The sequence below is a fragment of the Saccostrea echinata genome, unplaced genomic scaffold (assembly GCF_033153115.1).
Source record: "Saccostrea echinata isolate AGI-Se365-2 ecotype Australia unplaced genomic scaffold, CSIRO_AGI_Sech_v1 ptg000029l, whole genome shotgun sequence".
Taxonomy (NCBI): Eukaryota; Metazoa; Mollusca; class Bivalvia; order Ostreida; family Ostreidae; genus Saccostrea; species Saccostrea echinata.
In genome coordinates, this window is record NW_026889778.1 from 38,975,948 (window position 1) to 39,041,467 (window position 65,520).

Genomic DNA, 65,520 nt, shown 5'->3' on the forward strand with positions numbered 1-65,520 from the left:
TTCTAAAAACCTGAGTTCTGGATTTTAATGTTCTATAATTTGGGTTATTTAATTTTCACTCCTAGGGACCTGTGAACAAATTGATTTACAATAAATCTTCAATTATTTCAATAGAATAGAAGCCAAATTTTATAATTTGATGAGAATCACTTGCCAGAATTTTGTCCTAAATTCTAGCAATTACAGATTAAACAACGGTAGACTTTGACTCTCAGTACTCATGATCTAAAGTGATCGTACTTTGTTTTTTCACAATACATGAAATTGAAAGGTTGCCATTCTTATTCCCTATAGCCCCAGTTAAACAAATAAATACTAGTATATCCTATTTCAAAAGCGTTGTTCTTAAAAAGCGCGGGCTAATCTTTGAAAACGTTTTTCTCACATTAGAACCCGAAAATATTCGTGCTTGATATAATAAAAATATAAAATAATAATAAATAACAATAATAATATAAAAATATACAGACATTTCTATTGGAAATGAGGATTGTTTTAATTATTTTATAAGTGTTTTTGTCACATGTATCAATGCGTTAATTCAAAAAATTATATAGAATGTGTTGTTATGATTCAAAAGTATTCAAATATATAATTTTAAAAAATCAAATGAGCAAAGTAAAGGATGCACGTCGTACTAACATGACAATTGTGTGTACCAACACTAGTAGAGGGAGCACACAAATAAAAAAAGGAAAGTACATGTAGACCTTCATCAAATATAAACCCATTTCGTTTACAAAAAATTCACTTGTTCCATTTATTTATGTTGATATTTTTTAAAATGTTCTTCACTTCTTTATCAACAAAATATCCAACAAGATAGAAACACATTCTTCATAATACGTTTCTAACTTTCCAAATAAATGCGACTTACCATTATAACACCAACAAATTCTTCTTTGATTCTTCCAAATGCCTTCATCTTTTTAAACATGTTATAAATGAGTCCTTTTCATCTGCATGCATTATGATCCAATGTATACAGTAACTCTGCCATCATTCAGGTAGTTGTCATTGAGTGTTTTTAGTATATTCCATTCAAAAAGCTTAGATATAAACTTTATCTTCCATGTCTACTATAAACAATACCATGCGCAGTCTTACTTCCTGTTACATGCGTAATTCCAACTCTCATTCGATTCAAATTATGATGTTGTAACACGTGCGGGCTCTGATGGTTAACAGAGATTGCTATTAGTTTCATCCTCCTTTCTCCAGTATAAAAACTTTTGTTGGAACATGTAAATAACTTCACTCTTACAATCACTCAATATCTCTCTCATTCTCACTCTCTCTCAAAAAAAAAATTTCTTTTTCTATAACTTTTGTACATTTATATTATGTTCTATAAGGTGTATATGTAAGAATAAAAAATGTTACAAATGATATTTTTTATTTGAAAAAATATTAGTATATCTTTTTACTTATCATATCTTTTTACTTATCTATTAATTGGATATTTAAGATAACTTTGGGAGAGAAAAAATCTTCAACAAACTTTCCGGTCAACTGTTACAGTAACTTAGTGTGAAAGATAAACATGAAGAAAACTAGTATTAATTGTAACGGGGACCGTTACAGATGTTCCCCAAACGCTCCCCAACTCCCTTTTGGTGTCTTATTTCCTGTAAGCTTCATTAAATAAGGCAATTAAGTATATTGGTCATATAACGCATTTCACGCGCGCGCACGTGCATGCATGTGCAGGTTGACCATGTCATTCCGTCTATACTATAAATGCATCTTTATATTCTCAGTATCAAAACATTTCATCAAAAAATATATAAGTTCCGGCTATATCAAGTATATTTGTCATCTTAGCATTGCGCGCACGCGCACCTGTATGCATGTTCATAATGACCATGCCATTTTGTCTACACTTATAATATGTCTGTTTATTCTTAGTATCAAAGCTTTTCATCAAAAAATATAAAAGTTACGGCTATATTAAGTATATTGGTCATTAAACACATTGCACGCGCGCGCATGTGCATGATGGCCACATCATCCTGTCTACACTTTTAATATATCTGTATATTCTTAATATCAAAGCTTTTAATCAAAAAATATAAAAAGTACGGCTATATTAAGTAAATTGGTCATTTAACACATTGCACGCGCGCGCACGTGCATGCATATGCATGCATGTGCATGATGATCATGTCGTCTTGTCTACACTTTAAATACATATAAATATTTTGAGTATCAAAGCATTTCATCAAAAAATTTCAAAGTTACGACTATATCAAGTAAATTGGTCATTTTACGCTTTGCGCGCACGTGCATGCATGTGCATGTTGACCATGTCATCTTGTTCATACTTTTAATATATCCTTATATTCTGAGTATCAAAGCATTTTATCAAAAAATATAAAAGTTACAGCTATATCAAGTATATTGGTCATTTTACGCATTGCACGCGCACGCACGTGCATGCGCGTAAAATGACCTTCGTTCCGCAAATCTACATAACATGCCTAGTAACCCTAAAAAGGTTTCACCTCAATCGGATGTGTAGTTTCGGAGATCACTCACGGACAAAAAAGTACCCAGGAAGAAAAATAATAATAATAATAATAAGAAACAGAGTAAAAACAATATGTTCCCAAACTTCGTTTGGGGAACATAACAAGCGACATAGCAGCTGTAAGACATTTTCATACCACTCTTATAATATAAACAGGAAATCAGATTCGATCAAAGTTGCTAAAAGTTAGATGCGAGTCTTGTTTATTTCACGGTGCATTTTTCGCATAACACAATATTTGAGGTCTTATTATAGAAATTTGAACAATAAAGGCGGTTTATACATTTACCGCTTAGATTGATTGTTTATTTTTTAACGCCGAGTGGGCAATATTTCAGCCATGTTTTGGCGGATTTACTGCTTAGATAAAACCTTTTTTTCTGCTTAGATAAAACCTTTTTGCGTTTCACACGGGGAGGGGGTAGAAGCAAATAAACTTGAACAAAATAGCTAAAAGAGCCATTATAAGCTGCCTTACCGACGACACGGCCGACTCAAGCATTTAAAAGGAAATCACCTGTTTCTATTTATAGATAAATGTACTTTTTCAATTCAAGACATACATGTATGTAATCATTTATAAAACATAATAAAGAAAAGCATAGAAAAGATGCACAAAGAAAAAAAATCAAAACACATAAATAGAAAAAAATGTGGGGCTCGAACTTGCAATCACCATTTTTACATTCCAGCAATCATATCACTGCGCCACGAAGTCATTGATGTCGTATGGATAAATTCAGGACCTCTTGATCCCCCTCTCCCTCCGATTTAGGGGGAAAAAACTTATCCACCTTATACTATATTATGCATTGCATTAAGTGTGGTGTTTGAATATTGAATTTTAACTTTTTTCCAATCCATCTTCAAAAATATATAATACGCTTTCGCATTCAAAAAGATATTCCCTGCTTCAATACCCCTAACGTTATATTAACTGATCCCTAAACAAAATCAGTCTATTTTCTGAACAATAAAAAAAAACATGTATCAGAATTTATTTAAAAGTATTTTAGGAGGTAATATCATGAGCATTTCTTTTCTAGAATACGATACCTCATGTTCCATCCACTGATTTTTGGTGTGAGTGTAGTAAATGAACTTGTAAGTTTCAAGTATTCATTATCACAAAAAATAGTCATATGTATTGCGAGGAGCAAGAAGTTGGAACTGCTATAAACTGATGTGGATCTTGTATTTCCTTATTCTCGCTAATTAATGTAAAGTAAACTGGGTTGACTTGGATAAATAGCTAATTAAGCTAGGCTGCCTGTAAGAATAATAAGAATGAAATGTATTTCTAATGTCTTTAAAATCACATCTTAAATGGTTTTAAATGAGATATTCAATTCTAAGTCTAATGATATCATAAACACACAATCCGTAGTTTTATTGATCAGGATTTGTTAACATAAGCTTTCTAATGATTATTACAAAGCAGGGGGCTTACGCAAGCACGCCAGATCATTGCGTTAACTCCTTGAGTCTTTGCATTTGAAGAGCTAATAATGATCACATTTAGGATGTTCTGGAATGACGTACAAAAAATCATTTAATTTGTCATATTGGTGATCTAACTATATGTTTTTATAATCGTACAGCTAAAGAAAACACACTTATTGTGATAAATTTCCATTCATCAAGCAAAATAATAGAATCCGCCAAAGCTTTAGTACATGCATCAGAGATCGACTTATCTTGATTACGAAGAAGATACATGCTTTTGTGTTTCTCATTCTGAAATGTTGGTTTTAAATGGTTTTAAAATGTAACATAATAACTTTATAAAAAGTAAAATATAACGTAAAACACTCCAAAAAATATATTATTAGTGAATACACAATAATGTACAGATACTTTGGAGTGTGTAAAGAAATTTCTTTGAGTTAGGTAACACGCATTTGGTTCTAATTTGTCCGCACATCGGCAACCAGTGAACTCTCCTGTTGGTGAAAAACACCTAATGACAGCAATAAGATATGGTCTCACAGAAATTATTTTTACAGGTGGTTTTAATGCTCCTAGTTTGAAGCTGGCGTCAGCACTGGAAAAGTCTGCACATTCATTTTATTTCCACTCCGACTATATAATTATATAATACAAGCTGTTAATTTCGTCTAAATGACCAGTTTGTTAATTAATCGATGGGCGCAACACATTCCTCGCTTAGACGGAGCATAACATTTTTAAAAAAAGTAATGTACTTGTGTGTTTATAAATGAGATTTTTCACTATTGTGCTTTTCTTTAATTACACCTCCTAGAAACTTAAAAATCAAACTGTGAATCTTAAATATTTATTTTTTTTCTTAAAATTTCAAGCGTTACCCTAGCTTGAGGTGAAACTGCATTCAACAGAAAAAAGCAAAATAGATCATTATATATATATATATATATATATATATATATATATATATATATATATATATATATATATATATATATATATATATATATATATATATATTGTGGTTGTAATGGTTGTAACGCTGTATTTGATTGGATAAAAAAAATACGTTATATCGTATAAAATGGGTTGCCTATACGTCACAATGACTTGCGTCAAAAACGTATCGATCCTCCTGACGTTCCATTCAAATTTTGTACAAATTGAAGTCATTTTTTAAGGACAATCATCTTTTTTTCTCACACCAAATGAATGAAAATTAAATTATGAGGAATGAATTCAATAGGTACCCAACTTATACGGTATAAACTGGGTTGGAACAGTTTACGCTTTTTTATGAACCGCTTCGCGGTTTTTAAAGCGTAAACTGCCCCAAACCACTTTATACATGTACCATATAAAATGGGTAACTCCTTAAATATATATAATTTCGATATTGATTTTTAATTCGTTTCCTCTTTTTCAAAACATTCCAAAAAAAAAATTACAAAGATATGTTCCAAAGAATTAAATTATTAAATACAATGTAATATGCCTTTTAATTTACTTCTTTCCTCGTTTTTATAGCTTATTTATGTTGAAAAGATCTAGTGCATCAAAAGTCGTATATTCGGAAAAAGAGTTTATAGGGCAATGACAATAAATTGCAAAAACGACAAATAGCAGCATCCAAAACATAAATTAGTCGATATTCAGGTTCAAATTGGCAGACTTTTAAGCAGCCAATGAAGCTTGACATTTTGACCCAGTAAAGTTTTCATTTTTGCTAAAGGTAGAGAGTGCACGTATTTAATGCGTGGCACGTCAATGTGCATCAATCTGCATCGTTCCGGTAACTTGTGAAACAGAGAATTTCGGTTTTGTCAATGAAAAGTAAATTTGTTCAACATGGTCTAGTTCGTTAAAAAAACCCACTTTACTACATTCTGCGCGGTTATGGTCACTTTGAATTCACTGACCACCCAATGCGCACAGACGACGATACATGACCGATAGTTTGTGTAAATTGTAAGATTGTATGATTAGATCACCAGCGTCGTGGAGTTTCTCCCACGCAGGAATGAGTGAGTGTTACTTTCATCGTAACTGAATCCAAGCAATTAGTAGAGGAAATCTCTCTCTCTCTCTCTCTCTCTCTCTCTCTCTTTCTCTCTCTATGATATTAATTTAAGCGCTACTGATGAAACGTATAATATTTTTCCTTCTTGTTTAATTATTTTCAAAGTCTTCGTGGGTCTTTTTTACGCTTTTAAACAATAGTGAACAACATATTTCTTAAATCCTGGATCTCCTCGCTCTAAATTGTTAGGGTATATAAAAAAACTCACAGAAATGTGGTGAAAATGTAACAAAAAATGTTTTTTGTTTGAAAATTTTGAACGATTTAATACGTAAATTTTTAACTTTCGATACATACGTGTACATGTACACGTATGTTATGTATGTTATACCACAATTTCTGTATCACACTTTATAGGTAATACATGTACGTGTACAGATACTAGTAGTTAAACTTTTTTTTTTTCCTATCGATTAAAAATTTCGAGTTATAAACTTCTTCACAAATAAAATATGTTAATTAACATTTGAATTTCACTATATAGAACATGCATTTTGACTTATCTTGATGTGATATTTACTCCAAGTTTCGCTATTTAGTTAAATGAATAGATTTATTCTAATATGCAATATTTAATTAATGTTGATTGTACTGAATACAGATCTTAGTTAGTTATTGATGTAAATGTTAAACCAATATGAGCCTGCCATTTCAAAAAAAAAATAAATCATATCAGATTGTCCAATAAATGTGTCAAAAACATTGTGAACATGCATTGACGTTGGAACAACAGTGGGATGGGAGGTCTAGGAGGGGTATGCAGCTCCTAAATCCTCTTATCGCAAAACATTATTTAATAAGGACCTTGCCCCCCCCCCCCCCCACTTTCCCACCGCCCCTTTGCCACAACGAAGTAATATTCCATATCTCTCACACACAAACACCACACTTTTATTTTACTTTCGAAGATTGACTGTATTTTTAGTGATTTCAAACGGCCCTTGAAATTGATAGTGATGCATTTAGTTCTAATAAAACAAATATTCTTCTGAGAATTACCTTGAGCAATACTAGTCCTCTACCGGAAGATGTAACATAAAATCTTAGAACTCAACAAGGTCATAATCCCGTCAAAAGTCATCCAAGTGGAAAAAATCTAAACCTCATCTTACATGTACGTGTAGCTTCGTAAAATAGACAATCACCTTAATATCTGCCAGCGTGTAAGGAAACAGTGCGGAAAACTCAGTGAGACAGACTAACAGACAGACAAAGGGACAGCTAGACAGACGAACAGACTTGGAAGAAACCTACAGTGCCTTCGTTTTAATCGATAGTGGACGAAAAAGTATACATCTGTTGTTTTTTTTTATTCCTCTTCCCATTTTGTTTCTTCTCTTTTCGTAGTTATTTAACATGCAGCTACCGATCTGTACACCCTCCCCCATGTTAAGGAAAACACTGCATCAATTTAGTAAGTTATAATGGTCATCTTGTGTAATTTATTTGTCTGTCTATGTAGTTTTCGAAAATAACATTCACAAACTAAATTAAATTGATTATTCATTTGTTTAAATCAACACTTCTAGATTTTAATCATGGATTCTAAATGGAAAGGATAACTTAAAGAACCCATAAAAATTGTACCAATTTATTTAAAATTCCCTGGCTCAAGGGATAGCTGTCAAGACCCCTCCCAGCATTCCCTTTCCTAAAAAGTAGAAACCTAGAGACGGTCTGCACTGTACGGTACTTAAACTGTTAAATGTCCTTGCCATAGGCATAGGCTTCAAGTTTAATTTTTTTTAATCATTTATTCAATCAAATGTTCCATACCTTTGATGTTGCCAGACCGAGTTATATTGGAAGTAAAGAACGAGGGCGCTTTCGTTTGGCATTCGGTAAAAATATAAGCGCACTTAAAAAGTGAAAATTTCATTGATTTGTCAAATGAAATTTTAGTATTTTTTATGTATCGGGTCCCTGTCAAGTAGGAAAGGGAAATATTTTCCCGATATTGAATTGGGTAGAGGAATCATTTGGTACAAAAAGTTACATTTTTAAACACGTTTTTCTAAAAATTTGCTATCTCTGGGTCATCTCTTCATGATTTTGAAACGTCATATGTTTGCATTTTACTTAAAAAAAAAACACACACCTAAAATGCATTTGTAAAAAATGCATTATTCCTGCAGATCGCACGCCAAATTTACTTATACGATACGTTCTTGAGTATAAGTATGCATCGACATAGCCCTACTTGGCTGTAATCGCACGGCTTTTTCCGTATCTTTTTATTGTAAACATTTTGTTGGTTTAAAGGACACTTGCATTATATCGTGGGTTCTTGCAGTGTCGTTAGGACTACAAATTTCCGCAAAAGTTATTATTTTCTTTAGACCCTGTTACATTGTCACGATTTATGCTACGATTACCCATGATTGCCGTTATTCGCCAGGTCAGTCTTACGATTTTTCCATAGGGTGTGGTATTTTTTGCTGGAGCGGGATACTACGATTCTGTTCCACAAAATACGATAGAAGGACGAACGGATCCGATTTAAGTACCGACTGAGACATTTACTTCGCGAACGGGCTAGATCTTTCTACGATTATAAAGGATTAGACACAGCTACATGTACATGCGGTACTAGTGCAAATGGCTACGTTAAGGCACAATACATACACGATATTACTACATCTAATTATAATGATAAATAATATGATATATAATAATATTTTTTGACATTTTACCATTTTCCTTTTTTAACTTGAGACAGCTACCCCCATCCCCACCCCTCCAAAACGACACCTCGTACCTGAATGCTAGTACTGCCAAATGTGAATTCTACGTATTAGCTGTAGGTCTGGCAATAAAGACATGCCATTACACACTACATTTTTTATAGAATTGTTTAAAAAAGATTAGCAAAACTCACTGTATAGTTCAGACAAGTTGTTCTATCGTACAGTAATGATTTCTATTTTCTATAGTTGCAGAACTGTAGCTCTCCGGAAAAAAAAAAATCTGCAACTATATTTTCTATTGCCAATATTTTTATTAATTACTTATAATAGTTTACCTAAAACATTTATACTGTGAAAATTGAGATTTGTCTATCTCTTAACATATAAGTCTTGTAATTGTTACAGAAATTTCAGATGCAGAATTTTTATAATCAAATAACTATCTTTTTTCACTAAAAATAATAATGGAAAGATAACTTTTGTGGATGGATACATTTTATTTTACATGCACAGAAAACAATGTGATATTCTGATTGAAAAAGCAGCGCTTCATTATGTTGCCATGCCCCCCCCCCCCCAATAATTTTGCCGATATATAGAATACTTAAGGAAGCTCTAAACACTAATCAAAAATGCTTTTTGGACTTTGAGAAAAATATATCATATAAACATGATAAAGGTGCACATATTCAGTGTATCTAGTTCATTTTCAACATAGGGTGCTTGCCCTATTTCTGCAGGAAAAATGTTCAGACAATGAACCATCTGTGAACAGAAATCGCTGTTGTTTACTTACATCGGAAAAATTAATGGAAATGATGTATTTAATTACTTAATTTAGTCTAACATAACATCAAGAATACTTTAATTCATAACAATTTGTGTCATTAACTGTAGATTCCCATTTATTCTATTATTCTTCTAAGGGCAGATCACTCTAACTCAATAAAACTACCCTGCAAATAGTACTCTTTAGTGTGCAGTGTTTAGAGCTTCCTTAAGCCCCCATTCCCCCACCCAATTTTTTTGCCGATATATAGAATACTATAGAAAACATAGCTACCATATGCTTGTGCCCCCTGAATAAAAACGTCTGATGACCTTTTTTTTTTGCTCGTCAAGAAAAATTTTTGGTAGTTGAAAACAGAAAATGTATACCTGTGCCCCCCCCCCTTTAACTGAAATTGCTTCTTATGGGCCTGTTCATTAAAGGTGTACATACTACAATAAATTAATTTTACCACAGAAAAGACTCAAAACTCTATCTATCCACTTGCAACACGCACAGGTACTTGTGGACAGGACCCCCCCCCCCAACCGAATATACCCCACGGGTATTTTTTTCATAAATTATTCTTCTAGTACACATTTACAATGTATTCCATAAGAAAAATCAAAAAAATAACGCAGAATTAACGTTGTAATAAAAAAATCATACCCGCGGTATTATAAAATAGAGAAGGTAAGTCACTTCCATTTGCTTACACAGGACCCCTCTTGGATATCAGGCCCCAAATATCATTTACCTAATACATGTCACCAAAATATGTCATGATATCTTGTTTCGGTAGATATTTTTGTCTTTAATCGTGCTATTCAATTGCCCAGGCACTCCATAATAATCCGAGTATTCATCGTCAAACGTGAAAAATGCTGCAAGATTTGGAAATGTCAAAGTAGAAATTACGGAAGTGATTCAAAAACGACACCTAGCGTGTAACTCACGAGTTCCGAGTGTTGTAGAATTAATGGAAAAGTCAGAGGTCTACGAAAAAAAAGTTCGGGAAAATTTTGATAAAGAAGTCGAAATTGATTCATTAGAATTAAATTCTGCTTAAGGTTTTCGAGATGAGCGAGAGTAGTCGTCAATGTTCCCTTTAAAGGATGTTATCACTGATACCAAATAGCGTTTTAAAAATCGCTTAAACATTATCATCTTGATTTGTAACCCCCCCCCCCCTCCACCTCGGCCACCTTCCCCTTCTGCGTGGACATGGAATTTTCATTAAATTGTGTCTGCGGAAAGGTGAATATCCGTTAAATTAATGCGGTAGTTAATATAATATTTAGAATGATAAACTAGTTTTAAAAATAAGTAAAGACAGAAATGTGATTATTCAAAACTGTACATTTTTTTTTTCATTTGTTATGAATTTGCTACATGAATAATCAATATTGATTAATTTGGGGACGGGGGCTGTGCACGTCATTACAAGTTACAGTGTTGAAGAAAAATAATTGACCGGTTGATGAATGGTTGTACAACCCAGGCAATATTTAGACGTCAAAAGTTACGTACTACAAGTTGCAATTATCTAACTATGACTGTTAGATAAGACGTACCTATAGAAATTTTTTAAAAGTCTTTATTTTATAGAAGTTTAGCTTCCGTTTGTTCAATTAAAATAATAGCAGCTTGATATACACTTAACAAAACTTCGTGTTCACTCTAATAAATGCACTTATTTAAAAACTACATGATGGAATATTATGATATTTTCAAATTATTATAGCCAATGAGTCTTCTCAACAATCGTCGAAAGAAAATCACTTATCACCGATGAAAACCAATGTCCCGTGACGAAGCTTAAAAACAATAAATCTGTACTTTGCGACACGTGCTTTGTGTAATCAGCTTCTTTTTGTGACCATTATCAATTTTTAACAACTGGTTTAACTAAAAAACACAAAACATGGACAAAATGACCATTGAGGAAGGAGGGAGAGCCGTTGGAATGTTGATATCTGGATCATCCTTAAGACACGTTTTACAAACTTTTATTTTACTGTTTATTTGTCCTTGATATTACTTTTAAAAATGAACAACCAGTATAAAAATCCATTTAAACACATTTTTCTATAGGTTATGTCTCATTTTTATCGCCAACTTATGCCAGTTTGAAAGCTTTGGACAAAATTTAACCAAACCGGAAGTGATCTGGATCTTCGTCTGAGGCCAAGGTTTTGCGTCACAACTAGGTTAAAAGATTGTTACATGGTCCTGAACCACTTTAGAAACATTTAAAGCAGCTACTTCAATGGTAAGAAATTGGCAACAAATTGGTGCTCATGGCAGTCCAATATCATCTCAAACAGTCTGAATCATCCTTAAAGAGGTACACTTACTTGCGTAACGCCCAAGGAGGGTCTAAGTGTTGACAAAAAGGCATCTGTGTGATGCACTGGCCTGCCAAATTCCCGGATCTAAATCCCATTGAACACATTTGGGACTTTCAAAAGGAATGTCCAAGCCCCCCCCCCCCCTCCACACAATTTCAACGGTTTAGAAAGATCCATGCAGTGGTTGTGGCAGCAGATAGATCAACCTCCTATTCAAGGGTACATGGTATCCATGAGAAAAGGATGTCTTGCAATAATTTGAACAAGTGGTGGTCTTACTCCATAGAGATTATTTTATGTGAATTTTCATTCTGAGGGTACATCATATTCCTGACACTTTGCTTTAAAGTCTGACGAGATACTTACATGAAATTTACGCAACATCGAACTGAAATATGCATCATCAACCATGAATTAAAGAAATTATTTATTGTATGCATTTGTTCTTCATAACTTAAAAAATGTTAGGTGAACACTTAGAAGTTTGGTTCAGTGTACATATATATAATCAAGGCCAGAAGTAAACGCAGTGCGACGCGAGAGTAAAGAAGAGCATGAAAATTATTTTTAAAAAAATAATAAAAAAAAAAATGGGGTTCTGATTTTCATTCATAAGGATTACTATTGAAAAGACTCACACTTAAATCCCTTGGCAAATGATAATCATCGCATAAGAATATTAAAGTCGTGGGTTCGAATCCTCTGCGGGACGTGGAGACCAATTGTATAAACCGAGATCCCTTGTTGCAGTAGTTGTTGGCACAAAAAAAGATCCCTCACTGCTCAATGGCCTTAACGTCTAACATAGGTTAAAATTTGCAGCCCTCCATCGGCAAGTGGTGGCGTCTCCATATGAGTGAAAAATTCTCGAGAAGGACGTTAAATAACAAACAAACCCCTTTCTATACTAAACGTTTAAAATAATATATTCATAATGCACTTACCGCCTGTTATAGGTACTGTTAACTTGAATAATAACTAGAATAATAAATCCAATTAAAACACACACTAAATATCAATAATCCCAGTGGCAATAATGATGTACATACACCATGTGCAAAACAATAATGATAACGGTAAAAGTAGTGCTCATCGCAGTATGACGTAATTCCACGCACGAGTCTAGAAATTTTCCAAAAAGGTGTACATTTGTATTATATTATAATTACATACAATTTTTTTTTCATAAGTTTGTGCTATCTATTCTAAATATGACAGGAAAACGGGTAAATCGTGGATGGGGTTGATTTTTGACAAAGTTGATTGGGTCAAGATTTGGAAAGGGGGTTCTCAGAGTCCTACCCAAATACTGATAAAAATTTGCACAAGTTGTCATTTTGGCATCTAATTTTTTTTAAGTTCATCAAAAAAGCTATACACTAAAATAATAATAATAATTGTTGTTTTGACAATAAATTCAAGAAGTTCCAACTATGGGTGGAAAATTAACCAGCCCCCCCCTTTTTTTTTTACACAAATCTTGCAAAAATTCTCTCTTTATCAGAATTTACATTATTAGGTAATATCAGACTGGTAATGAAATATTTATATGCGCGGATCTAGAGGGGGGAGGGGGGGTCCGGAACCTATATACGAAATCCATCTACGAAAGCAACTAAAAGTGGCCTTGGACCCCCCCCCCCTTAGAAAACACGGACCTCTGTTAAGTTGGTATGAAAAGTTATACATATGAAGCTTAAAAAGTGAGCAGCCAAATCCCCCTCCTCCCCCCTCCACCACCATCACCACCATGAAATAGGTTTTCACATATGGGAGAGAAGTTTAAGTGTTTTTTTTTTTTTTTATTATTTATTTATTTTTATTTATTTTTTTGTGCGTGTCAAGAAATTTCTGGGTTGGCTCCCCCTGGAAAAAATTCCTGGATCCGCACCTGATTTACATAAGAGACCCATATGGGCTGCAATTTCACCTGAGCATTTTATGCTTGATTTAAATGTGTACTTCCTCCCTGGTTACCAGAATTTGAAGGAGATCAGTCAGAGCACATTTCAGGGACGTTGCAACGTTTTTGAAAGGGGGAGGGGGGCAGCCAGAGAAAAAATTCAACTTACCTGTAAAAACTTGACAAGCCAATTTTTTTTTCAAAACTCAAAAATCCTATTTCGTGGGGTGGGGTGGGGTGGGGTTGGGGTGGGTTCCAACTTTTTTCAGTACCCCAATTTTATATGTACGCTACTACATTTCCTTTATTTGACTATAATGCAACAAAAAGTGTAGAGGGAGGGGGGGACCACCCTTCCATGAACATTTTCAATAGTAAAAAGTTATGTTTCGAAAAGGGGGGGGGCAGGCCACCTCTGCCCCCCCCCCCCCCTGATGCTACGTGCCTGCATTTAGAGGCAAACACATTAGTGCGGGTATTACTGTCTTATGACAGCATCTATTTACATTTTTTTTTACCATGGTTCATCTAGATATCGAATACTTGCCATTCATGTTGATGTATTGGTGGTCTTTAATTAAGAATGAGAAGGGCGGAGATATTGAACTGCTACAGTGACCGATCTTTAAAAATCTATCAACAATACAAAACTGTGAAGAGCCGTTAACACCGGACCCCTGGGAATCCAGAGGTGGGATCAGTTGCGCCTAGGAGGAGTAAGCATCACCTGTTGACCGGTCACACCCAAGTTATTGCACTATTCCATATTTTGCTACTGTGACAACGACATGTTTCATGTACATTTACATGTAAGGTATACATTTTCTGTATATCTTTTCCAATCCCTATTCTTTGCCTTTGTCAGGGATTTTCGTGAATAAGAGACTGAACTTGACTAAATCAACTTGTATTTAACAATGAAGGATTAAATGTGAAAATCCTTGTATAAGATAAACATGTATATCGTTTCTGATATAATTTGTGTATTTTAAGTGATTTATTCTAAAGTCATATTTTCCGTTTTCCCTTCCGTGCCGTTTTCCCTTCCGCAATATAGCAATACCAATGTTTTTGACTGGAATTGTCTATTCAACACCTATCCATTTATAAAAACCAAAAACACCTATATTGCGAGTATTTTTTTTTTTTGAAATCACCAATGGGTTTTGGTCAGCTGCAGGTACTAAAATTGTAAAATGGCACCAACATTGCCAGTAATTAAGGAAATGTTTAAGGAAACATCTGTTATAAACATAAACCAAGCTTTTATTGAGTTCATCCGAAATTTAAATCAGACAGGATTTATTGACATGGATTTTTTTTTTAAATACCCCATTTTTAAATAAAATAACAGCTTTGTTTTGTACAATTCAATGTAAATTAGACTTGCTGACATTCTTGGATACGCATGCTTTATAATCACTAGAACTTTAACAGAAAAACTAAAACTCGAATAAATACCACATACATGTAAAATTTTCAAGAGAAGAGTATCATTATCAGCTGCAAGAAAAAGTGGAAAGGGGGGGGGGGGTTCAGCGTCGCCAGCCGACGTGACGACACCTGAGACTTTGAGAGAAGGTAAAGGTCGGCCATATCTATATGATTGTTATACGGATCAACATTTTTTCGAAAGCTTAATTATTCTTAATTTAGGAATGAAATTAATGTGCAATGTTTTAAATAACATTTTCGGTATTTTTGAGTACATAACTTCAAAAATCCATGGGCTTTAGATCAGAACAAAGTTCTCAAACAATCTATTTACATATTACTCAAATCATTACTCTCAGAACACTCTATGATGAAATTCATTTCATATCTGTTTACTTTCGCATATTTCAAATTATTCATTTCTTGAGTGCAATTCCATCTACCTGTTTTAACAGAAAGATACTGGTTCAAATAATCTAGATTAAATGCTTGCATTAATACCAGACATGTGCTAGTTTTACAATTAAATTTGTCCGCTGGCGCTTGCAGAGGATACACCCCCTCCCCGCCCTTCACAAAGTTAACACGACACATTTTTTTCTTTTCAGTTTTGATTTCCGTCTTTGATTGAGTTTGGTCTTTCAATCATGTTATGTCATATTTGTTGCGAGAATGTAGTAGTACCATCATAATGTGATGTGTTATATATGCAAGTCCGCTTTAATGTGTTTTTTGGTGCTTTTTTCTATTTTATACCGGATATTTGGAGTCTACATATACTTACATGAATATTTATCATCGTAAATGGCCGTCTATGTTTAATGACACATGTACAATAGAGACGTTTACTAGGGAATTTGCGGGTGAAAACTTTTTTTTTTATTTTGACAATTCAACTGTCGGACATCTTAATACCTCTGCTTTGATGTTAATATAATCGGATAGGAACGTTTGGCACATATTAATTGTTGTCATGGGTTTTATTATAAATTTTATTAGGCTAGTGAATGACCTGTAAAAGAGATATATTTTGGGAGAGGGGCTCCGTTTATGAAATATGGATTTAGAATACATAGTTGTTCGTATACTTATTTTAACTATATTTTTACTCACTTTATCGCTAGATTCATGCTGAATTCTGATTGGCTTGTACTGTAATGACTGTATCATTTTTATTTTTATTTATTTATTTATTTTTTTTTTTTGAATTTCCACTTACTTTTATGCCGTACTTTTCTTTTTCAGCAAAATATGAATTTCATTGAAAGGTGAAGAAGATAGAGTGTTGTAAATTGTTTAATTAATTTTATTTACATCTACTTACTTTCTGAATAGAAATATTCATATATGGTCAATATTTGTCATTTTAAAAGCAAATGTGAAGGAAATGGGTAAAAAACAAAAGAAAATGAGGGGGTTGAATGAAATTAATTTAAAACATGGTAGAAACTGATATCATTCAGGGGAAAACACCCTGTGATATAAAACTGGCAAACCAGGTAACAAGGATAATTTTGATTTATTTAAAATATTTTTTTTCGACGGAATTTTTTTTTTCTAAAAGAAACATGGGAGTAATCGCTCCCGACAGAAAGCACAGGACTATTAATACTTCTACGCAAGTTAAAGTGAAATTTTCAAGGCAGGGAGCCATAAATTTATCTTTTTTGGATAATCAGGACGTGTTGACCTGACCAGCTTCATTCCTGCTGTTTTGCTCGGCATGAAGTACATTACCATGGAAAATAATTCACTCGAGATAGAATGGATCAATGTTATACAATTTGGAAAGGTTGATGCGATTGTAAGTGTTCACATTAATCCTGTCTTAGCGATACTGCAGATGTGAAAGTATCACATAACGCTATGAACGATGCAAATTCTTTATTATGCGAAGAATCAAACTTGAATCCAGCGTAATCAAATTAAATCTAGAGAGTCTAGAAAACGTTTAACTCCATTGTCATCAACATTGAATAAAACTCAGATATTAATTTATTCTAAATACAGAGTTTCTTGTAATTTCGTTTCTCGTGGCCGTAGAAACCGGGCGTGAGAGCGGGAGGGGGATCACCGTGCCCCCCCCCCCAATAATCATGATATATGATACTTAGTCTAGTATACTACAGAAAACAGCTTATTTATATTGATATGTCTTATAAATCATGTGAATTATAACTTTTTTTGTTTTTGGTTGACATGCAATACTTCTTTTAATAAACTTGTAACTAGTACGTAGATTAACATCTTTCAGTTTGAGTTTTAGCACAAAAAAATCAACATCCATATCTTTCACATGAATATTATAGTTTTGATCATGAATAAATCAAAGGTCTGAAAGATATGACTACTGCTTTTTGAAGACGTTCAAAAGTCTAAAGCTTAAGTTAAAGAAACGTAGTTTGCATTCAAAAAAGACATCTTTTAGAGTTATACCGTCAAGTGCTGACCCGACCAGTTTCATTCATGCTGTTTTGCCGCGGATCTGAATGATGAATTCAAAAATGGCCAAATGTTATGTAACTTTTAATATATAATGTGATAATATTGACAACAGGTCTTATGCTCTGTTTCCTTTAGGTCATTAATCCTTATGATCTTCATGCTATTGATTATCGCAATAATTCTATAGAACTAACTGACCAACAAGACCTATTAAGTCTATAATGTATGACGCCAAGACATTAGATAACAAGTAAATCTCATTAAAAAAAACTTCCAAGGTAAAGATCCATTCATTCATTTATGGAATTGTTTAGACTTTGGTTTTTTGTAATCTAGTTATTTAATCCGTTCTTTGCTCAAATTGCATCAAATTGTATTTATTGTTTCAATTTTGTTGCAAAAGTATATGAATATTTCCATACATAAAAAAAATAGGAAAACAGGTGCGGATCTAGGAATTTTTTTCCAAGGAGGTCCCCCCTCCCCCCCCCCCCAAAAAAAAAACCCCCACAATTCCTTGACAAGTCAAAAAACGTGAACTCCTTTCCATACGTGAAAAACATATTTCATGGGGGGGGGGGATCAAATCTTATGCTTCATATGTATAAGTTTTCTAACCAACTTAACAGGGATCTGCGTTTCTAAGGGAGTGGGGTGTCTAAGGTCACTTTTAGTTGCTTTATAATATACATTTAGTAACTGCAGATTCCAGGGGGAGACCCCCCTTTAGATCAGCCCATTAAAATGAATTCACATCAATGACGCTGCATTAAACTGAAATTATTCTGTTCCCTGAAAATAAAATATAGATTGAGTAAATATTGAGAATTAGAGAGCTGAAATAGTCACTTAGGTAATGTGGGAATAAGTTCAACACAACTCAATACAGGAAATTTGTGTATGCAATGGCCACATGCTGTGACTGGAGATAGTCTCGACTGGGCTAGGCGTACGAAATGTACACAGGACGGATCTTACAAATGTTCAGCTTTGTCTTCACTTTCTACTAATTATTAAATCCAAGAGCAACAAATAACGTTTTATGTGCCCACTGGACCATGCAGAAGGAGAATGGAAATAATTCTAATTTAAAGGTAATTCTTTTAAAAGATGCTAGACTCAATTTATTTGTTGAAACAGAAACTTCTAGAAGTAAAACTTTACTGTACTTCTGTTTAATGCGCTATTTTCAGGGAGTGAAAATATTCTATTTAAATCAAAGATGGGAATGCAGAAGAAAACGCAAGAACTTAGGATGTTGAATTTCAAGGAGCACGTGCATCCTTTAGTGAACATGTAATTATATTCTTGGATTTACATTTCAAGTGGTGCAACATATAAGTGGTTTGGCTAGAATTTATCTGCGTTTTCTGTGTTGAATCATCACCATCTTATTTGAGAATTTCTATAACATTGCTTATTCTTCGAAGATGAAACAACTTCTCCGCTATATTTTACTATTTACTAAACATGCTAAAGCACTCTAAAAACTGTAGTCTTTTAGAGTATCAAAAGCTGCTTCTGACAGAGAAGATAGTGGAAAAGTATTTTGAAAAGTTCAAATTTGACCATATCTACATGTACAACTGAAGCGGAACGTCAGTAGTACGGAGATAAATGAGACGTTGACGAACAAAAACAGCATTTATCTTCACCAAAGTTCCAGTCAGAAGTTTTACCTGTTGGTAGGTATCTCTCCTCTTTCTAGCACAGAGTAAAGAGTTATTGCTGTATTTTTTTTAACTAAAAGTATTAGGTTTTTTTTCTTCTTTTTAAATGTCGTGGTACTCGTCATTGTTAATTAAGACCCTAGAGGGAAAATGTGCACAGGAGGAAACATAGATGAAATTATTACATTAAATTAATTGGTCTTATTTTTAGTGACATTTTATAGCGATTTTTAATTTGAATGTTAAACTGTCCTAGAAAAAAAGTGTTTTGAACACCGTATCTGTCTATTTCTTCATAATCTTCATTTTTCAATATTTGCTTGTCGTAAAGACAGAAATGATACAAAAAAAATTGGTATATATTTATGACGTCGACATATATTTGCTGTTAATGATTTGAAAAAAACTGCTATAATTAAGAAATTATAAAATTTCAACGATGTCCAAAATTCCATTTTCTGCAACCATCCTTATTTTTCTATTCAAATTTCTGTCATTTTAAATTAAATTATTTTGAAACTTTGAAAAAAAAAAATTCAATGCGGTTAATATTTAATCTTAATCATATCATGAATTAAATTTTTGATAAAAGTTTGTATCATCCGTCCTTAAGCTTGACATATTTGGGTAAATGTAGGTTGCTAAGGGCTATCAGACACAGTCTGTCTAAATCCACCCATTTATAGACAACTCAGTTAAATGGAATAAGATGAGCGATACTTTGAGAAAAAATGACTTGATATACTTTTGAATTCTAAAAATGGCTTTAAATTTGATTGTTTTTTTAATGGAATTTGTTGGCGTTATAATGGTAAGTCGCATTTATTTTGAAACTCAGAAATGTAATATGAAGAATGTGTGTCTATCTTGTTGGATATTTTGTTGATAAAGAAGTAAAGAACATTTAAAAAATATCAGGATAAATAAAATGGGACAAGTGAAATTTTTGTAAACAAAATGGGTTTATAATTTGATGAAGGTCTACATATACTTTCCTTTTTTATTTGTGTGTTCAATCTACTATAGTGTTGGTACACACAATTGTCATGTTAATAAGCGCGTCCTTTACTTAGCCCATTTGATTTTTAAAAATTATATTCGAATACTTTTGAATCATAAAAAAAACTTTCTGTATAATTTTTTGAATTAACACATCGATACATGTGACAAACACACTCATAAAATGATTAAAACAAACAACATTGTCCAGAGAAATGTCTGTATATTTTATATCAAGCACAAATATTTCCGGGTTCTAATGTGAAAAAAAAAACGTTTTCAAAGAAAACAAAGAATTCAGGATATACTAGTATTTATTTGTTTAATTGGGGCTATAGGGAATGGGATTGGAATTTTTTTCATTTTCATGCATTATGAAAAAAAAAAAAAAAACAAAGTATGTTCACTTTAGATCATGAGTACTGAGAGTCAAAGCCTACTGTTGTTAAATCTATAACTGCTAGAATTAAAGATAAAATTCTAGCTAGTGATTCTCATCCAACTATAAAATTTGGCTTAGATTCTATTGAAATAATTGATTATTTATTGTAAATCAATTTGTTTCTCGAAAGTGAAAATCAAATAACCCAAATTTTAGAACATTAAAATCCAGAACTCAATTTTTGAAAGCAGAGAACAAACCTGGTGCAGTCAGGCCTATGTAAGAATTTTTCGTAGTCATGTTAATGTTCTCATATTAAAAAGAACAAAATAAATCAAATAACAAAATTGTGAAAACTGTGTTCTCAAGCAGAGTCATTTTGTCAAGATAATTTTGTAGCCCTCTCTCCAACAACAAACACACATGTACGATTTGAATGCGTTAATTTATGTATACGTAATGTATAATAAGTAAAATTTATTGAGAAGCATCCTCAGGTGGTGTAGATACAAATGTGTTCAAATCATCTGCCTGGTGTAGGGCAATGCTCTGGAGATCAAATGTCGGGACAACTTTTGTGTTTAAACTTTTCAATACTTAATTGATTTCAGCGATGTGGCCTATGGGACTCTTTTTAAAATTCTGTTTACTGGAAATGAATTTAATTACTTGTTCAAAATTTGAAATTCTATAGCATATTAAAAAAAACCCAGAAAATAAGAATCATTTGAATTTTGTGCACCATTCATAGACTTTGTTCATGTACTTCTATCATAGGGCATAAGATGGAGGTAAACAACCCAGCAGGACCGCAGCCACCAAAATGTCCAACGAGTAAAAACAGAAAACACATAGATGTCTATAAGATACATTTATAAAGAGACAAGAGAACAGTATTGAACAGGAAATCATCGGTATAATAACATTCTGATGACGAGTTTAACGTAAAATGGTTAACAATAGTGGTCCTTTTATTCAAGAAACATCAGGGGAAGTACTCAACAGTTCATAGTGGAAGGATTGCTAAAAACATGTAAATGAAAATTCATATCAGATGTCAAATGATACAGATCAAGGCCCAACCACTAGGATTTTATCACAATGTTACCTACGAACTGGAACAAGGAAACCCACCTCGCAAACAGAATTTGGAACAGTCAGTAATTTGGACCTTGACTCTCGCAAAGCATGTCAAAGTTGTGAAAAGGGATACAAATGTATTTCCATCAATCTTAGGGATAACAAAGACAAAAATGCATAATTTCTACTTTTGCATATTGTGATTGTGTTGAGCTTGCATGTATAATTTTACTTCTATTTAGAATGACTTCATAATCTATAGGAGACTAAAACATGGACTATTTTTTTTTTATTCGTAAAGTGTGTGCGGTATTCATTATTTAAATTGATGATGATCCTCACAGCTCATTGCCCCTTTGACATGTGCAGTATTAATTTCTTACGTTTTCAATATATTTATATGAGAATACTAAGTTATTGTATTTTGATTGCTTCACCCACAGATTTCATCAGAGAAGTGTATGAATTGAAATGTTTAGCTCAAGATAATTTTTGAGGCTCCTATAACGAAATGGTAAGAGCGTTTGCTCGAGTATCACGCAGCTAAGTGTTAATCCATACGTCGTGGGTTCGCACCCCACTACAGGACGTGCAGTAGGTGCAGGCACGGAAAATTTTCAAATAGCAAGGGAAGTTTAAGAAACAAAGTATTTTTTCGTTTATAAAACATGAGTTAAAGAAGTGTTTCATTCAGCTATTTATTAGCGTGCAGATAAAACAGTATATGGAGGCATATGGAGGGTTATTTTTATGTATTGTTTATATAATATTGTGCCTTAATTGGAGACTGCACATTTGTTTTTGAACTTTGACATTGTATTTCATATTTATTTTGATCATGTGTTGATAGGTCCACTTATTGTTGAATTCCGAATGTATCATAATAAAGTAAAGATGTAGATTTTCGACTTTTCTGGTGAATCCACCAGTTTTTTGTCCTAATGCATAAAAAGGAACTTAGTCATTTGTAAAGGAAAACTACGAATGCTTTTTGATTTTAATGCTTTTGGTGGATCCCCCAACCACCCCACCCCCCACTTTTAATAAATACAAAGGCAATTTTGACAGTATATCATTCAGATATCCTTGTGTATTCCTGTTTGTATTTTGGTGGATCCACCAAGTATTTGTAAGTGAAATTGAGAATGCTTTCTTATTCGATTTTTTTTACAGTTTGGTGAGTCCACCAAACTCCTCTCTGTATTTAAGGTCAATTTAGTCGAACTTTGGGTTACTTGTAGATTTTTGACTTTTCTGGTGGATCCACCAGCTTTTGCCCTTTTGTATATAAACATATTAAGGAAGTGTCACTAAGTCATTGTAAAGGAAACTTATGAATGCCTTTTGATTTTAATGCTTTTGGTGGATCCACCAAACTCCCCACTACTAATAAATACACGCGTAATGTTTACAGCATATCATTCAAGTATTCTTGTGTATTCCTGTTTGTATTTTTGATGGATCCACCAAGTATTTATAAGAGAAAGTATGAATGTCTTGTTAGTTGAATTTTTGCATTTTGGTGAGTTCACCGACTCTGTATTAAGGTTAATTTTAGTTTGTTTTTTTTTGTTTTTTGTTTTGTTTTGATTTTTCTTTTGGTGGCTTCACCACTCATTTTCTTTCAATGGGTTGTTTCAGTGTCTTAAAACTGGTGGATTCACCAAAGTCGTTTTTAAAAGTATCATCATTATTAAAAGTAATATTGAGAATTTCACCAGATCGCTTTTATAAATTTAAGTCAAATTGTCTATTTGTAGTTTTGGTGGAATCACCAAGTTCTCATGAAGATATTTTAGTTGTTTTGTTGTCAAGTTCCTCAATTCTTTGAATGGATTGTAGAATGGTCAAATTCACTCTTGTTTTCTTGGTGGAACCACCAAGATCAATCTTTATTTGAAGATATTTGATAATTCAAATTGGTGTATTCACCAATCCTTTGACTGTTTATATAGAATACCGATACATTATTGATCTGTTTTAACATAAAAATTGGTGTTCTCACCAATTCTTAATCTATTCAATCAGGAAAATGAATAAAAAAAATCGTCGATTTCTGAAATTGCATTGTCTTCATTTTTCATTTCAAATTTAAAAAAAGAGGACAGGAATAGAAAATCCTCTTTCTTAATGGAAACAGTTATTTATATTAATCGATGTCCATCCAAAATTCGAACAATCTTATGTAGCATTTCATTGAAAAGTAGCGCTAGATTCAAGATGATTTTCTTTTTATTTATGATTAAGGATCCAGAGCGCTTAATTGTTGGAGAAAATGCTATGATTATCAGTTTTGAAGTATTACGTCCATTACCTTTCCTTGGAGGAATGACCTTTAATCAGAAATATGAAGAAAAAAGAACAAGGTTTAATATATAGGTGTAACTTTTGTGTACCTACATGGGTTGTATAATCGTACTCAGTTGGTGGCATCATATCAGCATTCAATAATTTTTTAGCAATGACCATTTAAAAAGTTGGTTTTTTCCTGCATACTTGTTGATTATTACGAATTATTATTTAAGAAAGTTCTATACAATTGTTTGATCCCAAAATTACACCTTATGCTCTTAATACAGAAATAAAATTGATTATTCATTTAAACGAAGTGATCCTGGGGGAATATAATTTTTATACTTTCTGAAATTTTATTGAATGAAAGAATGACAGAGTATTTCTTTCGATTGAATTTTTGCACGCATATAAAATTTTTGCTGCTTTTAAAGTGAAAATATAGCACGAAGTTATCGGCGACTGTTTCCGAGGGAAGCGACAGAGAAATTTATATGTATTGAAGACCTCTAAAATACAGGCGAAGAAATCAATAAAAAGCTCTCAGCTAAAGTGATTTTTATGACTTCCATAAAACTTGAGCTAAATGTCTGGATTGCGACTTTTTCATTGAAATCCACGGAAAAGAGGTGAGTTACAAGTGGTCTAATATTCATTTATTTTTATAGATCAAATATAAAAATTGAAATTCTCATTGAATTTAAAATACCTTTTTAGTATGTTTTGTATCAATGTTAATTTCTTCATTAGATGAATTGTATAATTCATTTGTTATAATTACTTTGTTAAATATTTAGACTCACTAGTAGGAGGATGCTTTCAGGGAAAAAAAAAACAAAAAAAAACTGTCTTCTCCCAAAATGTCGATTTAAAATTTTCATAGTTTTTATACAAGTCTTTAGGATATTATTTACTGCAGTTGCTTTCGTTTTCATTATACATAATAATCTCTTTTTAAACATACTGCATACCAAAGATACATGCAAGGCGCCATATCGAGTTGTTGAATAAGATAGCCATTTAAAAAAAAAGAATGATAATTATTATACACTCAGATACATTTCTGTCATAATAAAAGATTTTTTAAAAAAAATTAACTTTGGAAGAATTCAAAATCATTTCTTATCATGAACAAATTATTCAATTTATTGATTTATGGAAGTAAAATTCATATTTTAATAATAATTATTTCTGATCTTTTTAATATACTTTCCGTTCATATACACACAGTCGTTTCTCAAAGGATTTTTACTTCCTGAATATAAATTTTATAGAGGTAGAAACACTCTGGAAAATATTGTTAAACTAATCCCGATCCCTAGACTTACGTAATTTGTTCAAACAGTATAAACACATTAATGCCTTTTCACAAACTGCATTATAAACTTGGTAAATATTGAACAGATGGGTACCCCACGCTGCTGGGAGTCACCTCAATGTTGCTACACACTTTGGTCGTCGTACAAACGTTTTAACGAATGCTATTATTGTCCTGCTTGATCAATAACACAGTTGACGTTATAAGACACCTTAGTTTTTGGTAGAAGATGGTGATCTGGTTGTGTATTGAGAACAGATGAATTTCACGACATCAGACCTAGATGAGGAATTTTTGTCTGAGCAGTCTACAACGCCTTATTTGTTTTACAAGTCATTCTCCATACCAAAGAAAAAGTGAGTACTAATATTGAATTGTTAGTCGTGATTTAGTCAATGTTTCAAATGTATAGAAACATGAGAGAGTGAAAGAGAGAGAGAGAGAGAGAGATTGTAAGCCGGAATTTCTTGGTGTGTTCAGAAGTCTATCGCTGAATACTATTATTTCGCGCAAATTCTTCACCGCTATAAAAATTGGTACATGATTACAGCTCATACATATTGTTTAAAAATACAGCGCGCTAATCTGATTGATGAAGAGGAACCATTGCGCTAAATTTTGAGAGCGCTAATTTATGTTTGTTTACAGTGTAAACATATTTCTTATTGTCGTACATGCAGCTTAGAGCGGTCGAGCATTGGACAAGTATGTTTATATTGGTAACGTAGGTAAACAGCAAGTTATGCAGTTTGTCAGTCATAATAAAAAAAAATCTTCTCCTTAAATATGCACTTTAAAAGCTGAATTGCCAGAATTCCATAGATCAGACTTAATGGTTAGACTGTAATAGAGGAACCTTCGGTGTTAATGAAATACGTCTATGTGTGACGACAGTCTATAAAAGTCCGGAAGTTTATTTCCTCTGATCTTTATCGTTGCTGACAATCAGCCTCAATTTTGTGGACATCCTATCTTTTATGTCAAGTAATACGAAATGACCGCCCTTCACCAATGAAAAGACTTCATGTACTTAGAGTGCATTTGTTTGTAGGAAATGATCTCTTTTTTCTTCTATTAAGCTTCAATACACGTAGAACAGCGCTATAAAGGATTGACATGAGTTTCGACATTAGTTTTCAAATGAGAATGGAAGGCTCAGGTGTTTCTGAAGGAAAAATATGATTATGATACTGACGCATTAACGAGAAAATATCTTGTACAAACCAGAATGAACTCAATTGTAATATAATAGTACATTGTCTTTGTCTCATAGTATCCCCTGTACTGACAAAAAAAAAAATTGTGCATGCTGCTGCTTTTGTTTGTTTGTTTTGTTTTTTTCAACTAAGCAAAAGGGAAGGGCGGCTTGTATCGATTATACATTTAGGGCATGTTACAAGGGTTTAAAACACTAGACAAATGTGTTGTACATGTACATGCAGCAGTTAGATATGAAATATTTTAATTGTAAAAACATTCCCTTGATTTTTTATGCATTTTTTTATTGTATGGTATTTTAAGGTATACCGTGTACTGATTTATTCACTTTATAACATTTTTGATATGGGAGATTTTTTTTTATCTAGAGACACTGCACAGATCTAGATATACAGTACAATTTTTTTATAATGTCTGAAAAAGAAAATTTGATATGTAATCATTTTTAACTCAATGTTTATTAAAGGAATAGATTTTTTGATGTGTATGAGATTATAACCGTCACTGAACCACGTGTGCTATTTCGCATTAGTGGCGAAGCGGCAAGTTTTAAAACAAGCTCAGGCAACTTATGAATATTCCCTATCTTAACAACAAATTTTCATAATTATGTTTGTTTCCCCTTCAGAATTTCAACGTGTTTACAAACAAGATAAATATATCAGCATGTACCTCTTTCATATCACAATGCAGAATAATTATGTTAAAATATGAGCAATTATGGAGTAGCATGATTTTTGAAAGAGCACACTGTGCCAACAAGTTACCCTCTACTTGCAAAACGCAACTACTTATTCCCTGTAGAAGTACTCACGGCTACATATACATTAAATTGCTTTTTTCATACACTTATCTTGCATGTCATATCAAAATCTTTTGAAAAATAACCTGCATAGAGAAGAAAGTCATATACATATACATGAACATCGCCTTGTTCAACAGTAGTCAATGGAAAAATTATTTTTAGATTCATAATATTGCATTTGTATAAATTGAAGCGAAACTTTATAATTTTGACTTTTTGTAGTCCTAAAACTTTCAGGTTTTCTTTTTGTCCAAACAATTAATGCATTTGACCATTTACACAGGAAATGTTGAAATACGATTTTATCAGTTTTACCTTATTGAGATTTTTATATTTAATCGAATCATTTGACTTTCAAGAGATAAATTCTGAAGGACACAGATCTGCAAATTGTTGCATCAGCAGCCTTAGAATTCAGTTAATGAAGAACTGATTATCTTTATACTGAGGAAGATCCCACTTGATACTGGAATATATTGCTAGGACTGGCATATTCAGTAGGGGATTTTTATCTTAATTGAAATAAGAATATATAAAACTAACTAACAATTGACGTATATAGGAAATTAAGTCATTACTTATTTAATTAATTAAGTAATTATTATTGAATTGCAATATGTATTTCAATTCTTCAGTGCAAAAAATGATAAAGAAATATTACAAGATATATATTATTTATTAAATGATTATGATATTTTCATGAGTGCGAAGCACGAGTGAAAATATCAAAATCCTGTCTCACGAGTGAAATAAATTCCATATTCATCTACAAAACATTGAATTTTCTGTTTCTTACATTTTCTTAGATTTTCCCTTTGCCTCTGTCTTATCGTAAGGGCCCTGTCACACCAAGCTGCGTCCACACGGAGTCATTACGGCGTTGTAAAAATGTTAAAATCGCAATGGAATCGCAGGGAAATAGCACAAATTTCAGTAAAATTTTTATAATGTGAAGATGTCACTGCGTCCCTACGGTGACCCACGCGTTTCTACGGCGTTCTCGCGGCTTGCTACTGCGTTCCCAACGGAGATCTCTTCGCGATTGACTGCGCTTCCGCGGATCTTTTACGGCGTGTTAGGAGTTGTCACCTAGCGTTCACGGCGTTCTCACTGCGCTTGCTGCGTTCACAATACGTCCACGATGCGTTCTTCACTATGGATATATATTCATAAGGAGTGTAACACATTTTTTTCAAAGATTGATTTGATTTGAACATATTTTATTGCAATAAATATATACAATGGGATTGGGCACAAGTTCTAAAAACTTAATTCGCCCTCTCCCTACATGTTATATCACAAAAATTCAATCAGACGTGTCCAACAGCATGTACAAAGTAAATTATTCAAAGATTCGAGTCACATAACGAAAAGACTTCAAAAATGATATATTTGAATAATTTAGTACTAAATTACTGTTAGTTTTATAATTAAAACTCTTCTTTTTTCAATTATATCAATTTAGATGTGTTTTTTTTTCTTTGATATTATTACGAATGTAAAAAATAAACACACTGAAAAGTTGTTATAGATTTTAAGTAATTCTATCGCAACTCCATTGAACAACACAACAGGTTCTGGTGTAATTTTTACTTCCCAATTCTAATCCCATGCTCCTGGCCAGGACGCGGGTATGTTAAGGTCAAGATCTAGTAAATAAAACGAGCCTACAGATTTCTCAAATTTGAGAAATAAATTCCCTAAATGAAGCTTTATAAGTATATAGCTTGGTCAGATAAGGTGTTTCGGGGCATAATTTGTAGGTAAACAAGACGAAAAATCATATCTTAAACTTTCATTTTCAATGAAAAATTAAGAAAATCAGTCATGAATATGGGAGTTTTTTCCATATCAGACAAATTAAATGATTCCAGATTGCCTACAGTCTCTCAGAAAACGATATTTAGTATGTTCATAGCCTCTTCTTTAAAATAATATTAAATTGAATATAGGTTTCGGGATTACTTTTCACCATAGGCGCTTGGGTCAAGGATAATGTATATTTTCTATATAATGTATTGTCGAGGAAATTCGAACTATATTCGTAACATTTTTTTAAGCGCACAGTGGTTATTTTTTGTTTTTTTTGTAAATCTTTCTGCTTGATATACACTAGAATATCACAGAAATTTGATATTATGCACGTTTTAAGAATGACATATTCTTACTGTATACTTAGTATACAGTAGGAATATGTCATTCTTAAAACGTGCATAATATCAAATTTCTGTGATATTCTAGTGTATATCAAGCAGAAAGATTTACAAAAAACTAAAAATAACCACTGTGCGCTTAAAAAAATGTTACGAATATAGTTCGAATTTCCTCGACAATACATTATATAGAAAATATACATTATCCTTGACCCAAGCGCCTATGCCTTTCACATGATTTCAAATTGAGTTCCAGAAAAGTACTTTATTTTCTACATAATTCTTTCACAGCTGTAAAGTACGGGAAAAAGAAAGTTTAATTTGATTATGACGTCATAATGGATCTAGCATCAAAAGGCAGTCTAAAATCATTTACTAGATCTTGACCTTAAGGAGGTTGGATCCTGCCATCAAAAGTAATGAGAATTTTTTATCAAGTATATTTTTAGAATTTATACACATAGCTTTATTAAAAATCAAAACAAAAAATGGGGGTCAATGCGCTTCTTTTGGCGCTACAGAACATTTAGTTTGACCTTTTTGCACTGTAAATACATCTTACACATAAATCAATTTTTAAAGTTTTTCCTTCAATATTTTTTGTTCAAATAAATTATGGTGAGCAAACACAGTCTTATTTCATCTTAAATAGACACATTAAAATTTGTAACAACGAAGAAATTTTTGAATTACTCCGCATGTTCAATTATTTGACCTTTTTGCACTCAAACATTTTCATTTTTCTGTTATTAAAATTCAACAAGCAAAAAAAATCATTTGAAAGTAATGACATTTTACTGAATTTAAGAAGAATGATTAAAAGTATCGTATATATTCAGAAAAGAAAATTAAAAGTGGGGGTCTGTGATGTTAATTTTTAGATATTACTAAAATAGTGCTAATTTTAAGCTTAAATTAGGGCTATTTTTTTCTTCATTTCCACAATATATTTGCTATATTTATCAAATATAATGATAGAATTCATGACAGTTTTTTTATAGATAATTTAGGACCAGTATAAAACAGTCCACTGCACAAAAGAACTATGTGTGCAGACTACATGTAAAAATAGGAATCCAAACTTAACATACTTTTAATTCTTCGAAAGAGAAAAAATGATCATTTTCTTCTAAAAAACCTTCCGCCACAAAATATAGTTCCTCACTTAATGCTTTTGGTATGGAATTTAATCATGGACTTTTAACTGAATATAGTTAAATTGGCATTGTAGAATCCAAATTTATTGTAAGAATTAAAACATTATGCAGAATTTTTGAAATATAGGTTAAGATAACAATCTGCTCAAAAGCTCAGGAGCGAACCTCGTTAAGGCTACACCCAGAGATATCCTACTTCCCTTCACAATATGACGTCATAGTAAGCTGTATGACGTGAACTATAGAAATAATGATTTCTTAATATCTATCTTTAAAGTTTAATTTCAGGTCCAAGAAAAGAATGGAATCATTCAAAACATAACATAAACTAAATCTTGTCGTTTTTGGGTGGTATAAATAGCTAATTATTTAGCACGGGGGTTAAATACCAAACCCATGACGTCATAAATATTGATCAAATATTTGCCGAGTGAAATGAGAATTCATGTAAACAAATACATGTATATGAAATGGGAGTTTTAAGGCATATACCATGAATGTTATGTATGATTCATAAGGAATTAAAGATTAAGAATCAGGTACGCTGATATATTCTTATCATGTTTTCTTATAATGAACATAGTCAGTGCTTTGAAATCCCGATCAGCCGTTCCTCTGTCGTTCCATAACAACAAAGATGCAAAAGTTCAACACTACGCCGCATACTTTGAAATATAATTTTTGTTTGTATCGAAAGATTGTATTCTATAGTACTTGGAAAGTGCTGCTAGAATCGTGTGGTTAACATGAATTGATAAAAATTCCTTGATCGTATGTATAAAATGTAAAAATTTTGGTAAGGTTTCATGCGAAACTTTGGAATATTTTTTTCTGTATCACGAGAGTAGGATTCTAGCAGCACTTTTCATGGCCCAGTGATGTTTTTACATAATTATTTTCACTAAAAGAAATGAATTATCTCCGGGGTAGTGTTGAACTTTTCACTTTTTTTCTATTTATAGGCGTCACGTGATGACGTCGTAGTGGAGTGCTTCTTTTAGCCTAAGACTCAATGACGTCTATACAATGGATAATAATAGTAAATGTTTTATCTATGGTTTTTCCGATTTATCAATGTTACATTTTACGAAAAAAGTCTAAATTCGCCGAAATATGATCTGGGTACTGCCTTAACATACCTGCGGAGTGCAACAAATACGTTAGAATTATTGCTGATCAAATATGACGCGATTGCTCTTGTTTTGTGAGCTGGCTGACAACGCTCTAACAACGCCGTGAAAGCGCATTGTGATCGCCAACGTACGCGGTAGAAACGCCAAGGGAGCGCAATGATCGCAGTGACAACTCCTTGTTGTCGCTGTGTAATCGCAGTCAAAAAAATCACAAGACAATTAATCTCATTAGAAGCGCCGTAAAAGCGCGATAGAAACGCCGTGAGATCTCCAAGGACTCCGCGAGGTCTCCCTGGAGGGGCAGTCTACTATCACTGCGTTCATGCTGCGATCATGTGCGTCTTCACGGCGTGCGTACGGAGCTCCCATTGCGTTGTTGGAGATCTCACTGCGCTGCTACGGCGATCATACTACGTTTCTACTGCGTTCTTATCAGACGGCGATCACACGGCGCGTACTTTGTGCATGCCCAAAGTGCGCGCCGTCCCCTGGCGTTCTAGGAGACCCTACGCGACCCTACCGCGTTCAGTGGAGATCTCGCCGCGTTGTCACGGCGCTGTAGGAGACTCTACTGCGCTCACCTCGGCGTTTTGCATTTTTTATGGACGCCGTGCGATCGCCGTGAGGACGCAGTCCCGGTGTGACAGGGGTATAACATAGTGTTAAAGGCTATGACGTCATAGTTGAGCGGTTGAGACGTTGTAGACATGGCTTTTTAACGACATATTTGGAAAATCTTTGGCAGTATAGTCTCTGTCAGGATTGCTCATTAACTCTATCTTACAACAGGTCGGAGATTCTTTTCAAAAACACTCTTCGTGAAGGGAAGGAAATTCGTAAGTTTTGCCGCACTTCTGATATTCTCACACTGTGTGAATACTATTTTGATATCCTTTCACACTGTGTCAGAATATCACTTTTATTTGGTAAATAAATTACAATATTTCACTATTGAAAATATAATAATATGTATATACATGTACATGGAATTTGAGAAATTAAAAATAGAATGGCATTTCCTTGATTCTCCTCGTATGTAAAATTTAGATAAGAACTAACTAAGAATTCAATGCATGATATATACGAGCATGGATTATGATCTTCAGAGAAGTTTTACAATTATTTTCAAACTCTAATAAGAATATCAGAGGCACACGTTTTGGTCTTCATCTGTTTAGAACTATAAATCTTCTATAGTAATTTTTTATTCTCTCCAGATAAAAAAAATCATATGTACTAAAATAGATGTTCAGTCTAAAGGCAAGTTAGAAAACCACTGTAGTTTATTAAGCACAATGGCGCAGTGTATAAATATGTTAGATTAGGAAAGGTACTAGTGAGAAAAAATCTCGGGATGGGCATGGTGCCTGGACCTAAAAATAATCTGTACGAGGCACAGGCACTTGTTTCTGTTATATATTTTCTTATCATTATACTGTGGGCTAAAAAACTATTACAAAAACAAGTGCTTGTGTTACAAGATAAAAATTTTGATTATTCAAAAATAGGTTGACGACCTTTCTTTGCAGAGTAAATTACGCTTTACAAAACGGCCATAATAGGTCACAAAAGACCGAAAGAAAGCGGTAAACCATGCGTTTTATAGCCAAATCTTGATCAGAAAAGTAATTGTAAAAAATGAAAATAGGAAATAATTGAAGAGTTATATTTTTTCTATTCCAGTGAGATCGATGTTGTCGGATTAGCGGTCGGTGTCTTCTTCTGCGTCATGGGTGTGACGTTAGTTATTTATTGCATCACAAGGGCTTCTGGATGTTACAATACTAGAGGGCAGCCAAGGACAGAGATAAAAATAACCTACTTTGAAGATGGTAAGTCAAGATTGGCTGAATGAGAAATGAATTATTTTAAGAAATTAAAAAAAAACTTTCGATCGTAGATTTCAATTTTCCCTCACATTACGTGTACAATTTGATTTTATTTAGGTTGATTGTTGTTATTGTTAAAAAAAATGGAAGAAAAATAGTTTTCAATAGTCAAATGCATCTCATTGCTCATTAAATTTGAATCAGTATCTACATGTATAAGGTATAAGGCGTTGAATGAGGAAAATAGTTTAGCATTCTTAAATAGTAAAACGGCCATTCCCATAAACAATAAACATATTCAACAGCATTTTGTTTCTATACATCAGTCATCCTTCTTTATTAAGATATTAATTTAAATACAAATTATCCCATTTTTTGTAGCGGGAATTACAAATTAGAATATATAAAGATAAAGAACTATTTTCAAATTTTAGTATCTACAACTGATGCAAAATTTCAGATAAAAATAATATTTGCCTAATTTTTTTTTATAACTTTTTTGCCTACACAAAAGTTAAAGAGATCAAATACCAACCTTACAATTAAGGAGATAGTAAAAAGATAAAAAAAAAAAAAAAAAAAAAAAGTTTTAAGCGTCTTTTTTCCCTAATGTTCATATTAAAGCAAGCAAATTGGAGTAATTTAAATACCACTGCTGACGAATGAATTCTCGTGAGAATTTTCAGAACTCTCGAACAATATCTTCATTTATATGTCTTGCACGCTTGTGTTAGAAACAGTTGAAATTGTGCCATTTATCTCTAATTTGGTATCTGACAAAATGGAGAAGAGACAACCATCCATTATCAGAAGAGAAAATAAATGAAGGTCATTGTTTAGGATCCCCGTTAGCATAGAATCTAATGGTGGCCATTGAAAATAATTTCCAGCGTCTTTATGCGAATAATATCAAAATAAGAATTACTCTCGGAGAAAGCTTCCAATAGAGGAAGTATGGTATGCAATTTGAACGAGATGAATAAATGATATTGGGATAATAAAGGCTGGTGATTTACGGATTTTCATTTTTATCCCTTTACATTTTTTCAATCTTGGGAGAATGATTAGTCAATGTTCCAGTGATAATGTTCTTACCCAGATGAAAAAGAACATACATGGAAAGGATTTTATTAAGGATGCTTTTTTTCATGTTAGTTTGTTTAGTGTCAAACAGCTGTACTGTAAGAAAAATTTTTCAAGAATAGTCTCCTTTTTTTGTAATATTAACTTCGTAATAAAATTAAAATTTTGTAAATTTTTAATTGTCTCTTTCCATTATGGCTTTAGAAATAAACATAAACAGTGAAAACTTTCTAATCTGACACCTGTGCAATCAGTTTCATTGTGAATGCCGACCTTTATTTTCATTTTCATTTTTCTATTGTCCATGTTTTTACATTGTGCAATCCGACGCCCTTTCTATTCCGACACAAAATTTGTCTTACAATGCATGTCGGTTTAGACAGGTTTTCACTGTACAATCATATATTTCATGATTATAATTAGAAATATAAACATTCAAGTGCATGATACACTAAACAGTAAAATGTGAAATGGTTCTACAATATATATTGTACTCGCTCTTGAGTCGAGAAGTAAGGAGGTGATCCTTACATTGGGGTTTCGAATCCCAGTGCTGGACGTGGTCCTTCGAATGAGACCGTATAAACCCAGGTCCCGTGTCGCAGTAGGTGCTGGCAAGAGGTGCCGTCTCAACATAAGTGAAGGAACTTTAAACAAACAAACAAACAAAGTTTAACATATATTGTACTCAATAAACGAAGCTAATTATGGTAGTTTTGTAGTAACATGAACAACAGAACATCTAAAATTCCCCACATGGTGTCTTTACTGTAATCAATCATGGAAACATTAACTTAAAGATTTTGCAACAAAAATATTTCTGAATTCATTACCCATACTTTTGTGCATTGAATGTGTAATAGGCATGTATAATAGATATGCCGTGTCTGTTGTCTTTCTGTATGAAGTTGTTTTTGTTGTCATCAATAAGATATTTACATCTAAAAAAAAATCTTTATTTTTGAAAGCTTTTCAATTCAACTCATTTCTAAAGCAATGAAGAAAAATAGTCTTTTTCGAAATCATGCACTTATTTACGGTAGACTTTCGTCTAGGCATTTTATTTCATACGACAGTTTCTACTGGAATTATAAATCACTTGTAATGGATATATACGTGTTGTTAGTTTCTCTGCACTTCAAGTTCCTCTGTACACTAGCTTATATATCTGAAAGGTGAATATTTTCTCAATTGTAAAGTAGGATCTTCAAATGATATTCCTGATACCTTTGCATTACTTTTCTTCAATATTTTGATTATCTTTCAAAAGACAAAAACTTTTTTTTTCAAATTACAATAAGAGAAGGAATTAACTCACACCAATACCATCTTTAAAAAGTTGTTTGTTTGGCCTCTCCAGACCGAATGACTAAAAACTGCCCCCGACTTAAGACTTTTTTAAACTCCAGGAAACGAAATTATTTATTCATTCCAAAATTTTCTTATCCCATGAACAATTTCATTTGGAAAGTTTAGTATTGATGTTTAAAATTTCTGGGGAAGAAAATTCCAACCTACCTACCGACCATTCTGAGTCGGGTGAGGGTAAGCAAAAGTTATTTTGAAGATGGCCCGAATGATTCATGGTTAATGAGAAAAGAAAGAAGCCTTCCGAAATACCGAGGCTGTTTTCTGACTTGTCTCTTTTGCTCAGGATAGTGTGTTTCTTAATTTTTTCCCTGTAATGTTTGAAGCCCCAGCATTTTGCTTTATTTTATACATACACTGATTTTACTTTAATTAGAATTTTTAACACAAATTAGTTTTGTTGGCCGTGATTTGTAGGATGAATGTGATACTAATAGTGAGTTGCTGATTTTCAAAAAAAAAAAATGAATAAAAGGGTTTTATATGATTTAAAAGTGAAACATTTAAAGGAATTATGGTAAATACAAAATAATCTTAGAAATGAAACAAGAGGCCCATGGGCCACATCGCTCACCTGAGTACACTGGCTATGAAGAAGCAGAAATCAGTTCAGTATTGAGAAGTTTTAAAAGGGGGGGGGGGTTAAATTTACACTTCTTCAGGATGCTTCTATATCAATATTACTAATCATGGCTTTGGTGTTTTTAAACAGAAGAATTTATAAAAAAAAAAAAAAAAAATTTACCTAATATGTATTCCTATGTAGAACTCTGATTGCTCTTTGTGGTCCCACCCTACCCACCGTACAATTGAACAAATTTGAATCTGCACTATCTGAGGATGCCTCTATAATAATATGACTAATCATATGCATGGCCTTGCTGTTCTTGAGCAAAAGATTTTTCAAGATGAGTCCTATATATTCTTATGCAAAACTTTGACTCTCTGTTGTGCCCCCAACCCCTGGGGGTCATAATTTGAAAAAAAAAATTGATTCTACAACACCTAAGGTTGCTTCTGTATAAATATGACTAATAATGGCTTAGTTGTTCTTGAGAAGAAGATTTCAAAGATATTTCCTACTATGTAATGAATGGTATGTTCAGGTTCTTACAAGGGATATATATAGATTTTCCTTTTACTCTGTCTGAGTTAATGATTGGAACGATTATTAAGACAGCTCTGTCTGAGGGCATATCACACAGTACCTAAATGTTCTCTTGTCAAGAGATGGGGACTGGGTAAGGTACTACTTACACTCTGTTTTCCCCTAGGTTCCCATTGATAGATAAGAACCAGTTATCTCAATCTTCTTCAGATTTACTAACAAAGAGCTTAACATCAATTCCCTAGGATACTTGCCACTGGTGTTTATAACTTTTATACTTTTATTTTGCTCTTACCCTTAATGTTTTCCATTTTTTCCATGTTTTACCTTCACCCAAGGATGATTTGTGGCAAGTTTGGTTGAAATTGGCTCAGTGGTTCTTGAGAAGAAGTCGAAAATGTTAAAAGTTTACAGACGACAGACGGACGCCGGACACTCTTTGATCAAAAAAGCTCACTTGAGCCTTCGACTCAGGTGAGCTAAAAAAATAATAATAGAAAGTTTTCTTTTGTAGTTCTGTCACTCTACGTCAATTTAAGAAACTTTGTTTACAACTCATAATTTATATTACCTCCAGATTAAAAAAAACAAACAAGTCATCAAGATCCAGTTTTTGCTTCTCTGCATTAATGATTGTCTTTGTGAATTTTAGGTATATCTGGCTCTTTAAATAACATCTCCCCCATTAATTGGACTTGAAAATGGCAGATCTATTCAAAACTTACATGTATTTTCTGTTTGCCTTGAAAACTAGGGAAAAACGCGATCAAGCAACTAGTAACAAAGACAACGCATTGCAAAGTTGTAAATTAAAGACCAATGATATAAAATCCATTATTATGATTTAATGAGCAGTAGTGACACTATATTACGAAAAGACAGCGAAACTCGTGAGAAAGTATTTTTGATATTTTCACTCGTTCTTCACACTCGTGAAAATATCAAAAAATCCTGTCCCACTCGTGAAGTAAATCCCACATCTAGCTGTAAAACATTGTTAATATCCCCTTATAGTTATTTTTCTGTGTACAGCCCTGTTACATGCAACTTATATGCTTTGGTTACATCTTTGAAACAGGACCCTTCTCCGTTTCCCGTCTGAATTCGCTATTTTTCTGCGTCCTAATTCATTAATTATCAATGGTAATTTCAATAGAATGTGTATTATACTGCTTTATTCTATCTTAAAGATAATGCAGCCAAAATGTACGTATCTACTATTCCATGCTTGTTTCAGATGCTGTCACCGGTTTAAGTTTACCAACTCATGCAGACGACGAGACGACATCAGCAGACGATGACAAACCTACATTAGACACACTAAAAATACCTTGTGAGCAATTAAACTCTTTTCCGCTTCAAGGATGTTCAGAGACCAAAGTGTTCGTAGACAATAACCCTTTTATATCTCAAGGGAAAGTGCTGGAAAGTGACACAATAATTGGTTTGAAGAGAATGGGGATATTATAGCGTAATGAACCTTTTATTTCTTAATTTATATAAATATAGGTGTGAAGTGTTCATAAGAATTTTGCATCAAACACATAGGTCTATTGGAATGGAATTCATATCTTGATAATTGTCCTGAAAATTTTCTAACATTAAATCATACGAGATTCTGTAGATCTTCCTTATTTGTAGAAGAAGAGGAGCGCATAATGATGGCTTTTTATTTGATTACAGCATTATATAGTCTCTCGAGGTACTGAAGTTCATTTAGACGAAGAAAAGTACATTCATGATATGTAAGCACAAATCCAGAATCCCAAGGCGTCTTTCTTATTGTCAATGGTATCACTTGATCGTCTTGCTCACAAAAATCCCACACCTTTCGTAGAATATCTTTAAAGGTCGACACTTCTTCCTGTAAACTTTGTCCTTCTGCTTTGATTATATTTTCCAGCTTTTCCAAAAAGTGTGAATACAACATTAAATCTCCTCTGTTCCACTGGTATATCTTTTGTTTTTCTTCTTCTGTGATATTTGTGACTAATATTTCGCGTCCTTTATTTTGTCTTATGTATAAGATGTCTTTGAATGTCCATCCCAACATTCTCTTAATTAAAATCAATGATTCGTCGAAATATTCCATAATCATCACAAAGTGAAAATCATTATTTATAGCTTTGATAAATTTTTTGATAGATATAGGATCTCGTGGGTTTTCCTTTGGAGAAAATCCCAAATCTATTAGCTGGCGATTGTTAGTGAATGAAAGATACACATTATGTGGCTCATAACGACGAGGATTCTTGAAAAAGTTTGTAATAGGTTTCGAAGTGTTTTCCTTCAACATTTTCCTTATGTAACCGTCCGTTAAACCATAGTAATTTATTGCTGATAAAAAATTTGAAAGTGGCTCGCGAAGAATTGTGAAATAAAATGTTTTTCGTCTGAAAATTTTCCGAAAAGCAGTTCGATTGTATATCACGTGATTGCAAAGAATATTGAATGCAGTGTTTCCATGCGGATCAAAGATATGATCACGTGATAATGTTTCACCCACGTCACCAAAATAATTGTATCGAAGCTCGCCAAAGTTTTTCTTTGGCAAAGCAATGCTTAAGTTATGACGTTCTTCAAAACGCTGAAGAATGTTTACCATTGTGGAACCTCCAGTCTTGTGTGTTTTCAAAAATACTATTGCTTTAAATTGTTCTCTTTCACGAAAGGATCTAATTAAAAAGTTATAGTTTATCCGCTGGTATGATACAAATATGAGAATTAAAACCATAGCAATCACAAATCGTCTGTAAGGAAAAAGTCATAAAATTAAATATACTTAAGAAGAAAGGGATTTGGGCATGCAAAATATAAGTCTTTCATAACTTCATTCATTTATAATCATTATAAATAATTTAAGTATTTAAAAATGAAAGTATTCGAAGTAAAATCTTTTTTTTTTTTATTTTTACACCGAGGGATAATATGGTATAAATAAGTTGAAATGAAGTGATACATTTAATTCCATTTTAATTGAAGTGTATTAATTAATCTAAATTGACATTATAAAAATATAAATATGATGTTACTATATTACTTTATTACTATATTACTATATTACTTACCTGAAACGAATTTTCCCGTGCATAGTTTGTTTAATTCAAAGCCATGTTTGTCCTGACAGGTGTTAAAAGGGTAGACAGGTGAAATTAGTGTACTAAGGGATAAGTTATTAATATCAATTTTTATCTTCCCTATGAAAAGGTTATCAAATATAGATGTTTATATGGCCAGTAATGTCGTACTGTCATTCAAGAAGAAAAGATAATAAACAAAAATATCGTCTGGTCAACCTTTCAAAGGCAAATTTATGATAGGTAGTGGCAGCTATGTAAGATGTGTTTATTTTCACGCAAAATTGAGATTATTAATTAATAACTTAGTACGTATTAGCCTCTATAAAACCTCAATAAGCATATCATAACGCTTATAAGGATCATTGGAATGATGCGATATTGAACACTTACAGGACAGACGTTAATTTAAATACTGATACTGAAAATTCTTATTAATTGGAGTTATTTAGTTGAAATAATTAATATAAATCAATGGGAGATGTTTTAGCTATATATTAAAGGAGTTATTGAACTTATATTGGTGAATATTGGCACTCGTTGGCTGTACAAATACACTCGCAAACTCGTGCATTTGAAATGCCAACTCGTGCCAATATTCACCAATATAAGTTCAATAACCCTATATAATCTGCATGTATATCAGCTTTGACTTGAACACTAGTACTTCTTCTGTACAGTATCAAGTTTAAAATGAAGTGAGATAACAAATTATAATGTATTATTCACGGTTTAATACTCAGAGTATGATTCTTCATTCGGTAAATCAGTAACTTTGGACATCAATGATATAGTGTTGATGCTTAAAAGCTTTCAAACTGTATAATATGTCTTAAAAGTAGCTGACTATAATTCCAAAACTGACACGGAGACACAAAGGTTATGGATGTTAGTGACAAAATAAACTTTATTGAATAGAGAGGTGATAAAATGATCTGAGGTTCATCTTCCGATCGTTCAGTACTCTGTTATATCAGGTCTTATTTACACAGATAAACATACCCAAGGTTAGTGTAACCAGATGAACTTTTGTAAGTTTATATACAGTGTAAATAGAATGATATGTGCATTCCATCAGTACAGGTACATGTATATACAAGAGGGATAATCTAACTGTCACAACTGCTTTAAAATCTTAAATAATCAACAAAACTTTATATACTTATACTTCTATGTATTTTGTATTTTGGCCTAAAATTAAATTCAGTTATATCTTATATTAACATTACAAAATATATTCTACGTTAGGTCTCGTCTCGCACGGCAAGAACGTATACTGACGTCGTTATGACGCTTCTCTTCGACACTTATTTTGAATCTGATAATAACATAAAATTTACGCAAAAAGGAATCAATTTAGAAATAACATTTTCACAGAGTTTAAATAATTTAAATACTTAAAGTTAAAACAAGGCAATTTATATCAAAATGACAGTAAAATTTATTAAAAAGAAGCTCTTAAGGGTTAATAAAATATGCGGATAAACTGAAAATTAGTACCGAAAAGTAACGTTATAACATTTGATAATAATATATTTTATTATATAGTCTATAAATAGCCCCTATATAATCTATACAAACGCAAACGGTTCATAACACTACATATTCACTGGATTTGAAGCTGTATTCACCGGAGGGACAGTGCACGTGCAGCGGCATTGTGACGTCACAATCAATACCCCAACATTGAAAACAATATGGTTACAACGGCCGGAGCCGGTGGCCCTTTTCACAAAAAGTCTTATGACTAAGACATAAATTTTCCTATTCTCTAACAAATATCTAAGCTGTAGCAGGTCACAAAAATCTTACATTTCTATTACATTAGATTACAACTGCAAATAATATTTTAGGAAAAAGGTGAATATCTTTATCAAACAAAATATTATACAGGTTTCAAATTTTTATCGTAGTCGTAAGATTTTTTGTGAAAAGGGCCACTGTGGACATCTATTCACAAAATATCTTACGATCAGTCGTAGTCGTAAGATTGTCGTAAGCTTTTTTCTTAAGATTTTTGGTTATTCACAAAAAATTGTACGTTTGACGTTACGTCAAAAACAGTCGTTAGTTTACGTCTAGTCTTTAGTTGACGTAAGTCTATAAATACTATTAATACGATAACGTAGCTAACTAAGATAAACTTAGTCAATTTTTGTTTTACATGATCTAATTGACAATAAAGTTAAGATTATCACCTTTTCTACATCACATTTTTAAAAATTGTTTTGAACAAAAACAGATTGAATGGTATTATTATTGCCTATGTATCTTAATATGATGGTCCTCTTTATAAAACCCGAATAGCAATCAATCAAAATGTCAAAAAGACTTTATGGCGAATTGATTTTTTGTTGAATGACCAGGTATGGGTACATGTCAAGTGTATTCAGTTGTTCGTGGAACATGTCAAATCAATGATTAGAATTGGGGAGAATTTAAATGCCCTATAAAGTGCTATTTAGTAGCGCATGTTTAGTGAGATAAATTCACACTAACAAGAGAGTTTACAGTTAGTCACTCTGAGGTTAACACTTGCTACTCTATGAACGACTCTAAAGTCTTATATAGTATACACGCTTGCTATTGTTTAACATTGACTTAATATTTGCATAAAATAAAACAGAAAACAATGATCGTTATGTATACGTTGATCAAAGGGACATAATTTGAGTTATCGAACGTTATATTATGCAAATTTCACAAAATACAATCAATCACAAGAATGAATTCTATAAAGGAGACGTCTTTGAAGGGTGGATGGTGGGGGATGTTTAATTCCATGTACAAGTACAGTACCACATCTTTTTACGCAGATGATAGTCTGGGTATTCGTACCTGTGACGCGTTCATAGAGCGAGTACTGTATTGGTGCTCGCTGTATGGGCGCGCCTCGGGTGCAAAACTTAATCTACAAAAGATAAAAGGTATTTGGCTTGGTAAATGGAAAAATAGATCAGATCATCCTTTCGGCATATCTTGGGATGAAAATTGTAAACTTTTTGGGGGTTAAATTTGGGAATAATCTTACTTCAGATGACATTTGGCAACCTGTTCTTACGAAATTTATTAAAACTTTAAATTTATGGAAACAAAGATATTTGTGTTTTGTAGAAAAAATCCATTGTTGTAAAGGTTCTAGCGTGTTCTAAATTATGGTATGTAGGATCTGCCTGTGTTTTACCTGATTATTATTTGAAACAATTTGAAAAAGCTATTTTTAAATTTTTAGTGGCCTGGTACAGCTGAACCACTCAAAAGAACTGTTTGTTATAATTACAAGAAAAATGGAGGCTTAGATATTGTTAATATTCATATTAGATTAAAATCTTTGACATTGAAACACTTACAAAATATTATATATATAAGGATTCTTCAAAATACTCTTTTTGATCTGTGTATTGGGTCGGTTTAAGTCTCAGATATTTTGAGCCTTCGTTTGCCAATAATATCAGGCCACATTCAGAATTTATTCCTATTTTTTATCAAGAATGTATAAAAGATCTCAAGGTTTTTGTAAATATAGAGAACAATAAATATAAAGATTCCTTTAGTAGCTTGACTACAAAACAACTGTATACTATTCTGTTAGAAGAAATTATTACTACACCAAGAGTTGTTAGCATTTTTCCAAGCATAGATTTCAAACAAGTTTTTCATCGTTTGCATAATCATTTCATAGACAAAAATGTTCGAGATATTATGTATAGAATTATCCACGATATATTACCTCATCTTATTACATGCATCATATTGGTTTTTATAAAAATAACAAATGTGCTTTATGTCAAACTCATAATGAAACTATATGTCATTTATTTTATGAATGTAGCTTTATTAAACCTTTAGTCCGTCTAGTCAAAAACTGGTTAAATATAATTTCTCATGATCAATTTTTACAATTTAATAAGTCACATATACGTTTTCATACTTTTCCGTTTACCATATTTAGCAAGGAAGATGAATCTCTGTGTCTATATTTAATTTCTTTAATGTGCCTTGTTATTTGGCAAGTTAGATGTACTGTTAAGTTTGAAAAGAAAAAATAAACTCAAATAAAATGATCTTAATGTGTATCAGCAGGTTAATTCAAAGAATTCAATGTGACTTTCATAGATTTGATGAAACAAAATTTTATAAATTCTGGACTTCTACTCACCTTTTCTGTTCTGTAGATAACGGTCAGCTTGACTTTCATGTCAATGTGTAAATTCTTTTCTTTTGTCATTCATTCTGTGTACTTGCTTGTAGTAAAAACCGGTTTATGTCCATTCATACTATTTCTACGTCTGCAGAGCTATCAATACATTGTCTGTTTTATATAGGTCATTACATGAGTACAAAATATGCAATGCTTTTATCAGATTTTTAACTTTTTTCATACTTTGTTACAAAGTAATATTGTTGTGTTTCTATTTGTTATAACATTTACATAATTTGCAGTTATGTATTTGAGTGAATATTTTATTCAAAAAAAGAAAACTACTGCTTGTTTACTGTACTTTACGGCAAAGTGTTCCAGTGAAAATGCAATACAATACAACGCCTGGCAAGTTGGCTAATCAAAATAAACTTGGTCTATTTTTGATTGAAAACATGGTTCAAATTCCCACTACTTTCAAATTTGTGATTTATAAAAAAGTTTTACATGATTTACAAAACGAAATTTATAGAACATTTGTTGTACATATCCTCTGAAATGATTATCTGCTAAACATGCATTATACGAATCAGAATTAATAATCAATGATAATGTCAAAAGACTTCAAAATGAAGCTGCATATTGCTGATTTTTAACGACTAATTTGGGGAATGAAAACATCAAAATGGAATGAATTCTCGAATTTTATGATAAGTTAAATTTTATTTTGAACTTTTACAAGTAAGTTATATAATTAATACTGGTTGTTTTTCCTGTGCTGCAATGCAATGCACCGCATTGCAAGGTACGATAACGTAGCTAACTAAGATAAACTTAGTCAATTTTTGTTTTACATGATCTAATTGACAATAAAGTTAAGATTATCACCTTTTCTACATCACATTTTTAAAAATTGTTTTGAACAAAAACAGATTGAATGGAATTATTATTGCCTATGTATCTTAATATGATGGTCCTCTTTATAAAACCCGAATAGCAACCAATCAAAATGTCAAAAAGACTTTATATGGCGAATTGATTTTCTGTTGAATGACCAGGTATGGGTACATGTCAAGTGTATTCAGTTGTTCGTGGAACATGTCAAATCAATGATTAGAATTGGGGAGAATTTAAATGCCCTATAAAGTGCTATTTAGTAGCGCATGTTTAGTGAGATAAATTCACACTAACAAGAGAGTTTACAGTTAGTCACTCTGAGGTTAACACTTGCTACTCTATGAACGACTCTAAAGTCTTATATAGTATACACGCTTGCTATTGTTTAACATTGACTTAATATTTGCATAAAATAAAACAGAAAACAATGATCGTTATGTATACGTTGATCAAAGGGACATAATTTGAGTTATCGAACGTTACATTATGCAAATTTCACAAAATACAATCAATCACAAGAATGAATTCTATAAAGGAGACGTCTTTGAAGGGTGGATGGTGGGGGATGTTTAATTCCATGTACAAGTACAGTACCACATCTTTTTACGCAGATGATAGTCTGGGTATTCGTACCTGTGACGCGTTCATAGAGCGAGTACTGTATTGGTGCTCGCTGTATGGGCGCGCCTCGGGTGCAAAACTTAATCTACAAAAGATAAAAGGTATTTGGCTTGGTAAATGGAAAAATAGATCAGATCATCCTTTCGGCATATCTTGGGATGAAAATTGTAAACTTTTTGGGGGTTAAATTTGGGAATAATCTTACTTCAGATGATACACTAGACAAAATTGCTAACGCACCACCTAAATAAATTAACATTTTTCTTTTCAAAACTTGTTTATGATGTTTTTGATGTATAATTATTTTACTTTAATAAAAAATGAGACATTTAAATGCTTTAACTGATAAATAACAACAATGTTTACTGAAGCGTAACCACTTCATAGAAAAAATTAAAATCATATCCATACTTTTTTGGTGGAATAAATTTCTAATTTTTTCTTTGTGGTTGTGTTCTTTATGTTTGTACTAATTAAAAACTCAGAAAAAAAGTTACACCGTATTCGGCGTTTGACTCTAGAAGAGCGTGCTAAGGCAGCCAGTATGGTGTCTGCAGGGGTTCCTTTGAAGAAATTTGTGAAAAATTAAAAGAATTAAATGATTATGAATTTCTCTGGTGAAAAATTGTTGAAAATGAATTAACGATCATAAAAATGTTTACAAAAGATATCGACGGCATTAAGTGAGCACCACACAATAATTTCAAGATTGTTCCACAAAATTGGGGCAACCGGAAGTTGGGTAAATTTGGTAGGGACACCAAGGCACTGGATGACTACTAAGCGATATGGTAGTCAATCAGGGTATATCATTTGATTTTTAAGTGGGAGACTGCTCTCGTAGCAACGTCACGGACCACCATCAGTAATCACCAACTTCATATCTTGGCAAAAACGGTGCGCAGTGCACATCGGGACATTGGTTTTCGGACAAGAAGGTCCTTTAAGGGTCTTGACATGTCACCAAGACATTTGTCAATCCAACTGTTTTGGAAAAGATGGCATATTTTATACACTAGTACCAATCAGGAAAATGATCAATTCACAAATAAGAATAATAAGTGGTGCGTTAGCAATTTTGTCTAGTGTATTTGGCAACCTGTTCTTACGAAATTTATCAAAACTTTAAATTTATGGAAACAAAGATATTTGTGTTTTGTAGAAAAAATCCATTGTTGTAAAGGTTCTAGCGTGTTCTAAATTATGGTATGTAGGATCTGTCTGTGTTTTACCTGATATTATTTGAAACAATTTGAAAAAGCTATTTTTAAATTTTTAGTGGCCTGGTACAGCTGAACCACTCAAAAGAACTGTTTGTTATAATTACAAGAAAAATGGAGGCTTAATTATTGTTAATAAAAATGGCCACCACATTATCTTTTCAAAAAAAAAATAATCAAAACGGAGCAGGAAAAAACAATTTTGGTCGGTACAGATCTGTTTGAATCACTGAACGACGGAGAAAAGGTACCGTTTACCAAGAGAGGAAGTCAAATGGGAGTGTCACCCCCGTAAAGATATATTGACAATGCAAAAAATAAAGAAAGAAAGAAAGAAAGAAAAGAAAAAGAAAACAAAATGCCTGCAAAAAATTGACATGAATAAAAATTTATTAAAAAAAAAAAAAAAAAAAAAAAAAAAAAAAAAAAATTAAGGGGGGGGGGGGGGAATTATATTCTCTTTTCAACAAAATAATTTTTTGAAAATTAAAGTTAAGAAAGTAATTTGCCAAAACTAAATTTTATAAAAGTAGGGGTTAATCGCTGGCCTTCAATGAAAACGACAATTCTTTAAAAAAAAAAAAGGGGGGGGGTACTACGCATCATTGCAACCTGTCCTGGGGCCAATTTTCATGAATTTCAGTGTAAAAAAGGGGTATGATATTCATATTTTATTGTATTTACTTAAAAAGAAATTTTTCAATAGAATAAACTTTGTCCATACAAACTTTATACAGTCAATATCGTTTGTAAAATTACTTCAATTTTGTTTCAAATTGAACCAAAATTTTTTTTTTTATTCGAATTACATTAATTTTAATCACATGTATTTTCTTTCGTTTCTCAGCAAATTTGAACAATATACATTAGATTTTTATTTTCATTTTTGTTTTATTCAACTTTTTATTTTATGATGCCTTCATTAATTTCTGGTGCTCAACTGACTTTGAATACATCTTAATTATTTTTTCAATCGCCCTCTGTGCCTATCAAAATTATCCGTCCCTTGTGGATACAATAAAGTTTGACGCCGGTTTCCCCGGGTACCTCAGATCGTCAGATTCAAGTATTCTACATTTATATATATATCCATACAAAATCTGTAAATTTCTTGAATCTCATTTGAAATACTGAAATCCATACAGAATTCCCTGCGGAAGTGAAATAAAAGAAGACTTTGAAATGTAAATTATTGTCCAAGACATACTTAATGGGGCTCTACTACATGTAAGTCTTAGAAACAGACCATTTTTAAGAGCGACCCATTTTCAATCACTATAAATCGGACAAAATTTCATCATGCATTAGACTATATGAATGGAATCTGTAGCGAGATGCAAATTTAGTGATTTTTCCTAAAAAGTCGATATGAGAGGTAATTTTAGCGATTGTGAAATACATAGAAAGAAAAGAGTAACCTCCAATATGTAATGAACTGTTAGCGATATTTAATGTTAACGATCTCAACAACCTCGCGAAATATGCCCAAATTGAATCCTCGCTAAAATTTCTGCTATTTGAATAGATATAAAATTTTTCTTAATTATTGTCTGATTGCGACTATTGATTACATTTCAGATCGAGTTTATCAATAGAAACAAATCTCGAATTTATTAAAAATTTTCTAATTGCTAGTTCTAGAAAAGGGGCCTTTGAATAAATATTGAACATTTTCTAGCCAAACTTGGCCTTTTATTAATGTTTAACATGTTCTTTTTCTCTAAAAAAAAAACCATGACTTCACACCTCTGATCATATTATTAAAAGCATTTTGTTTTTAAAAAAAACCTGCGATTTGATTGTTGATTGTGTTTTAAGTGTACGTATTCCAGACTTGATTTCTCAGTATGACGCTAACCACCCTCCCCCCCCCCCCCAAACACATACACATACAAACACACACAAGAACGTTACTACATCCTCTCAAACTTCATATTTTTTTTCAAAGGAAAAACAATTTTACTTTTTTTATATTTTCCTTGAAGAATATTTTTATAATTCTAAGTTAAATACATAATTTGTTGTTATTAAGTTTTGAATATTGAGCATGTTGAGTTTTTAATGTTCCATGTTATGCGGTATAAGAGACGCTGCTATAGTTTGAATCATTAATCAATGTAAATATATTTGAGCAGTGATCATATGAATGATTTCCAAGATATAACTGAATAGAAGTGTCTAACTTTGCAGCTATTGTTGTTTACCTACAACTTATAAATCACCTTTGCTGCAGTGAACAAAAACGTTAACATTTATTTTTATTTCCTACTATAATATCAGTCTTGCTGCAGTGAATTTATCAAAAACGTTAATGTTGATTTTCAAAATTTTCTTATTGTTAACAAACAATATGGCATAAAATATAATAATATATAATTATGAATCGGAACTGAGACAACCCGTAATCATGGTATATTGGCGACTTCGCGTAGTTAATTCGTTTGCGTTCAAGATTGCGTCATCGGGTTTCCCGCATTAATTGCTTCATCTGCGCATGAGCAGTTATCGGTAACTAGGGAAGAGAAAATCTTACGATCGTTTTTCACTTACGACATTGTGTCGATTCATGAATAGCTCGTAACTTAAATCTTAGGATTGTCGTAAGTTCAAGTCATAGTTTTTTTTTTTTGTGAATAGATGTCCAGTTGTGTATCTGAGCAGGAAAAATGTTAGGCTAGTCTATCGCAGGCACAGGGGCTTGCTCCCGGCGTGTAATAATTTATTAATTAAAAAAAAAAGATCATATACGGTAGTACTAAAATAAAATACTGTTTTAGTATTACCGTATATGATTATTTTTTTTTTAATAAATAACGTTAATTATCATTACACGCTGGGAGCAAGCCCCTGTGTCGCAGGATTATTTTCCAAACATTTCGATGTCTTACACACAGCAAAAGGAAAACACGGAAGTTACAAGTTGTAATCCGGACATTTTTTTTTATTTTTCTACGACAGAGGTTCGTTAATGAAAACGGTATAGTCATGCAGGCTTCAATGTCTTATTCATTCAAATCCTGACTATATAGTAAAACAATTATGGACTCTTTCTGTGGTGAATATGGTTTGTTATTCACCAGAGAAATATCAATATTGACCTCGGCTTCGCCTCGGTCAATATTGATATTTTTCTGGTGAATAACAAACCATATTCACCACATATTGACCTCGGCTTCGCCTCGGGCAATATTGATATTTTTCTGGTGAATAACAAACCATATTCACCACCGAAAGAGTCCATAATTGTATAATATTATATTATATACAAAGTTAAAATTATTTAGTCACCGCTAGATAAAATAGGTATACAGTAACTGCACTCTTTTACAAAATGACTTACCACTAAGGCCAAAATGCTATTTTACAAAGAATTTTCTTCCAAACAAAAGTTATGTTTTAAAATGATGCTAATCTCTCTCTCTTTCTTTCTCTCTCTCTCTCTCATTAAGTATTTTGAACGACCTCTAAGGTAAGCAATCTCAATAAGCATAATTAATTTTGCTAGATTTTCGAATCAGTATGAAAGTTTATGGATGTTGTCGTGAGTTCTTTTTGTCAAAGGAGTCTCAGATTACCAAAATATATTAATTACGTATATCATTTATTGATGTGTATTAAAACTAAATGGTTTTGTCATAAGATTTAATCTGTGTCTATATGCTTAACCTGAAGCAGTGTCATAAATCGTTAGGAATACATTATTATTATTAAGTCTGTTAAACAATTTTGCTAGTGATTGAAATTTCATCCAGATTTTGAAAATATAATTATGAACAGAAAATCGGTGTACACGAACATATCAATTAAGAAAAATTTCAACTTAAAATAGAACAACAGATGTCGTTTTAAAGGGCAGACTGTATTTTTTTTTTTTTGGGGGGGGGGGTTGATTTCCAGAAGTAATCCCTGTGATGTGTTGCATTTCCAGACGAATAACCTATTTTGCGTGCAGATAGGTAACCAATGAGTAAATACAAACCCTTCGTTAGTGCGTTCTAATTATTATCGTCTTCAGTCAATACATACACAAGTCAACTACCTTTCAGCACCACCGAAATTGGTATTGTTTTGCTATTCGTTCATGATGCTTACATGTGTACGTGTCTGAGTCTCATTAAACAAAAGACCAAAAACTTTATCTGATTTTAAAATCTCGCAAAATTAATACTGGAATTCTGTGAGAGATTGCTTGCCTAAAATATCGTTTAAAATATGTGGAATTGTCGGTACTATTTTATCAAACATATTTAGAAGACAGATTTTAAAAATAAATCTGAGAAATTTGAATTTTAAAAGTTTTTTATTATTCAAGGAACTTTCAAAATTATTTGAAAATTTAAAAAAAAACGTTAAATAGGGGTCACAAAATTTAGAAATTCATTGATTAGACATTGTAAAATTTCTATATATTTTCATATTTCTTTAAAATGGCATTTTAACGAAATAGAATTTAAATGTTGAAACTAAGAATAAAGTTACATCATTGCACATGCCAAATTTTTAGGTAATATATTGTTTTAAGAGCAGAATTCGATTGCATTGGAGGAAGTCCTCATTGAAAAGGGCTAAAAACAGATGACGTTGCAAGACGTCACGGAGTAGAGAATAGCATTTCAATTTTTGTATTGCACTCGGAAAAACTCCAAAATAAACTTTGTAAATGCTAAAGGAAACAGAAAATATATCAAGTGATTTCAGTATCCATGTTTTAATGGTAAAGGCAGTTTTTGAAGACACCCCTCTCCTATGACGGATAGAGTAAGTAATGTCATGGAAAGTGATGGACTTTTTACTACTACGAAATTTATGAAAGCAGTGTTATGAAGAAAAGTATTTGAAAATATTGACGAACTAGCATAATTTGCAACTTGAACAATTATTTGCAGACTACGTGTCATGTGGTATAGACACGTTTTTAGTTATAAAGTAATGCACACAAGACCAGTCGTGATTTTGTTGTGAAAACTCTCAAAACGTTATGTTTTGACGTTACAATGTTGTCAGGTGTGCTCATTGTTGACAAAACATAATCGTATTACATGATTGTTTTGTCAACAATGACAAATGGCTTTCAGAAATCACGAACGGTCTTTTATGCATTACTTTATAACTAAAAACGTATCTATACATGTACCACATGCATCATGGGTTTCATTTGGTCAAATGGAATGAAACTGCACACATCAACAAAATAAATGTTAAACCTGAATTTCTGAAAAATAATATGACAAAGGGCGACATTGTCTGCGTATTATTGAATGCTCGTCGAACTTTTGATAAAGATTGATTTAAATAAAAAATCGCAAAAATTACATTTTAGTCAGAGTCGTTAACCATGATGTAAGATAGACGCAAGTGAGTATAGTATCACTAGTTGTTTACAGTGATTTTTTTTTTCCATAACCAAGATAGCATAATGTATATAACAAGGAATACACCCCGAAGTATCAGCTTGTGTTATAGACAGTCGTTCTTTGGTTACCTATTGTGGTCCCACCCTTACCCTGGGGGAGACAAAATTAACTGATCATTGCAGTTGTTACATGTAATACATGGCGAGCCTTAACATCGCATAATACGTTCAGTTTCTGTAGAGATTTTACCATTATACCTCATGAATTATCACGCCATATGTATATAAAGGTGTTTTATAGCTTATTAAATTTTCGTGTTTATGTATATTTTGTATAGATTTATGTTCAATCCTCAATTAAAACAGTGATTTTCTGAATATCCAGATCAGATGTACTTCAGTGTTCCGAAACAATAATGAAAGCTTATACTTTTAAAATGTTATGGAAATGTATGTAAAACATTACTTCATTAGTACGTATTTCGACTCATTTTTTTTAAATATTGAATAGAGATTATTGTGTTTTCGTTGCATTAAATGATTTGAACTATGATACATACTTTGATATAAAGTTTGTTGACCACTAATACGACCAGAGGTACTGTGAGCACTGAGCTCACAAAATTATACCCCCGCCTCCCATATGTTTATAATGGCAAAGTCCATGTTTTGCTATGGGAGACCCGGAATAAGTGTCCGATGAAAAAGTAAAACAGGAGATCACAATGGCACTATGTAATAAAGATTCAGTGAAAGTATCATTAGATTTTATTCAGTGGTATAAGAGGAGTTGCGGATAAGAGATGGGTACCCCTCGATATTATAGAAAGAATGTCAGTGTTCTCTCTTGTACATGTGTTGTTGGAAACCCAAAATATGTGTCCAATCAAAAAGTAAGACACTTATTTCGGGTCTTCCAGAGCAAAACATGGACTTCGCCATTATAACCATATGGGAGGCAGGGGTATCATTTAGTGAGCTCAGTGCTCACATTACCTCTAGTTTAAATACAGATGCATTTCACATTTGTGAATGAAGTAATGATTTTAGCAAAGAATTATCAAATACATTACTTGATAATAACATATTGCAAAAATGTTGCCGAAGTGTTTAAGACTTTCAAGCATTTTAGTTTGATAATATGATACATCTTAAGGACCCTCTATACACCAGCGCAAAATGTTTTTTGGACACTGAGAAAATTATACTGTATAAATGTGTAAATATTGAGCTTATCTATTTAATTTTCAATATATGGTACGTTGCATTTACCCCCAGGAAAAATGTTCAAAGACAACAAAGTATCATTTAAACAGAAATAGCTGTTGTTTACTTCAGTGGAGAAAATACATACAAATAAAGTGTTCAATTAATTTATCCTGGCCTTTTAAAATACGTAAAGACTTGAATTGATCACAAATTGAAAAATACACTAAAAATTTCAATTTATTTGAATTCAGATCTAAGGGCAGATCACTCTAACTGCAGAAAAATACCACCAGATACCAGAATCAGAACTCTTTAGTGTGCAGTATAGAGAGGGTTCTAGGAGAGGAGTTTTTTTTTTCTTTTGCATCAATTTTAAATAAGAGTTATCCTTCCTAACCCTTTATTCCAAGGATTTCGTCTCCTTTATCATAAAGTACATGTAATAACTTAAAATAAACAAAAACTTACTGATCTTACACTTTATTTTAATTGTGTAATTCGTTGTTTTCAACATAATATTTAAAAAAAAATAGTTTTAAATAACCAATTTTGAAATTCTAGAGCTTTTTTTGACAATCAGAAAATATTTACCATTGCTCTTCTGTTAATTTTGCTTCACCTAAACTAACATTTCTTACTAAAAACAGATTACGTTTTATGTAATGAGTTTTTGATTTAATTTGATTGCAATTCATGCATTTTCAAATACAAAATTGAAATTAAAATCTGAAAATCATTTTGTAACATCGAAAGTTAATGCTTTCATATGTTTTCTGTTAGGGAAAATAATAGATAACAATCATGTAGGCGCAGCAACATACATCCTTTAAACTGCATGTTTGTTTGCTTATGGCTTTTTGTGCACCACTTCTTTGCTGTAATCTTTTTTTATAATTATGATTTGTAAGATTTATTTGTAGTTAGATTTTTGAACTTGTATTGGCTTGGATTTCTATTATATAACTAGTTTTCCTGTTTCTAATTAAATCTAAGTCAGATTTAAACAGTGTTTGATTGACTTTATATACCAACCAATTAAGTATTTGTGTTGTCTTTTACGTCATTTATTTGATTAAATGACATTGCCACTCATTTAAGGAATGTTTTTAAGTTTTGTTTGAATTATTGGTGTGTAAACCACACAGACCTGTCTCGTAGGCATATTTCATGAAGCACGCTAGCGCTTCATGAAAAAATATGCCTACGTGCAAGTCTGTGTGATTTACACACCAATAATTCACACTAAACTTAAAAACATTCCTTATATTTACATTTTACAATTTTAAAAGCACTAATAATATATTCAATATTTGAATTTCTTGCTGCCCTATATCGTTACATTTTTATTTACGTCTCTGTAGCCTCACTGTGACGTCATTTTAGCGCGAGTTTCACCGTGTATATTTCTACGCGTGAGTATACACGAAAATGACTTTCAAATCAATTTCACAGTTGGCTTAGCAGAAAAACACAGCAAAAGTAAATACGTTATTCATATTATTTTATAATGTACATGATCCAGCAAAAACGAGTGCGAATTTTTGACTTGAGTTGAACATAGCAACATTTGTGGATATAAAAGTAGATTATGGGTGTTTTACTTTGAAGGACTTTTTATTTCAACGAAATTTTCAAGAGCCAAGCTCTGCCCGAAAACGTTCACATTATGCCTCTAAATTTGAACTTAATCATTATGATAATGAATTTTCTGAAGGAACTTTGTTGTTGTCCATTGCTTCTTATTAAAGACAGGTCAATACTCATTTTATTTCTTTATTCTTCTCTCTATAGGATTATTGATCATATCATTTTTCCATCCTCCTCAATGGCAACTGAATAGTATTTTATCATTTGACAGCAACTAAAAAAGCATAAATGAATCCATGAGAAATTTATATACGGAATCCATGAGAAAACAAATCAGACAGTAACAGACTCTTTCTGGAAAATATTCCATGCCGAAAAGCAATGTTGGCAATGCATTTATATGTCATATCTAATGCAAATTTATTTTCCCTACACAATATAGACCTATTTGAATTCATAGAGAATTAAATCTAAAGTCACAAATTAACCCAAAAGGTGACAGTATCAATTAAAAAAAAACCATAATGACAGATATGTTCAGAGAGGAAACGCTAAGTAAAAGTGACATTTAAAGGTACATGTAAATCTTTTACCGTAACGGTACCAATGATGATGCACCAGATAAGCATTTTGACAAATTATGTATATTTATAGTTTTAAAAGAACTAGTAGAAATGTTTTTAGCAAACTTATCGATGTTGTATCTAATTACATTAAACTGTAAAACACAAGGTAGGATCAATTTTTCTTTTTAAAAATTACTTTCTTGCTTAGGAATATAACAATTTTATAATACATGTAACAATTGCTCAGAATGGTCATTTCCTAATCCTAATTTTATGAACTGCAAATAACAATTCTAAATTCGAACTGTTAATAATACTCATTATAGGATATTTACTATCCCTTTAGAAAGTAATGAAGTACCAAAATGAACCTATACTGCTATTTATTCAGATAGGTAAACAGAATGTTTAAACATTGATCTAGTTCAACATTCGTAGCTTTTAAACCAAAACCATTTTATCAAAATTTTCTTTGCACAAGATAATTTGCAGCACAAGGGTCAAACCTTTATTTTTCAGAACGATGGATATGATAAGTCAAAAAAAAAAATGATGTGGTTTAACGTAACAAAGGAATGTGATAGACTGCTCTTTATATATTAGCTTGATAATTTGATATGGACCAAGATAACATCAATGAGTCTGTCATTAGTTGAAAGAAAAGTGATACATGTACCAAAGATGTTACCAATAGCATTCTTTATCATTTATTTAGAAGGTAAGATTTATTATTCAATGAATATGTCCGACGGTAAAACCGTTAGGGCGAGTGCAGTTAACCAGTTTCATTTTTATAAAAATATTTATTTACTGTACAACTCCTTTCACCTCTCAAATATCGTTTTTCATTCTGCTTATAACGTTACACTCTTCAGTAAACTCCTTAAAAATTTAGTCAGCGTTTTCTCCATATCGTAAGTTTATTAAAAAAAAAACTTAAAAGGAATATTTTTTTATCTTTACCTAACTCCCAATACATCGGGATCGATATTCCGAACTTCTCGGATTTCTCCGACAAAATCAAAAATACCCGAGCCTTTAAAGTGACGAAAATATGACGTAACAAACAAAGTCATGTTTATTGAGGATGCAAACGATACATGTACTTTTGTTGCATTGAAAAATGCATTAAATTTTTGTTTGAATATTTTTCTAGTAATTCACCGCAAAGGATTATTGGGAATTTAGAATTTTTTCACGTGGCCCGATAAAAATGAAAGCGACTTTTTGCAGCTTTTGGCCTACCGAAACATCCCGAATGTGGTTGCAATCGGAACATTGACTCACCTCACTGCGCATGCGCAGAAGTCACCTCCTTCCTGTGTAACGTAAAGAAGGAAAATTTTCCTCTCCAGTACGAAAAAAAGATTATTGCGAATTACTGTATGTAAGTACTAAGTTATATAGTATTAACTACATGTAATTAACGAGGTTCGCTCCTGAGCTTTTGAGCAGATTCTTATCTTAACCTACATTTCAAAAATTCTGCATAATGTTTTAATTCTTACAATAAATTTGGATTCTACAATGCCAATTTAACTATATTCAGTTAAAACTCCATGATTAAATTCCATACCAAAAGTATTAAGTGAGGAACTATATTTTGTGGCGGAAGGATTTTTAGAAGAAAATGATCATTTTTTCTCTTTCGAAGAATTAAAAGTATGTTAAGTTTGGATTCCTATTTTTACATGTAGTCTGCACACATAGTTCTTTTGTGCAGTGGACTGTTTTATACTGGTCCTAAATTATCTATTAAAAAAACTGTCATGAATTCTATCATCATATTTGATAAATATAGCAAATATATTGTGGAAATGAAGAAAAAAATAGCCCTAATTTAAAGCTTAAAATTAGCACTATTTTAGTAATATTTAAAAATTAACGTCACAGACCCCCACTTTTAATTTTCTTTTCTGAATATATACGATACTTTTAATCATTCTTCTTAAATTCAGTAAAATGTCATTACTTTCAAATGATTTTTTTTGCTTGTTAAATTTTAATACCAGAAAAATGAAAATGTTTGAGTGCAAAAAGGTCAAATAATTGAACAGGCGGAGTAATTCAAAAATTTCTTCGTTGTTACAAATTTTAATGTGTCTATTTAAGATGAAATAAGACAATGTTTGTTCACCATAATTTATTTGAACAAAAAATATTGAAGGAAAAACTTTAAAAATTGATTTATGTGTAAGACGTATTTACAGTGCAAAAAGGTCAAACTAAATGCTCTGTAGCGCCAAAAGAAGCGCATTGACCCCCATTTTTTGTTTTGATTTTTAATAAAGCTATGTGTATAAATTATAAAAATATACTTGATAAAAAATTCTCATTACTTTTGATGGCAGGATCCAACCTCCTTAAATGAAAATTTTGATATAAACATTATTAAACTAATTTTATTAAATTTAAGGCGAAATCTTTCAATACACATATTATACAATTATGGACTCTTTCGGTGGAGAATGTTGTTTGTTATTCACCAGAAAAATATCAATATTGAGCGAAGCGAAGTATATAATAATATTGTATTTATAAACAAATATTATTTATAATAAATAATGATGATAAAGTTTAGCAGCGGCAGCATGATAAATAAAACATAACATACCCTATAAGGGGGGGGGGGTTAATACCACCAGACAACGAAGTTGAGGACAAATTATTTTCAGTACTTCCTAGGAAATACTTATTTCCAAAATTAATAGGTCATCCTCTTGTTATTTATGACCATAGCAGTGTTAGAAAAGGAAATTTGAAACAGGGGTTTATCCTCATCAATAAACCATTTAGAAGTTAACACATGATATTGTTATTGTCTATATTTTTGGCAAATTTATTAATCAGCCCTAACTATGCAGTGCACCAAAATTACCTCATATGCTGAAGTTAAAACCCCCTTTGGGCTTTATGGGATTTGATCATGTGGCTAACCCGTATTTAGTCTATTTACATCCCAATAAAACGCAAAAAATGATACCTTATTTCTTAAAAGAAATTTACCTCCTTGCTTTGATCTTGCCAAGATAATTTTTTTTTTGGTTGAAATCCTCCATGAGCTTTAGGAAGTTAAGTACTAATAAACAATATTAAAAATAGTACACACAAGCATGTAGATGTGACTGGCATAATTCATTCAGTGCATTTTAATGTACATTTATACTGCTTCAGGGTTGTCTGTAGTGAAACCTGGGGATCGGTTAATTTCCCCATCTATAATGACGTAATCCCTTAGTTATCCTGTTGTTACCCCTCAACACCATGATAGGGGAAGAATCCCAGACCCCTTTTACTTTCTTAATATCCGTACTATTGCAATTCTTAGAGGCAACCCTGCAATTTTGTGATAAATCTTGTTTCTGTACATGTTAAAAGCTAACTACAGTTAAACACACTTATCATGAAGTGCCAGGGATGGACAATTTGTTTAGTTTACAATATATTTTAAAGTCATGGGGAATGAAAATCACTGTGATATAAGCTTGTTTTACTGCATACCATTACAATTAACCAAAATGTTCTTCATAAATGAATTTATATTCAGAAATAAATTTCCATGAATCTTGACATTTTATATTAAAATTCTTACTATACAAATGTTTAATAAATAATTTTTTTAATTAAATTTTGTTATGTTTTATGTTTAAGGAATCTATGTTCAACAAAGTCTCTGGTCCAAGTGCAAACACCTTAGATGTCATCAACTTTCAAGAGGTATATCATCGTCACAATGCCTGAATGGGATAATTAACCTCACAGATGAAAAAGACAGTGTCCTTATTGTTTTTCCCTGCCTAAGGAATATTGAAGAGAACAGAAGAGGTGTGTTGTCCTGACTGGCTTCAATTATTGCATATGCAAATATGACTTTTTTGATACAGAGTGATAAATTGTAACTTTATTTTGGAATGGCATCTGATTAACCTTTCCAGAAAATGTTTGGTTTTTCTAAAGGAAAGTAATAAAATTATTGTAAACATCATATACTGTTTTGAATTTTTAAGCTATATAACAGTTTTCTTTTACTTTACTTGTAATGTATGTTGAATGCATCATCATTTAATACTATGCTTACTCTTATGAGTAATAGCCTCAGTTATGTAAGTAAGATACATATTTACTGTGATATATACATGTAAGCATGACTTTATGCCAGTTACAGCTGTCAACTAGATATGTCCAAAAAAGTAATAACCTAAATCCTAACTTTTAAAACTTAAAATGAATTGAAAAAGTAATGAATTTTTGATGTCACACACATACTGAACATTCAAATTAAAAATTCAAATTAAAACACAATTATATTTGAATACAACAGACAGTTCAATCATGGCTTATAAAGCAAGAATGGGACCACAACACTCTCTTAAAGTTTAGGAATGTAAAGAAAAAATCTCACATATACTCCAAAGATGAACAGAATTTGATACTGTAAACCAATTATCACGATTCTTCAGTTTAAAATCCATTTGTAACTACTAAATTTTGTGATTGAGGCAACATTCTACATAAATACATACACTGTACTAAGGTAATTAATTGGTTCGCGACAGGAAATATAAGTGAGTAAAAGAAGGCTGCAAAACTGGTTTCGAAAATTGGTTTAGAGTAAGTGATATTGACACTTTTTGTCATAATTGATTTTTATAATGATAAGGCCATTCCAAGTTTTTTTTTATGTTTAGCTTCCACCGATCCTTCAAAAACCTACCTACCCATCCGCAAAACACACAAAGATCAAAAAATTAAAATACAGATTTTATAGTCATAAAAAGGATGTCATTCAAAGGATTTGATTTCATAAATTTATTTTTCTCATAGAAAGTCCTAAACTTTAGCAAAATCAAGGTATTAAACATGTTAAATGCTTAAAACATACCTAATATTACATATTATAGTATAGACAAATCATTGCAGAAAATGAAAGAATTCAAAGATTTCAACCAGAATAATCAATTTCAGTTTTTCCTGATTTTGTTTCTTTTTTCGCATGCAGACGCTAAACATAGAAAAAAACTTGGAATGGCCTAACCGAATTAAATGCACAACATGTACAATATGACTGTTCTTTGAGGGGTTTGTCATTCACACTGCATGCCACCAGTTATCCCTTCCGCAAGCTGGAGGACTGACTAGAACTCGTACAATATATCACCATACAATGGACTAAGCACTGAATTGGGCCTCATAAGGTACTCTAAGAAGCCAGAAGAAATCTGATTTAAAATACATAAAAGAATTGACACAAACAGTTGTGGTTTTTAAACAAATACACAGCCTACTTTGCATATGTAACAATAAAGGAGAAAATGTGACAGACTTGACCAGAATTTGACCCCCCCCCCCCTCCCTTGAATAATAAGTAATCAGGTGCTTTACCAACCATGGCATGCAACATGTATCTGGTTACCAGCAAATGAATCTGCCTGACTGCCACACATTCATCAAATTGTCTCTCTGGGCCTCATCAGTCAGGGAAGAGATCAATCTGATGAATTTTAAAATAAAATTGATATGTATTTCCCTGATACCTTCCTGGTGTATAAAAAGAATCACTTAATATTACTTTAAATTTTTACCAAAACAAAATTTTTTCACTTAAATTTTAAAACCACCAGGAAAGTTCGGCCCATAAAATAAAACAAAACTAACGCTAAGAAAAACCAATGCATTGGAAAATTATCATATGCTCTTTTTTTATAAAGATGTATGATATTGACTTATATTGGAACTAACCCTCTATTTTTTTAAATATTATTTGGTAAAGTATATTTTGACAGCGTTAGCTTTGTTTGGTTTGTTGTTTTTAGGGCTTTCCACCTTTCTGTGGAAAGTCCTATTGATTTTCTTCTGTTTATTATTATTATTCTTATTATTATTTTTCTTCCGCTGATTTTTTGTTTCGCAACTTATCGAAGAGACGCATCTTTCATATTAGTCGACTACTTAAATGATTTTCAGATTTGACCCAACGACTTCGAGTGATGACATTTAATGAAGTTATTGCCCCTTTCGCAAGAAAAGCTTGTTATCGCTACTCCTCTGAAACCACAAACCTCAGAGATACAGAACCTTCACCAATGCTTTTTACTAATTGAGAGGGCTTTTCAATCTATCATTGCGAAAGCCTTATACAAGTTATTGCCCCTGAAGTTTTTTTGCTGTTTACGTAAACTTGAAAAAAATTTTAACGCTTAGACGTAGAGACATGGGACCAACTGAAATGGATTCTTGCATTTTTGTTCTTGATATTAAGGTCAAAGGTCAAAGGTCAAGGTCATCCAAAATATGAGAAATATAGAATATATAAGGGGGGGGGGGTTAAACCAATATAAATGTATGAAATAAACTATTACACGCTTTCATTATCTTGTTTTCTTCTTAAAATGCATGTAGAACATTTTATTTATCATAGTTGCATTTAACATAAACCACATGGAAGCTTGTTTCATTCAGGAATCTTCATACTGAACCTGCAACAATCTTAGGATCCGCAGTCAGGCCGCTTTGAGTCCAATCCATGTTTTCCAATATGACGACCTACATAGTACATACCATTAGCCTCGAGTCCGATTTATTTCATCGGCAACTTTTCTAAGTAGTTTAACTAAATCAGAACATTTAACACCTCAAATTAAACCTTCGAATGCATAATGCATAAAAATAGAACTACGATATGCACACTAAAACACATGTCATGTATTGTACTTCCATGGTAACTATGTAAACATTGGCTATAGTCAGCGAACACAGAAACAAAAAAGAGAAAAGGAGAGAGAGAGAAAAAAAAAGAGAAGGAGAGAAGGGAAGAGAGAAGGGGAAGGAGAGAAAAATTGGCCCCTAAATCGCAAAAGACCTTCTGAACTCTACAGAGAAACGAGCCCGACAATAAATCTATAGCAAAAGACGAATTTTTGAGTTTTATTTATTTTCTTGTATTTTTCTTCTTTTTCTTCTTCTTTCTTTTTTTTTTCTTTTGAAAGCCAAATGATATGGAAACATGTTTCTCAAAACTATTTAATACTGATTACAATCTTGTCTAACCAATGCAATTATTCTTAAAGCATTATTTTACTACCTACATCTTCATCGGAATCCGTGGCGTAGTGGTTAGCGCGCCTGCCTTTCAAGCTAAAGGTTTTGAGTTCGAGCCCTGCTGGAAACATAATATTTTTTTAATTTTTTTTTTTTTTTTTAATTTTTCTTCTTTTTTTACAACCCAAATTACATGGAAACACTTAGAAAGGTGGAAAGACCTCTAATTGTTCTGTGAACAATTAGTCTACTAGCGTTTTTTTTTTTTTTCTTTGGTTATTCAAAAATCAAAAAATTAATGAATATCAATGTCATTTATTTTAAAAGTAAAACATAAGTAATCAGAGATTACAGAGCTCACAGCAATGATGTTTTCTTTAAGTAAGGCAAAGTCCATATCTAAAGTAATAATATAATAATGTGCATCCCTAGATGGAACATTTATGCCATTTTGATCTGATGGGGCTTACAGTTACTTGGGAATGGACTTATCTAAACAATTTAAACTATTCACTCACCCAGAAAATCCAGTCATCTGAAGCAAGTTTGAGAGTGTTCGTCCCTTGATGCTTCATCCATGCAATTGTGGTTCAGATAAGCCTTATAGTTACTTGGAAATGAGATCTGCTCAAAAAACTTTAACCTGGTCACTCACCTGGAAAATGAGGGTCAGATCCAGCATCCGAAGCAAGTACAATAGTGTGCATCCTTAGATGTATCATCCATGCAAGTCTGGTCAATATTAAAGGGCCTGTACCTACTTTGAAATGATCCAAAAATTTTAACCTGCTCCAAAAACATTAACCTGGTCATTCTTCAGCTGAAATTGCAGCATCTGAAACCTTGACTGGTACAATGAAACACATTAGAAGCATCCTCCATGCATTTCTGATTAATATAGGGCACAGAAGTACTTAAAAAGAAAACTGCTCCAAAAACTTTAACCTGGGACGCCGACGCCGAGGGTATTACATAAGCTTCCCCAACTTCGTTGAGGTGAGCTAACAAAAATCATGATTCTTATTTAAGGTATGTCACTCGTGAAATTTGTTATATCAAGGATTTTTTGAGAAGTATATTTTGGATAAGTACTCATATAGTATGACTCAAAATCGCAGAGAAAATGGGGGGTCAGTGTGCATCTAACTGAGCTACGGTACAATTAAGTTGACCTTTTTGCACTTAAATTGTATCTCTTTGGTTAATCACTTTAACCGTTATCATATTTTATCACATGTAACCATGGCAATAAACATAATCTTATTTTACGTAAAATAGTTTGAATAATATTTATCATTGAACAAATCATGCAAATTAATGCGCGTAAATTTTTGTGTGACCTTTTTGCACTAAAAAAGTCTCATATTTGGGGTATTAAAAATCTAAATAGGCAATAGAATATTTTCTTGTATCAAACTTTTTACGACTTAAGTGCTGATCGGTCAAAAGTATCGAGTAGTTTAAATTAATGAAAGAAAAAGTTGGGGTCAGTGATGTAAATTTTGAAACATTGGTCAAAATATGCGATTTTCAGGCAAAAAACTGTGTAAATTTTATCTCGACTTCCTTAATATATCTTCATTTCTTGGCAAAACTTGTTGAGAGAAGGTGTACATTTTGTTATAAAAATATAAATTGAGACCTATATTTAAAATCCCAGGCATATCATAACGGAAAATATTCTCTAAGTAAAAGTATGTGAGGCTTAAGTTCCAAGATATTAGATTTGATAAATGTGTAGATTTGCAGAATTTTCTGCTAAATATCCTTCCACCACAAGAAATAGTCCCTTATACATCTTGCTTCTTTGTGAATTTTTGAGCATTTTTTTAATTGAATGTTGAACATTTTACATTGTTTAATTTAAATATGTTATAAAGATTGAATTGTAATAAATAGTTTTTAAGTGAAAGGTTCTGACTGAAATTTTCTAAAAGGCAGACGAGTGACATACCTTAAAGAAAATTATGTTATCATTTTAACAGAAAATTATTAAATAAAAGATTATGTTTTCAGTGACTTATCTCATAATATGGAAAATGCTCTTTAACTAAATTATTAAGCATATTTCAGTCAATTTCAATTAAACTTCAAAATGGGCCTGAAGAACAAGTAAAGAATAAATCTTGGTAACAATAACAAAACAAGGAGTAAGAACTCAAATTATTTTATAATTCTTTTAAATAAATGAATTGTTAGAAATTTGTGTTTCAGGATTTTAAATTTATCCAAATTAAGCTGTAAATATAATCAATGAATATGAGTTAATACACCTTAAAACTCTCAAGGAAATGTGTAATAATAATACCGTAAAACTGCAAGAAACAATCATCTTTGTACTTATTCTCCCACATAATGAAATGCTAATTTACAACTTATGGTAGATGATTTGATGAAGATATGTATCTGTAATCATGTTTCCGTTACTGTGGTGTCAGTCTGACTAAAGCCAGCCCCTACTATTTCCATTTGTTCTACGAATGAAGTGAAATAGTAGGGGCTGCCTTTAGTCAGACTGACTGTGGTGTATAACTTAGTAACAGATCTGAAATGCTGACCAGTCTAACAAAA

General features: G+C 32.1%; 2 protein-coding genes across 3 annotated transcripts; one reads left to right on the forward strand and one right to left on the reverse strand.

The window, feature by feature from the left end:
- Positions 1-24,656: 24,656 nt before the first annotated feature.
- LOC133194818 (uncharacterized) lies at positions 24,657-38,859 on the forward strand. Of its 2 annotated transcripts, XM_061330724.1 has the most exons (4): positions 24,657-24,697; positions 25,603-25,742; positions 33,536-33,684; positions 38,478-38,859. In XM_061330724.1, exons 2-4 carry the CDS (start codon positions 25,645-25,647, stop codon positions 38,708-38,710), a joined length of 480 nt encoding a protein of 159 aa, XP_061186708.1. In that variant the 5' UTR covers positions 24,657-24,697; positions 25,603-25,644; the 3' UTR covers positions 38,711-38,859. The 2 variants fall into 2 exon arrangements, with proteins under 2 accessions (XP_061186708.1, XP_061186706.1); XM_061330722.1 differs by lacking the exon at positions 24,657-24,697 and having other exon boundaries at positions 25,537-25,742.
- A 50-nt stretch (positions 38,860-38,909) lies between these two features.
- On the reverse strand, positions 38,910-39,974 carry LOC133194267 (galactose-3-O-sulfotransferase 2-like). Its single transcript, XM_061330258.1, has one exon. The coding sequence runs from the start codon at positions 39,972-39,974 to the stop codon at positions 38,910-38,912; it is 1,065 nt and encodes a 354-aa protein (XP_061186242.1).
- Between the last annotated feature and the right edge of the window lie 25,546 nt (positions 39,975-65,520).

Coding starts and splice junctions, on each gene's coding strand:
- LOC133194818 (XM_061330724.1), top strand. CDS start 25,645: ATGAATTTCACGACATCAGACCTAGATGAGGAATTTTTGTCTGAGCAG. Junction 25,743..33,535: donor TTCTCCATACCAAAGAAAAA/GTGAGTACTAAT, acceptor TTTCTATTCCAG/TGAGATCGATGTTGTCGGAT. Junction 33,685..38,477: donor AATAACCTACTTTGAAGATG/GTAAGTCAAGAT, acceptor TGCTTGTTTCAG/ATGCTGTCACCGGTTTAAGT.
- LOC133194267 (XM_061330258.1), bottom strand. CDS start 39,974: ATGGTTTTAATTCTCATATTTGTATCATACCAGCGGATAAACTATAAC.